This window comes from Corythoichthys intestinalis, chromosome 9, assembly GCF_030265065.1.
Source record: "Corythoichthys intestinalis isolate RoL2023-P3 chromosome 9, ASM3026506v1, whole genome shotgun sequence".
Classification (NCBI taxonomy): Eukaryota; Metazoa; Chordata; class Actinopteri; order Syngnathiformes; family Syngnathidae; genus Corythoichthys; species Corythoichthys intestinalis.
The window spans coordinates 14,848,564-14,909,443 of NC_080403.1; the positions used below are offsets into that span (position 1 = coordinate 14,848,564).

The following is a 60,880-nucleotide window of genomic DNA, read 5'->3' on the forward strand; positions in this document are numbered from 1 at the left end:
TGCGAGTTATATTCAGTACTGGCCAAAAGTATTGCAACCCCTGCAATTCTGTCAGATAATGCTCAGTTTCTCCCAGAAAATGATTGCAATTACAAATGCTTTGATAGTAATATGTAATATGAAAAAACACAAAAGAGAATGGAAAAAAAATACTGCACACGGAAGACACAGGAACATTCAGGTTCTTTGGAGATGGATTTGTAGCCTTGAGATTGCCCATGCTTCCTCGCAATTTTGCTTCTCAAGTCCTCAGACAGTTCTTTGGTCTTCCTTCTTTTCTCCATGCTCAATTTGGTACACACAAGGACACAGGGCAGAGGTTGAGTCAACTTTAATCCATTTTGACTGGCTGCAAGCAGTGTTGTTAATCTTACTTTAAAATAGTAATTAATTACAATTACAAATTACATCTCCCAAAAAGTAATTGAGTTAGTAGCTCAGATACCTGAAAGTTACATGGCGAAGTAACTGGTGTTACCTTTCATGTTTTTTTTTCATTCACAAAAAAAAAAAAAAAAAAAAAAAACAGTAACCTTTGCTATGTTTGGAAGTCATTTAATAATGAAAAATGTATGAATAAACCGTTAACGTTGCCGGATTTGCTACTGTTATTGCATTAGTTCCCTTCTGTCTACATTCGACATGTGAAAGTTTTAAAACTGTTTCATCATTTAAAGATAGATTCAAGTATAGATTTTGCTGATTTAGGAGTATTTTAGATAAAAAGTTACTTAGGTTCGCTACAACAGAGCCTTCCTAAGAAGTCCACTGCTTTAATATGGCGGCTGTTCACTAACGCCGACGAGTCGATCATTTCGCATCTAGTTCTCTATACTTGTGCTAACGCCGCCGTGTCTGTCATGTCACATCTAGTTCTATATACATGTGATATATACCGTAGCATCATGTGGGCGTAGTTTGTAGGCTACCGTTAGTTTCTGGCCCATTTTTGGAGTTTTGTAAAAATGATAATGACTTTTTTTTTTTTTTTTTTTTTCTCCGGTTTTTCATTGCAAGCAAAATAAATGAAGATATTACTGCCAAAGCATTTGTAATTGCAATCATTTTCTGGGAGAAATTGAGCATTATCTGACAGAATTGCAGGGGTGCCAATACTTTTGGCCAGCAGTGTGTAGTGACGGGCAGAATAAAGAAATGCATTTTCCCTAGATGGAGATGATAGAATTATCCAGTGTGTCCACCTGTTGCCAAATGAATAAAGAATAATAATGACGTTCAGTTAAGCAGGTCCACATTTGACATTGAGTAAGTACATCTGTGTGAAGAGGTCAACATTATTTCAAGATATGCACATTTTTTGACATTTTGTTAGATGGTTTGCCATGAGATTTTATATGTCAAATATGTGCATAGGATGCACACATGTTCAGAAATACTGAACTAGACTATACTACACAATCCAATATATATTTTACTTGGAAATGGAGGAGGAGCATGGCTTGTTTCTTGAAGATATAGATTGAGCGATGGAGTCTTTTTTTATATCAGTGCAAAACAGTGCATCAAATAGTACAGTACAAGACAATACTTCATGAACACCTAATTTTATATAAATGAAACCAGTCATTAATCATTTAGTCATTAAGAGTAGTAACATCAAGGGGAAAACTACGCTTAAAAAAAAAAATGTCTTAGGCAAGCTCTGCATTCTTAAGTGTTTTTCCCACCATGCCTGAATGTCAGCTAGTGTGCTGATCAGCAGCTGATAGAAATAGAGCCGAGCTCATATGACTCGCAGGTATCTGGGCCAGCGCTTCATGTGGTGCACAGCATCACACCTGCACTAAGGTTGCAACGGTAGGCGAAAGTGTCCAACGCAGTCACTATGAACACTTTCTTTTTCAGTACTTTCCTGCAGTATTTGCCAGGGAACTTCAAGTTTGCTCACATATGCAAGTTTTCATTCCCTTTTTATGTGTTACAGGTTTATGGATATTATGGAAGGGTGAAGTGATCTTTTCCTATAAAACGGTGGCTTCCTCCATTGCGTTCACCCACCTGTGCAAAAAGAAGGTTGTACATGAGGAAACGTTTATGCTTTTGTCAAACTATACGTAAAACAAAGCTAGTTTCAGCTCATGTGCTTACAATGACCACATAACTTTGCCTTGAATTCTGCTAGCTTAATGCTAATACATACAGCAGAAGGGCTAGCAAACAACAACATAAAGAGTGGGGCAACACATGTAGACAAACAATTAAACTATACTCCAGCTTATATTCTTTATTCTGCAAAAAATGACTACTGAGATTTACTAAGTCAATAACTGTAGCTGTAAAACTTTTCTTAAAATGTTTTTATGACTGTTTTATGAACAGCGCAAAGGGACACAATGAATTAATCATAATGCACCATTATAGTTTACTGAAATACTGTATTATGGGAAAAACACAGTTTTGATTATTTGGGACCATTTCCATTTATTTCAGTTGGTGAAGATTTTATGAGATACCAGTGTTTTGAATAATGTGCGTAGTCACAGAAATTATTAAATTCACTGCTGCCTCTCCCAGTTAATGTCAATATTTGACTTCTGTAGCTGTCAATGGGAGTGTATGACCTAAACTCATATCTCACTGACTAATAATTTCTGGATTCTGATATTCCCCGCAGTACAGTGAAAAAATGTTTGAATAATGATGCCCTTGGGTTTTGAAGTGAACAATGGAGCGTGTTTCTTACCTCTGCGCTGTGAAGTTGTCCTCTGCTTTAAACGTGTAGTATAAAGTGTTTTTGTGATAAAGTTGGAACATGTTGGAGGCGTCGTCTCCTTGGTGGTTGTCTGGTAGCTTCACCGTGAACCCCAACAAAGGCAAACTCTCTGAGGCCACCTTCTCCTGTAAAACCAAAATTATAATGTGCGTAAGGTTAACAGTTGTCATTTAAAGTGACTGTGACACAAAAAATCTTACACGCAGTATTTTATGCTCCTGAATGAAACTGATCGCTTGGATGTGTGTGGAAGCGATTGATATATTTATTCAATTTTTTTAATCCCGTGCCATGAAAATAAGTGACTTCCGGCTCGAGTCTCAGGTTGAGGAAGAAGGCGAATGTGACGTCAGTCGAGTAACCATCTGACAATACAGCCACCACTATAGCATGCAGAAGGACTGCGGATTCAGCTGATTTTGCAGATCAATTTGTTATTTTTCATGTCACGCCAGCCCAATGTGCTGCAGGCTTTTGTTGCTACACCACAGAGAGTGGTGTGAGCCTTTTTGCAAAACAAGTCCGACAACCTAGAAACCAATGGACGGACAAGGAAGTGAGGAAACTTCGTATTTTATATTATGTCAAATACTGGGATCATGGCAAATGTTTTAACAAGGAGGTGGTTTGCATTTTGTGGGTGACAATACTCCCTGTCCACCGAGAAGGCCACACGCCCGATAGAGGTGTGCCCGGCTACTGAGTGCTTTCCTCGGCTTGGGCTCAGGAAGCCCCCCGCTCTTGTCTTGTTCTCGATTGTGTCCATTTTTGTGTTGCACATGTATGTTTATGATGTAACTTGTTTATTTAGCATCCTTGGATAACATTGTGAGTCCAACTGAATGTAAAAGAGGGTTTATTCACCGCCACAAAAGCTTTGGGTGCAAAATATTAAAAGTGTGCAAAATTTGGCAGAACAGTGGCTACGAGCACTGCCTGCCTGCCGGGACCGCAGCAGAATGATGAGCCGAAACTTGCTCACCGGCGGGGGCTGGCCGATTGGTGAAGACAGTCAACCCCGCTGCCGTGTGTGGCATTAGTCGGGGTAATTTTGTGTGATATTTCGTTTTCGAAAAGCGAGAAAAAGTCTTGAAAAAGACACTCGATTCCAGTTAGCTTGTCGCATAGCTGTCACGCCTCCTGTTTTGTTTACGCTCTTTCCTCCGTCGCCAAAGCCGGGGCAGGAAAATGACAAAAGCCGGACCAACTCCGGTGGCATAAAATACCGTTCAGGAGGTTTAAGAAGTCGGCGGTTTTGACCATTATGCACAAATTTTGCCCTGCTGTACTGAATAAATATATTTTTAATATTTCATATTCCATTTAGCACAAGACTACTATTTGTCATGACCGTACTATTTATTTAGCAATTGGGGAAAAATACTTAGATAAAAAAAAAAAAAAATCCTATGCAAATATTGGAGCTGAAAGATTAAAACAATAATGACATTTTGCCGCTCTCTGTCGCATTTTCCTCATTCTGAATCTTCCCCCTAAATGGGCTGAATTCTAAATCAGCTGAAATTGTAACTCTGCCGACGTCATCACCCAGCTGGGGACGCTAGAGCGCTACAATGACAGGCCGGCTAAACAGCAGATTAAAAGACTAATTTCTCGTCATCCGTGCTTTGCCAAATTGGTGTATATAGTCAAATCGTCTCAAAATACGATTTTAATTTACATAATGATGCTATTTAAGCCTTTTTTTTATCCTGTCACAGGCACTTCTAACAAATGTGTTTCAAACGTTTTTACTCAGGTTGAAGGGGAGTGCATCTGTCCCCTCACCTCTTGGCCTCTGTAGGTGTAAAGCACCTTGTCTTTTAGGAGGAACCACAGTCTCTTCCAGTTCCTCTTGCTTTTCTTGCTGCGATGTAGACTGCCACTAATGGAGCCTTCATCAGACACAGTCACCTGCGCAAGGAATTTTGGCATTGCTGTCATTCTGTTTATTATCATGTACCTCATGTGCACAGCCAAAAATGCATGTCATAGTGTGGGAAGTGTACCTGGTTAAAGGTGAGCATGCCTTTGCGATGCCTCCAAATATTTGGAGGGTGGATGCTTTGGAACACAGAGGAGAGAGGACGAGTGGAGCGGCTCACACGAGGGCTGCTCTTCGCCGGAAGGACGCACGTGTCGTCTCCTGAAGGGTGGATACTTTTTTAAACAACTATGTGCCAAAGTGAAACAGATGAGTCACTCTTTTACACTTTTACTGGCAGAAGTTGTAAAATACGGGTAATTTAGGGGATTTTATGATTGATGATGAAAGGGGTCAAGTTTTTCATTTATTTGGTTTCTTTTGTCAATTGGATGAGATATTTAAAGTAAACATTAAAAAAAACATTTTTTTTAAATTCAGTTGGTTTGTCACCTCAATGATGTTTTCCTGGTAGAATAATACACATCTTACAAGCTCAGCCAGGTATTTAAACTAACCTAAAATCATATGTATTGACAAAAGTTTTTGCTTGTATCAAGTTTCTTGACTCTTTAGGATTGTATTGCATGCATCGCCTTATGGCGCTCATCAACTATAATGTTAGGGACCCCAGCACACGTCATTGACAAAGATAATGATCAGTTTTGACATACTTAGTGGATTAATTCCAAAGGTGGGTAATAACACGTCACATGTATTCTGTTACTTTTACTTGAGTAACTTTTTGAGAAAAATTCACTTCGAGGAGTAGTGTTACAACGTCATACTTTTAACTTTTACTAGAGTAGATTTGTGAAGAAAAAATGCTACTCTTACTATGCTACTTTGGGCTCCACAAGAGCCTATTTTTCCTTTTTATTTTACACATTAGGTTTTTTTTTTTTTTTTTTTTTGCTCATGATGCCAAATGTAGCTCTACCACTTTCATGAATGATACGTCGCAACAATAATCACATGAATCCATTATACCAATCAGACGCAAGCTGACCGCGTTCTATGATCACACCCGCCTGTTCAATCACGTGGCGTCTTAAAAGCACCACAAAAAATGAAGTATTTCACATACAGGGCTCATGCTCTTTGGACAAATAAGTCGCTTCACTTCTGTCACGTTTTTCTCTTGCCTGAAGTCATTTTCCCTCCAAAACGTCATGTGACTCATTACAGGAGTAGTGTCAGCATTGCAGATTGAAGAGGTGGGGGGTGCGCTTATTAGTGCTCAGACCATACACCGCACTCTACATCAAATTGGTGTGCATGGCTGTCACCCCAGGAGGAAGCCTCTTCTGAAGACGGTACACAAGAAAGCCCGCAAACAGTTTGCTGAAGACATGTCAACAAAGCACATGGATTACACATGACCATGATCACATGACATTTTGGAGGTAAAATGACAAGCAGTACTCAATTTGGGCATTTAGGGATGTACGTAGTTTCTAAGGGTTGTACTCACTTTTGTTGCCAGGGGTTTAGATATTAATGGCTATATTTTGAGTTATTTTGAGGGGAAAATAAACTAACTCTATTATATGAGCTGCACACAGACTACTTTTCGCTGTGTCAAAGTGCACTAACTTTTGTGATACACTGTATTTTGAAGTAAGGCTACTCTTACTTGAGTACTATTTGTGGCTACTCTACCCACCTCTGCTTAATTCATCTAGTAGTTTTCATAGGAATAAAGCACATATCTGTGTTTTTAAGACAACAATTAATAATTTGACAATATGCTTCTTTATAGTGTTACATAATGGCAACCAGCATTTTTCCATACAGATCTTTAACTGGATCATGATAAATATTGTCTCTCTTGAGTAACATATAGTATGTCCTAGAAACATGTAATTTTACAGTGTTGTCTCATGTTCACAAGTAGCCTCGTAATTATTACTGTGACTTTCCACACCTCTCTTCTTGAGCTCGTTGAAGCAGTGGTCACACACTTTGGACATACGCTCCTTCATGTACTTGAGTGGAAATCTATTCTTGGAGCAGCTCCTGCAAACAATCTGTGCCAGCAGGAGGGCACCACGGGAAGTATAAACGTGCAGAAAAGCAAATTACGTGGACATATTAGTTGCACAATGATACATGGGTGAGTTATTTGCTTTGCAACTCACCCTTCCACAGCTGTGGCAGTGATGTCTACGGAGTGTCAAGCTAAAATCTGACGTGCAGTTCATACACATCATCACTTGAGACACTGGAACCAGTGTCGGGGGCTTTTCTCCTAAGGTGACACGTTGATGATCTCTGGCCTGGACACACAAACATTTGAGTGAATTCACAACAATATTCATTGTGTGCTTAAGTGAAGTAGAGTAGGAGTAAAACATGTTTACCTCTCCGAAGCAGTTACTGACCGGCACTGACCCTCGGTTGTGTTCGCTCACAGCATGACTCAAAGTATAAAACCAGTCCTCTCTTTCAATGAAAGAGCTGTAAAATAACACATTGTTACGAAATGACGTACTTTAAAATAATACAAACTTTCCATTATTATTACTGATGATCACCCACCTTGCAGACAAGGTGATGGAGATGTCAGTTCCTTCCACCTTTAGTGCATGTTGGACATTTTCTATAATGGGTTTAGTGACCTAGGCAATGGATCCATGATGTCATGAACGGAATACAAAATGCGAGCAGGAAATTTCATTGTGAAACAAATCATAATCATAAAAATGATAAAATCATAATTTGTATGAAAGAACTGCAACACTTTCGAATTTTTGGAATTGGAATAAGTTTTGATCTGATCAAAAGTCAAAATGTCCCCAAACTCCCTCTCTATTACACATCAGTGTACCTACCAGGGCTAGCAGCTTAATTTATTTATTTTACAACAGATTTTATTTTACAAAGCCTTATTATGAAGACAGTTTGAGACAGGAAAGCATGATTGATTCACCTTACATAATTTCCTGTAAGAAAATTGGTTGTACTTCAAAACAACTTGAAAGTCAACATACATCAGGTTTAAAAAATCTAAATGTGACACAACGTAATTTTCCTGACATATGGTTAATATCACTAAGCTTGATCTTAAAAAAAAAAAAATAATAATAATCCATTGTACACGAACTTAAAATAATTATTTGAGCGTTTGAGTCATAATAAATAAAAATAGATTTTGAAAAAGAAGATTGTTAAAATAAAACCATAAAAATGTTTTTTATTTATTTATTTATTTTTACCTTCAACCCAGTGAGAGACAGAGTGTTCTTCAGTCTGTATTTGCCATCCTGTTGCGGGTATGTGTAAAGTAAAATATCGTTCATCTATAAACACAAAGAAATACATAATAATAAATTAATTGATTGACAGTAGAAACAATTGTTTCAGGCAAAACTGCAAAATACATTTTTGTGGGGAATAAAAAGTGCTGCAGAGGAAACTGTTCACCACTAGATGGCAATGTAAGCACTTCTCTTTGATCTCATTTGCTTATTAATTAATATGTACTGCACTGCTGTGGCCTGTGAGGGAACGTTAAATCATTTTCCTAATCTAGTACACAGACAGAACTTTAGCACACACATTAATCACCTACCACATATCACAGTTATCTTTTGATACATATAAAAATGTACACACTGCGCTGTTAACCTCTGCATAACATCAAGTGGATGTGAATTTTAGTGTTTGAATCGCAAGCTCCAGCAGGCATGTTTTATTATGCTGTTATTAATAAGCGCTGATAAAACTTGATCACCATCAAGGTAGAAACACCAGCAGGGTAGAAGACAGACACAACAAACTTTTACAAGCATTTTTTGATGAGTAATTTGAGTCCTGACAATAAATTGAAAAGAACTTGCAGGATGGAAAAGCACTTAATTTTAATGTTGGGATCATTTGTTCATTGTCTACCTCAAAAAATGAAGTGACAAGCATATTAAAAGGAATATGTGCCGATGGTATTAGGGTTGTATGGGTAATGTTGATCTAATGTCTAAGGATCTCATTTTGATCTTCCCTCAGCTGTCTCCGGAAGTTTGCATTCAGAAACATCCTGTCAGGAAACTCTGCTCTTAATAGAGCAACATGGACAAAGAAATAAGTCAAATGGAAAAAGTCGGTCTTTGGGAACAGGCTTGCATTACGAAGCAAATAAGGTGGCTTGATTTACAAGTTTAATTCATTCTGTGACTGCACCCACAACTCAAAACGTATCTCTAATTGCCCTTCCCATTTTAAATGAATGGAAATTCCATTAAACCATTCCAGGTCTGCCATAAAAAAGAAAAACAACAAAAATCATTTAACAGGTTAATGAATAAGAAAAAGTAGGCAGAAATATCATAAATACATAGCAATCAAGATGCCATTCTTTAAATCATCTATGGAGTTGTCGTTTTTGCATTAACATTCATGTAAGTGAACTTTACTAACTATACATTTTATGGTAGTTTTTTTTTAACTGAAAATCATGCTGGTAAATATGTAATAATGCTTGGTTTTATACTGATTTTGACATGTAACCTGTCTTGATGGTGGTGACATCATGTAGCAATCTGGTTTTGAACCCACAGTTGAAGGAAGTGCTGTATATGTAGGTTAGAAAAACATGACTCCCTGAGAGCTTCACAGAGTGTTCAGGCAGCTGAAGGTAGAATTTGCTATTGGCTTAACAGTCAGCACACCTGACTGACAGTGACAGCTTGGGTTCAAACTCCAGTTGGGGAAGGCGGACAAAAAGAAAGGGAGCACTGTGACATCACCACCATCAGAGTGGTTACACAAACAGTAAGGACTTTTATTTATTTATTTTTTTTGTTTGTTTGTTTGTTTGTTTGTTTGTTTGTTTGTTTGTTTGTTTGTTTTTTACAGTTCTTAAACAACAGTTCTATAGTATATAAATATGTAAAATATAATAATATAGGATTATTTTATCGTAGTTTGTTGTTGACAATGAAGGTTTTACAGTTTTACCATTTTTAGCTGTCCGAATCTGTTAAACTGCATCAATAAAAAGTATTTTACCGTAAATTCAATGTTGTTTTTGTTACTTGTTATTTTACAGTGTAGTTCGAGAGTATAGAGAGTATGAAATCTGAACCTTTTGGAATTTCTCACATTTCTGCATAAAATCACCATCAAATGTGATCTGATCTTTGCCAAGATCACACAGCTGTAAAAACAGCGTCTGTTTTAACTAAAACCACCCAAACATTTCTAGGTTTTCATATTTTAATGAGGATAGCATGCAAACAATGACAGAAGGGGGAAAAATAAGTAAGTGAACCCTCTGCCTAAGGAGACTTACAGAACAATTGAAACCATTTTTTACCTAACAATTTAGGTCAGGTGTGGGCCTAATTAATGATGAGTGGTTTAAAGCTGCCCTGCCCACTATAAAACACACACCTGGTAAGAATTTTCTTTATGAGAAGTATTGTCTGATGTGCATCATGGCTTGGTCTGAAGACCTGCGATCAAGGATTGTTGATTTGTATAAAGCTGGGAAAGGATACAAAACAATCTCTAAAATTCTGGATGTTCATCACTCGACAGTCAGAGAAGTTGTCTACAAATGGAGAGAGTTTGGCACTGTTGCTTCCCTCTTAGGGGAGTGGCCGTCCACCAAAGATGACGGCAAGAGTTCAGTGCAGAATACTCAGAGAGGTAAAAAAATAATCCTACAATGACTGCTAAAGACTTACAAGAATCACTGGTACAGGCCAATATCTCTGTGCACACATCAACTATATGTGAAACTATGGCCAAGAATGGTGTTCATGAGAGGACTCCACAGAGGAAGCCACTGCTGTCTCAAAAAAACATTATTGCTCGTTTAATGTTCACAAAAAGGCACTTGGACACTCCACAGAAGTTTTGCCAAAATATTTTGTGGACCGATGAAACCAAAGTTGAATTGTTTGGGAGTAACACACAACTAGCCTGGCACGGCCAGACTATTCTCCCTGTGTTTTTCAAACACTAAGAGTATAGTCTGGGACCCAGCCCATTAACGGCCTCTCGAGCAAGTACAAAATCAATCGACAAATCAGATTAGTTTATTTGCGTGACGTGTACTTAACGAGCAACGTCGCCCTTACGCGTCGGAAGTCGTCTCCACAACAACACAGTTGGCGACCAGGAGAGCCGAGAATATGTTCCAATCCATGGTAAAATCATTTTTAAATTACCAAAAAAAAAAAAAAAAAACATAAAATATTAAATGCGATGGTTCACTTACTTATTTTTCCCCCTTATGTCATTGTTTGCATAGTATCCTCATTAGAATATGAAAACCTATAAATGTCTGGGTAGTTTTAGTTAAAGCAGACACTGTTTTTTCATCTGTGTGATTTTGACAAAGATTGTATGTATGTATGTATGTATTGTACTTGATGGTAATTTTATGCAGAAATGTGAAAAATTCCAAAAGGTTCAGTTACTTTTTCATACCACAGTAGTTCAACTCGAATTATCAATTAACAGCGTGAAACCTCTTTTTTCCTGAGAAAAAAGTTTTCACAATCTGCCAAAATGCTATTTGCGTTAATTGAGTTCAGTGCCACAGTTGAGCACTCCCACCTTAACTTTTTGCACACAAAAAGCAAAAACAAGAAAACATCAGAGGCGACTCATCTCAAGTAATTCTTAAATTAGGTTACAATACTTGTTTGTGAAGGAACTACTGTTCAAGACATCACAACAGTAATTTGACATAGAAAACTGACATCACAACAGTAATTTGACATAGAAAACTGAGCACTTACCAAAAACAGGTGCCGAGGCTGTCGGCTTCTCCTGCTAACCTTCATCAGTGTGCCCTCCTTAACAAACACCTGAAATAAAGGGGAAAAAAAAAAGACACATTTATTTGTCACAAAACACCGGTAATTAATAATATTGTTTTAACTCTGGCCAACAGGGGAATCCCAGCTGAATCATTGTGTTGACGCCAAAAGGGGTGTGTGGTCTGGTGGGCAATGAAACAATGCAATGTTATAAGAGTCATACCCGACCAGGATGCAGAAGGTCTCGCTGACCATGAACACTGTACTCAATGTTGACCAAACGAAGTAAATTCTCCTAAAATGAGAAAAAAGACACAGAGAACTTTTACTGTTTACTTTTCACTGCCACTTATTATTAAATTTCCTTAAAATTCGATGCAGGTAAGCCAGCATTAAATTATGGTGCAGCATCCTGGATTTTATGTTCATTTTTTTGTTGTAAAGTTGTTGTTTACCTGTGACTTGTAAACATCAAATTTAAAAAAAAAAAAAAAAAAAAACATTACATAAATTCATGAAGTATTTCACCCTCATTAATCATTGGTGATTTGCAAAACCATAATAAATCAGTTTCGTTGTTTGAAATAAACTATTACTTTAATGCTTCTAATACTTTGACAGAAAATCAGTCAAATCAGTCACACCAACTTCTCTCTGATCTGATGGCTTCAAATGCAGACCTCTATGAGTTGAGCTGACTTATATTGTAACAAATCACCTTTTTATTTGTATTTTCAGGTTTATATTGCCTCCTTTAAGCCTGTGGCCTGATCCCTAGCTGCTCGTTCTGGTGGTGAAATGTAGCTTACAAAACAAAGAAGGTAAAACAAGAGCAATTTTTTTCCCCCGCTTGCTCCTTGACTCAGAATAAAAGACCAGCCCATGAAAGCATCAAGAAGAGAAAAGATCTGCTCATGTGTCATCTCCCAGCAGTAGCGTATTGTTAGAGGGACTTTGTGCACTGCTTCCTGCCCAGTCAGCGTGTTGAGCCATTATTCCTTAACTGTTTCAGTACCACTGAGGATGATAGATGCCTATGAGCTGAGCTGCAGCTCCAGAGCCAAATATGGCTCTTTCCATCATTCTGTAAATGGGACTTCAGGAAAGAAAAGAAAGATATTACACTCACCCCGTGTTGTAAACTGTCATTTGCCTGGTCCGCAATGTCCGCAACAATCACGACAGCGGCTGAACAAAGTCAAGCAAAAGAGAGGAAATAAGAACATTGCAGTTCTACAGCACTGCAATATAAGACCATGACAACAGACCAAAGATTCTTTTATGCATGAAGCACCTTGTTTACTTGTTTCCTGCCACTCTGATGATTTCCAGTCATTGCAAAAATGACCACTGGTGGCTCACCTCGCTTCTAGTAAAGCCATCTAAATTGGCTCTCTCAAGGCTACCCCACCATGCCAAATGAAATAAATTCCCCATAAAGCCACGGACAACAACAAACAAACACAGGCCTGTAAGACTCCCATGTGAGCAACAGCTTGTGTCCATACTGGCTTTATTCAGCATGTTTATTGTACCTTGGGTGTCCTCATATTCTTGTGAATCGGGGGAGAGGTTGTTCAAGTAATCTGAAAGCCAGAGTGACAAAATCAGTTCGTTCACAGCTTCACAAGATTGTGCTTTATTTTCTTAATAAGTGTATTCACCTGTAAGGATCATGCGATACTGAGCCACCCGCACGATCACCTGCAGGAGTTGTTGCTTGAGGGAAACTATTTGGCCAGATGGGCTCTGCTGCTGTGAACACAAAACATTCTTAATGCATGACTGCACTAGACCAGAATATCACATGAACTGTTGAAGACTGCTGAATGCTTAAAACTAAACAACGAGAAACTTTTTGTCTAGATTTTTACCATAACACAATATTTCAACTCAGACTCAAAAACAAGGCTGGTCAATACAAAACTATTCCTTTCCTAAAGAATTTTGCCACCTATTAATGACAGTAGTGGCAATATAAATTCCACTGTATACTTTAGCCATAGACTTCACTATCAGTTGACGAGACAGTTCCTATAGACATTGCGGCACAGCTTCCCGTAGGGGGGCGGACCAGGCAGAGCGTCCTTATGGCTTACACTGCGATAAACTCAAACACGCTGCATTCTAACGCCGGATTTAGGTGGAAACAGGACGAAAGTTTTAGTGCATACAAGCAGACAGGACTGTCTCAAGAGTGATTTGGTCGGGGATTCAAGGTAATTATTATATAAAATAGCACCATGCATACACTTTGAAACGTTGGGAAAATAATGAAATGAATGGAAAAAAGTGGCGTAGCTTTATCTTGAAATATTTACGTAAATTGAATGATAATTGCCATATTTTTCTTTTAACCAAGAATCTAGACTGTTTTACGTTCATACTTATAGAAATTCCGGGATTTACACATTTATTTATAAAAAATTTTAACTTAAAATGCTCTTTGTATTGTGATGTCCGCCACGTTGGATTTTGTATCCATAAGTAATATCGTAACTAGTAATTTAGACATTTCCATACAAAAAGAATCGGCTTTTTCGTGTTTTTTTATGTAACATTTCAATCTAAAAACGACGAGGGCCAGATAGCCGGCAAAGACGTGCTGAGGCAATAGTGACATCGGAATTCAACCTAAATAAGTTGTAAATGTATCTAGAAAAATGCAAAATTTGCTTATGTTGAGTAAAATTATGATGATTCTGCATGCTTTCTTCAAGTATTAAGTTTCTGATGTGAAATCTGAGTGATTTATTAGCTGTTGAAAACTTGCTGTCAAAATTGCAGTAAATTAAAAAAAAAAATTAAGTCGCTCTTTCGGGCAAAAACTTATAAATATGATACGTTAAATATTGCTATTGATTCTGAAAATAAAGGTGATTATCTCTGCATTTGGTGATTTTTGTGCATCTAGCGTGAAATCTGCAAACTTGATAGCCATTTTAACTTTTGTTACTTAAATAAAAATAATTCATCGGGATTTTATTCAGACACGACTTTGAATTTTTAAATTTGAGTGATTTATTAGCTGTTGAAAAGTTGCTGTTAAATTGCACTAAATTAAAATTTAATTCGCTCTTTCGATCAAAAACTTATATGATACGTTTAATATTGCTATTGATCTTGAAAATATAGGTGATTATCTCTGCATTTGGTGATTTATGTGCATCTAGCGTGAAATCTGAGAACTTAATTGCCATTTCAAGTTTTATTATACTTATACAAAAATAATTCATCAGCATTTTATTCGGAAAAGACTGAATTTTTTAATGTCGCTGCTCATATACTGTATGTATGCCTAAGGGAGGTGCCTGTTTTGGTTTTTAGATCGCTAGCGGCTTTGGTTTTGAAAATATTTGAATTTTAAATTTTTTTAAATAGGCCCCCTACAGAGTGGCCCCGCGCCCCGTTTTCTGTCAACTGATAGTGAAGTCTATGCTTTAGCTTGACAGAAACTATATTGGGGTAACGACTAGTGTTGCACTGATACAACACTAAAATTACGCCATCAGTATCAAGGAGTGCTAAGAATAAATGTGCCGAATGTGTGCAATGTGTACTTTTCGAGATCTAGTCTCCAATCTCTGTTCGTCCTACCAAAGATGGCCGCCAGCTAAGTGCACTACAGTAAAAATGGATAAATAGAGCACTTCTCGCTCTTCCCAAGATGATAATAGACATCCAATCATGTTTCTGCTGTGAATTTCAATGAGTTTATAACGAATAGAATGAACAATTGTTCATTTGCTGTCAGGCCTCCCACTTCAAAGTTATTGGTCGTCTAGCGCTGTTCTATTTTTCCTTTAAAAAGTGTATATCCTTTCAGTTAGGTCTAGCTGCGGCCCGCAGTACTCGCCTTCTACGCCCCTTTTGGGTGCCTTCTGCGTCCCATGACGTGGAAAAGGGGTTAGGGCATGGGTGTCCAAACCTGTCCGCAAGGGCCGCTGTGGGTCCTGGTTTTTATTCCTACCAATGGAGCACAGGCAGTTTAACCAATGAAGTTTGTTCCAAAACAAGCAGCTCCTGACTGCAATCAACTGATTAAACTTGTGAGACACCCGATTGGTGAAAAGGTGTGGTCTTGTTTTGAAGGAATGAAATCCAGCACCCACTGTGGCCCAATGTGGAATAGTTTGGACACCACTGGGTTAGGGTTTAGGGTTAGGTTAGGGTCGTTGAAAGCATGGGGCGCGGAAGGCAAGTACTGCGGGCTACTCCTTCCTCTGGCCAAGATGCACCCTCTCACGAGTAGATGTCCAATCCATTTAAAGCGGGAGGGTGGCAGTGAATGAACAATGAGTTCAGCAATGTCTGACCAATCGATGAGAGCAATTACTTTACAGTCAAGTGAGTATGCAGTAATTTAGTACTAAAATATTATTTTAAAATACTTTTTCAAAACATGTGGTATCAGTTTAGTATCAGCCGATGCCACACAGCAGGTTGTCAGAATCGGTACAACACTAGTAAAGACATCATGTTTCTTTTTTATTTTCCTAGTGGGCAAAAAGGAGGCGTCCATTCGAGTTAATGATGCAATTAATTGGAGCATCTGTTGAAGAGTGAAGAATACTATTTGAGGAAATGCACCATTATTGTGGGTACACTGGTATAGGAGTACACTGCTTTTTCAGAGTTGCTTTTTTTTTCTTAAAAAAAATGTTTTACTCCTCACAAACTTCATGTTTCTCGTTGAAATTGCTAAATTTCAGATTGCTGTAACTTTTAAAAACATTGAGATGTTGCAAAGCTATCAAGCCTCTTATCATCAAAAGTTCATGCCATTGATTGGGATATACAGTAGGTTCAATCCATTTGAACTGGGAGGGCTGACAGAGAGTGGTCATGTTTCACTGACATTGATGGCGATGGATGTCCAGTCCATTTAAACTGGAAGAGGCTGGTAGCAAATGATCCCTGTCAGCCCTCCATGTTAAAGTAAATTGGATGTCTACGCCCTCAGTGGCAGCCAATGAGGTAGAAATAAATTGAATAGTTGTTGAACAGAACATTTTGCTGACTTCGTCTTTCAAAACTAGGTATCAGTTCTCCAGACCAAATGGGAGAATTTTGCCCCAATTCTTTGTCACAGTGCAGGTCAATTTATCAGTGTCATGTGAAAGAGGAATTTTAGTGATTTTTTTATTATTTTTTTACTCGGTATCCTTGAATGTTTTTTATGCTCACAAAATTGTGCTCTACATTTAAAGTAAAAGACAACACGTTTATCATGTGCAGCACAGTAAACTTGTATAAAAACTGGGGCTATTAAACGATTAAAATTTTTACTCGAGTTAATCACAGCTTAAAAATTAATTAATCGTAATTAATCGCAATTCAAACCATCTATAAAATATGCCATATTTTTCTGTAAATTATTGTTGGAATGGAAAGATAAGAAACAAGACGAATATATACATTCAAAATACTGTACATAAATACTGTATTTGTTTATAATAACAATAAATCAACAAGGTGGCATTAACATTATTAACATTCTGTTAAAGCGATCCATGGATAGAAAGACTTGTAGTTCTTAAAAGATAAATGTTAGTACAAGTTATAGAAATTTTATATTAAAACTAGGGCTGTCAAACGAATCAAATTTTTAATCGAGTTAATTACAGCTTAAAAATTAATCAATCGTAATTAATCGCAATTAATCGCAATTCAAACCATCTATAAAATATGCCATATTTTTCTGTAAATTATATATGTATTCTGTAAAATAAATTGTTGGAATGGAAAGATAAGACACAAGATGGATATATACATTCAACATACGGTACATAAGGACTGTAGTTGGCATTTCACTCTACTGTCATTTAAATCTGTCTATGCTGTCCTCACTCCGAAGAGTCTACTTTTTCCAAAGCTAGACAGCTAGTGAACGACGCCTTAATAATCAGACTTCTTCCCTTTTCATCTCATTTATTAATAAAATGGCCTCGAACCATTGTCCTCTTTAGACCGTCATAAAACTAAAAAAAAGTACACAAGCATTGCATTAGCAACAACGTTAGCTTAGCACGCTGTACAGGTTCACTAAACATAAACAAAAAGCGTCTCATACAAAAAATATAACATTTCGCTTACTAACATAATATGTACATTCTTTACAACAGCCATACTTACAGACAAATCTTGTCCAAGTATCATATAAGCACAACATTACAACGTAGACGTCAGCCCGAGACGTCGTGCAGCCATATTGAACTGGCAAGAAAACAATGAACCATGTCGCAAAGCGACCACAAGAGTTCGCTGTTAGACAGCACAAAAAGCCTTGCTGTAAAACTTACCAAAAGGCAGAATACTGTCTGAACGGGACATGTGCGTTAATTGCGTCAAATATTTTAACGTGATTAATTTAAAAAATTAATTACCGCCCGTTAACGCGATAATTTTGACAGCCCTAATTAAAACCCCTCTTAATGTTTTCGTTTTTTATAAAGTTTGTAAAATTTTTAATCAAAAAATAAACTAGTAGCTCGCCATTGTTGATGTCAATAATAATTATGGTGCTGAAACCCATAAAATCAGTCGCACCCAAGCGCCAGCAGAGGGCGGCAAAACACCAAAAAACACAAGTAACAAGTGAAATGACACTTTGCTGTCATTTTAATCTGTTTTAGTGGGGCATGTGCGTTAAATGCGTCAAATATTTTAACGTGATTAATTTAAAAAATTAATTAATGCCCGTTAACGCGATAATTTTGACAGCCCTAATAAAAACTAAAATAAAAATAAAAAACTCAGTTTCATTTAATACGTAATAGTGGAGAAAAACTTAAAAGTCGTTACATCCAGGAAGTTGCTACCTCGCATGAGGGCAGACATTTTATCAATCTCGCTACTATTTAGGCCAATCAAATGCGAGTATCCCAGATTTCGTGACATCACTATTACCCCTTATCACAAAGATTCACAGAAAAACTCTCCAGAGGAAACCATAACAATAATATTGCCCATGACAAAAGGTGTTTGACACCCATATTCATTAAGTGACCAAATTATTAGAAAAATGGTACGATGCAGTATTCTTCAACTGTACAGCAAAGCTTGAATTCTTTTGGGGGACTAGTGCTGTTTTTTATTTGACTTCAGCTATTGTATAGATGGACAATAGTACGTTTACCCATCATCAAGACATCAATGCATTCTAATTTCACATTTCAGTTATTTCATATGGTTACATATTTTTGAAAACGTAGTAAAAGCAAAATTTCCATTCATACTGTATTTTTTGCAAACTGCATTTTCTGACACAGAATAAAGACCAGTACAGAAGAAAGGCAGTGAGGAAGTGACACACCATTCTTCATGCTTAAAAGACCTTTACAACACAGGAAAGTCAGTATGCACGTGCACGTTCAAATGTCAACTGCATTAAAAGCAAGCTGTTACTGAACCGAGGGGTAAAAAAAAAACTCAGTTGAGTGCTGCCCTTTGAGCTTCTGGAGGAAATTCAATTTGAGTTTTTTGGTGTACTGAGGAGGGATGAACTTTACTTTGAACTTTATTGATGAACTTTATTGTTATGTAGATGTTTTCCAGGAGTTAGCAAAGTATAGGCCAGGGGTCGGCAACCCAAAATGTTGAAAGAGCAATATTATACCCAAAAAACAAATATGTCTGGAGCCGCAAAAAAATAAAAGCCTTAAATAAGCCTAATAATGAAGGAAACACATGCTGTATGTATCTGCATTAGCTATATTAGCCTACTGTCAAAATGACTGAGTTGGCTTAAAACACATAATGAGCCTTCATGATTTAATGTTTAACGCACCACGTGACTACTCTGTTGTATGCCACCTAAAGTTTAACTTCATTACATTATTAATGAATTGCTTTTATGAACTTATAGAAATACAATAAAGAAATCCGATTTTTGATGTTTTATATTGAGGTTTCGAAAAACAACAAAATGGAACGTGCATAACATACCCCTTATTTGGGCATGTCTTTGATTTTCTTTATTATCTCAATTTTGTTTTTGAAGTCTGCAAATACGTGTTCTGATATGTTAATGAATGTTTCCTTCATGTACTCACCATCAGTGAATGTTTTTTTTTCTTATCTCCTGGTTTGCAACAAAACATGCAGCAGTAGTGGAGTTTTGCGATGCAATCAACTTCTTCAATCTATTTGTGCGCTTCTCTAAGTTCTTCAGAAGTAATTGAATCGCACTTTTTCTCTCACTCCAAACTGGGTACTTGGCTGCCGGTTTGTCTACAATAGCCACCTCCCTGGCATCCCGCCCTGCTGATAGGAACGTGTGTCACAGGCTATGACGCAAATCTTCATTGACAGAAATGTTGATATTTAATATTTATTCTACACATTTTTACAGCTTTGGAAAACGTTAAGAATGTTTGTGTTATTTTAGTCCTCCTACAGAAACCATATCAAAACAAAAATATGTTTCCCTAAACCATCTTTTTCCATTTTCAAACATTTTTGAAAATGCTCCAGGGAGCCACTAGGTCAGCGCTAAACACGAGTTGCCAACCCCTGGTATAGGCCAAAGGCCACAAACTGTTCATTAATCTGGTGCATCCAATATTTAGTTGGTCAAGTCTCCTGCAATATTTGTTCTGTTGATTTAGTAATTTTCATTTTGAATATTTGTTTGAGGTCAGTAATTTGTTAAACATTTGTGCTCTGTGATTGGCTGGCATTTGTGTTTATAAGTTCATTCATTGACTTCTGTAAGTAACATTACTGGTAGGTCTATGTTTGATAAGTTCATTTATGGATTGCTGTAAGTAACATTACCGGTAGGTTTATGAAGGAAAAAAAAAAGACATAACACTATTAGAGGTATTTAAAAAATAATAATAATAATTTTAAGTGGTGAATAGTTATTATTTCTCAATCTTTCAAATTCATTAAAATGAGATTTAAAATGATTGTTTTCTAATTAAAGTACTTTAGATACACCTTTCAACTGCCAGCCCCTCCTTCGACAAAAAGTTTGGCATCAATGGCAGCGACTAAGTTAACAATCGTTTTCCAACAAATTTGAAAATTGCAGACGGCCTTCCCAAAACTGCTCTCTTAATGCAGTAGTCATGCTAAAAAGAAGCGCTTGTGTGTTATGTGGTTGCACAGACCTCAAACTGGCAGACAACGGCTGCGAAGGCAGGTGAGGTTCGACTGCTCTCGTCCAACAGGTTCATATTTCGGTCATAGTGTCCTATGTAGTTGGTAAAGAGCAAGAACTCTGCCTTTCTGGAGAGGAAAATGTCTGCAATCCTCTGGCTCTCCTCCCTGTATCGACAAACAAAGTAAGAGCCATGAAAATGTGCAATGGAAGACCTGTCGAAATTTAATTTCAAGAGGGCATACTGTGCAACGTATAAATGTAATTTGGGAACAGTCACACATCTTACCATCGCCGTGTTCGATTCTCCAGTTCAGTGAGGATTGTGCAGTGTAAGAGGTAAACATCGGGCAGCTCATTTAGGATCTCGCAAAGTATTTTTTCATCTATAACAGGCTCTCCATCATCCCCCACTGCCGTCCTTACTGCATCACAAAAATTCTGCGGCACAAGGGGTTCCTTATTTATTTATTTATTTTAAATGTACATCCTCTTCATTAAGAAGTGTCCAATTAAGGCACAATTTTCTTTTGCATTCTTTCACTTCCTTTATCTGCAGCAAAATAGGTGAAGTGGGTCATTAAGCTAACTAGCAGAATTAAAAGGAAGTGAAACAGCTTCGCTCATTAAGCCCTCATTAAGAAAATGAAGCTAACATTGGCAATGAGTCTGTTCTCAAGTTCCTAAATGATGAATAGATAATACAGCTGTAACATGTTAGCTTCTGTTTGACTTTAGACTTGTTCCTATAAACACCACCAATAAAAGGCTACAAAATAAAGAAGCATGTTTAAGTAATACATTGCCATTGACGGCGATAGGCCTCCAATTCAATCATTGCAGCGCCATTAACAACATCTAAAACATTTTAACTGTTACAGTGGATTGAAAGACTATCGCCGTCAATGGCAGACAATGTGTAAAGGGGAGTTTATGTTTTCTTTTTTTTTTTTTTTTTAATGGTCCTGAAATCAAGACAAAATAAAACAAATGAATGGCTCGATCACTTACTTCCTGAAGAAGCTTGAGTGCTTTCACGTGTCTATAAACAGAAAAAGGAACAATTTGAGCAGAAACACAAATTAGTTGGAATGATGATGAGGTAACTTACGCTCTTTCAGTATCCAGTAGATCCATTGCGATGTAAAAAGCTCGGGATCGACCATCAACCTGTAAAGGGATGTTATACGGATTGTAACAAAAGGAATTTCAGAGGCTAAAGATAAGGTAGTCATAACATGCCCTAATAAACAGCTCTGTCGCAAAGACAGAACATTCAACTGCTGACATACGCGCATGTAGTCCACCTTTGATTAAATCTGCAACAATTGTGTCCAATGGAGTTACTAAACTGATCGCTAAGTACACTGGACAGGTTTTTCTTAACAATGCAACCTACATCGAGCCAACGCCCGTGTCCGGCCTATACTTTCACGTCGGGTTTCTACGGAGGATGGCTGGGGGAAATGGAGGCCCATATATTTGACCACGCTTCAGATCGAAGATGTTGAAGATGTTTTCCTCCCTCAGCTATTCCTCCTTTAACAAATCAGACAATCTTACCCTAATCAATGAGCAAACAGCTGATTGACAGCTTTACCCATGTGTTACGTCGAATCAATGACTTTCGGGAAGAAAAAAATCACTGTACATGTACCACAATGTGACATGCCTACTCTATTTGAAGCTGATTGACAGCTTTACCCATAAACCTCCTTAAACCACCAAAATGCTAGAACTTTTGGCACAGTTATAAATAAGGGTGTCAACAATAATCGATGCGGCGATGCATCCCGATACGGGGCAGGGACGATTCGATTCGATGCGGGCAACACGCTGAATCGATTCAGCGCATTTCAAAATATATACGTACGTTCAAAAATCTTCCCTGCGCAATTCTGGTGATGCAATGGATTTGGTTTCCCCATTTGTATTGTTATTCCATTGTTTACCTGTAGAGAGAGCTACTTTACATTCATAGCAAGCCAGTAGAGGTTAGATCGGGCCTAAAAAATTCCAGCCCAACCCGACACGGCCAGCTGGTATTGAAGCCCGACCGGCCAGATCAATTATCTAGATTTGCATGCCCGAGCCGAGTGAAGCGGAAAAAAAAAACACAGCAGCAGCAGCAATTTATTTTCATTTCTTCAAGTTTTCTTACTGTTTAAATAGTCCACATATTTTTATAAGAGTTATAAAAGCATTTACACAACGAAATACCGCTGGGAAAGTTTAATATAAAAAAAAAAACCACGTTTTTGCAGACACACAGAGGGGAAGATTCGAAAGGATCACATTTGCCTTTGTGTGCATAAATAAAAGTGTCTTTCCTAACAAATTCTCAGTTGGCAGACAAAAAACGCAAGTTTACTCAATATTTAAATAGTCTACCTATTTTTAAGAGATTTATAAAAGCATTTACACAACAAAATAATGCTGGGAAAGTTTAATTTTTTTAAAAAACACGGTTTTACAGACACACAGACGAGAAGATTCGAAAGGATCACATTTGCCTTTGTGTGCATAAATAAAAGTGTCTTTCGTAACGAATTCTCAGTTGGCAGAAAAAAAAAACGCAAGTTTACTCAATATTTAAATAGTCTACATATTTTTATGAGATTTATAAAAGCATTTACACAAAGAAATAACGCTGGGAAAGTTTAATAAAAAAAAAAAAAACACGGTTTTTCAGACACACAGAGGAGAAGATTCAAAAGGATCACATTTGCCTTTGTGTGCATAAATAAAAGTGTCTTTCGTAACGAATTCTGAGTTGGCAGGAAAAAAAACGCAAGTTTACTCAATATTTAAATAGTCTACATATTTTTATGAGAATTATAAAAGCATTCACACAACGAAATAACGGGAGGAGAAGAAGAAAAAGAGGGCTGCGCCACAGCCCTCTGCGCATTTTTTTTTTTTTTTTTTTTAATCATTTATTAGTCCAGCAAGGCGGCGCGACCCGACCCACCCAAACGTGAATGCTTAACATTTTGGGTCGGGTCGGGTTCGGGCACAAGATCTAACCTCTATGCAGGGGGGAAGTTTACTCAATATTTAAATAGTCTACATATTTTTATGAGAATTATAAAACCATTCACACAACGAAATAACAGGAGGAGAAGAAGAAAAAGAGGGCTGGGCCACAGCCCTCTGCGCATTTTTTTTTTTTTAATAATTTATTAGTCCGGCAAGGCGGCCCGACCCGACCCACCCAAACGTGAATGCTTAACATTTCGGGTCGGGTCGGGTTCGGGCACAAGATCTAACCTCTATGCAGGGGGGATGAGGAACCCAAATCCGCTTCCTCACCGGAGTAACGTCACAGACAAGCGCAGTTGTAATCGAGAGAGCAGAGAGATAGGACATAACATAACAATGGCTGAAACGGAGAAAGAGGGAGCGAGAAATATTATAGATATAAGATAGGCTAGGCCTACATTTTACTTTTGTTCTACATTGCAATTTAGTTGATGTTTTGTTTGCAACTGAACTGATCCCTGGATTGATATTGCGATAAAGATGCTGCTACACTACAATATTTCCTTTGTCGTTTTCTTTAATATTTACTTGAATATTTTTATTGATGGGTCGTTGTGACTAAAATACAGTGACTGTTATTACTGATTTTGCACAGGAGTTCAGATGTTGCACTGTGTGAAAGGCTGCTACTGTGTGTAAAAAAAAAGAGAAAGCCCTGGTCTCATTCAAAGCACTAATTAAATGCTGTGATCTGATTTTTTTTCATATATATAAGAAAGTATACTATTTTCATTTGACTTCAACCAGGAGTGACACAAGAGCCAATAAAAAGTTGTTTAATGTCTGTCCGCTTGTGTTGGCTCATGATTCACGAAAAATATGCTTTGCTTTAGAATTTTAATGCATCCCAGGCTTTAATGCATCGCAATGCATTGCCGAATCGAACCGAATCGAATCGTGACCCTCTGAATCGAATCGAATCGTGGCCCTCCGAATCGTAATCGAATCGAATCGTGAGGGCAGTGCCGATGCACACCTCTAGTTATAAATATAACACACAATAAAACACAACAGGTTTCACAGTGGTTAGCACGTTCCCCTCACAGTTCTGATAACCAAGGGTTCAATCCCGGGCTCCGGCCTTCCAGTGTGGAGTTTGCATGTTCTTACCATGCCTGTGTTGGTTTTCTCCTGGTGTGTGTAAAAGCAGGGCTATAAACATGGCAAGCTGGAAATGGCTAAATTAAACTGAAAACATAACGAAATTAAAATGTCAATCATTACGTTCGGGTCGGGGTTCTCGCTAAATTATTAAAATAAATATATATTTATATACGTATACCAAAACGATGTATGGATGTTAAACAAAGGAATACTTATCAAATAAATAATTTGGATAAAAAAGACAAGGCGCTGTATGGTCATTGCAGAGCCAGAGCGTGCCATGTGCCCTCTTTTTACTCTTTACCCTCTGCGATGCATGTACATAGTTCTTATTGGAGATGCGTGTGTGGCAGGGTGGCAGGTTCTTTTTTTTTTTTTTTTTTTAAACATTGGGTTTTGACAGTTGCCGTCATATTTTCGGGATCAAAGTACCGTATGCCGGAACAGCGTTCCGCAATCGTATTTCTTGGCGGAACGCCGATCCGGTGCATTTCGGCCCACTTTCACCCCTGTGTGTTACGTCGAATCAATGACTTTCGGGAAGAAAAAAATCACTGTATATGTACAACAATGTGAAATGCCTACTCTACTCTAGGGCAAATTCCTGTCAAAGCACCCCCCACACACACACACACACACACACACACGTAGAAGGGGGCAGGGACACAAAGTTTGGGGAAGTTTTGGCGAACTTATCAGGAAAGTATTTTTCTTTGAATTGTTACCATTAGTCAATTTTAGTCACATCAGTTTATTTAACATGTGTATTAAATTGCGAGTTTTCTTGCTTATAGACTAGTCAAGTAGTCGCAAATAAAATCTGATTCTAGTCAGTCGAAATTCCCATTTATATGGCGGAAAACACTCAGGTGACTTGAAGTTCCGCTCTGAGACCCCCAATTTAGCCAACTTTCAAAATTGTCCGATATGCATGTGTGATACATCATTGGAAAGCTTAAAATCTCAATTTTCTGGGGGAAGAACAATTTTGACCAGGAGGGCATTTAAAAAAAAAAAAAAAAAAAAGTTTTTTAAACAGCAAAACCCTATCTGGAGGTGAGAGCACGCGAGAGCAGAATTACAGACACCATAACTTTAACGAGATATTATCGCGTACTTACCTTGTTTCGATCCAAAAACTTAATGTAGCATGTATCACTGAGTGTCAAGACACAGCTGTGAATGGCCACAGCTGGATTTTTGGGGGATTTTATGGCTGAAACATGGTAATATTACTAGAGTCGCGATGCAGAAATCGCAGACATCAAGGAGTGGTCGAGATTTTCTTTTTCATATATTTACCCTTTTAAACGTTTTTTTTTTTTTTCAATTTTTCTTTGTTTGGATCTATTATTTATCATCTAACATATCTGAGAAAATGCGACAGTAACGAAAACAAATACAAGTAAGCGATAGTTATCAGGTAGATACCCGTGACTTTTTTACAGATGCCATTTTTTTCATTGTGACATAATTTGTTTAAATGTTTAAAATATGTGAGTGAATAATTTTTGAGTACTTTTTTTTTATAACGAAATATGAGACATCAGTTAATTATTCTAAACTAAAAACGACAGACATTTTGAATAATAAATATAATTAATGACCTTCGTTTTATGGCTGGGTTGAAACAAAAGCGGTTACACGACGTCCGTAAACGGGGGTTTTCAGGGTAAAACGGACAAATTAAAATATTTCTGGGGCTTAATGCGCCATGAATCTGCTATGGCAGCATATAGACATATTGTTGTATCAAACACAACAGTTGTTTTGGCTTAAAATACAGCAGTTTCTTTTAAAGAGGATCCAAGAGCAGAAACTGCTTTTTCAGTCTTGTTTGTGTTTTCCGCCATATACAGTATAAATATACTGTACAGTGCCTTGCAAAAGTATTCGGCCCCCTTGAATCTTGCAACCTTTCGCCACATTTCAGGCTTCAAACATAAAGATATGAAATTTAATTTTTTTGTCAAGAATCAACAACAAGTGGGACACAATCGTGAAGTGGAACAACATTTTATGGATAATTTAAACTTTTTTAACAAATAAAAAACTGAAAAGTGGGGCGTGCAATATTATTCGGCCCCTTTACTTTCAGTGCAGCAAACTCACTCCAGAAGTTCAGTGAGGATCTCTGAATGATCCAATGTTGTCCTAAATGACCAATGATGATAAATAGAATCCACCTGTGTGTAATCAAGTCTCCGTATAAATGCACCTGCTCTGTGATAGTCTCAGGGTTCTGTTTAAAGTGCAGAGAGCATTATGAAAACCAAGGAACACACCAGGCAGGTCCGAGATACTGTTGTGGAGAGGTTTAAAGCCGGATTTGGATACAAAAAGATTTCCCAAGCTTTAAACATCTCAAGGAGCACTGTGCAAGCCATCATATTGAAATGGAAGGAGCATCAGACCACTGCAAATCTACCAAGACCCGGCCGTCCTTCCAAACTTTCTTCTCAAACAAGGAGAAAACTGATCAGAGATGCAGCCAAGAGGCCCATGATCACTCTGGATGAACTGCAGAGATCTACAGCTGAGGTGGGAGAGTCTGTCCATAGGACAACAATCAGTCGTACACTGCACAAATCTGGCCTTTATGGAAGAGTGGCAAGACGAAAGCCATTTCTCAAAGATATCCATAAAAAGTCTTGTTTAAAGTTTGCCACAAGCCACCTGGGAGACACACCAAACATGTGGAAGAAGGTGCTCTGGTCAGATGAAACCAAAATTGAACTTTTTGGCCACAATGCAAAACGATATGTTTGGCGGAAAAGCAACACAGCTCATCACCCTGAACACACCATCCCCACTGTCAAACATGGTGGTGGCAGCATCATGGTTTGGGCCTGCTTTTCTTCAGCAGGGACAGGGAAGATGGTTAAAATTGACGGGAAGATGGATGCAGCCAAATACAGGAACATTCTGGAAGAAAACCTGTTGGTATCTGCACAAGACCTGAGACTGGGACGGAGATTTATCTTCCAACAGGACAATGATCCAAAACATAAAGCCAAATCTACAATGGAATGGTTCAAAAATAAACGTATCCAGGTGTTAGAATGGCCAAGTCAAAGTCCAGACCTGAATCCAATCGAGAATCTGTGGAAAGAGCTGAAGACTGCTGTTCACAAACACTCTCCATCCAACCTCACTGAGCTCGAGCTGTTTTGCAAGGAAGAATGGGCAAGAATGTCAGTCTCTCGATGTGCAAAACTGATAGAAACATACCCCAAGCGACTTGCAGCTGTAATTGGAGCAAAAGGTGGCGCTACAAAGTATTAACGCAAGGGGGCCGAATAATATTGCACGCCCCACTTTTCAGTTTTTTATTTGTTAAAAAAGTTTAAATTATCCAATAAATTTTGTTCCACTTCACAATTGTGTCCCACTTGTTGTTGATTCTTGACAAAAAATTAAAATTTTATATCTTTATGTTTGAAGCCTGAAATGTGGCGAAAGGTTGCAAGGTTCAAGGGGGCTGAATACTTTTGCAAGGCACTGTATATACAACAGTATATACAGTACAGGCCAATAGTTTGACACACCTCCTTCAGTGCAACACAAATGAAGGTCCCACACCCATTGAAAAAGCAATAAATTCCACTAATTAACCCTAAAAAGGCATACCTGTTAAGTAAAAAAAACAAACATTTTAGGTGACTCCCTCTTGAAACTCATCAAGAGAATGCCAAAAGTGCAAAAAAAAAAAAATCAGAGCAAGGGGCGGCTACTTTGAAGATAATCATTCAATCATTTTCCGAACAGCTTATCCTCACAAGGGTCATGGGGGCGCTGGAGCCAATCCCAGCTAACTATGGGCTGTATGTGGTGTACACCCTGAATCGGTTGCCAGCCAATCGCAGGACACAAGGAGACGAACAACCATTTGCGCACACAGTCGTCCATAGGGAAAATTTAGAGTGTTCAATCAGCCTAGCATGCATGCTTTTGGGATGCACACAGGCACGGGGAGAACATGCAAACTCCACACAGGAAGGCGGGAGCCTGGGATTGAACCCTTGATCTCAGAACTGTGAGGGGAACGTGCTAACCACTATGTGTGTGAAACCTGTTATGTTTTATTGTGTGTTGTATTTATAACTGTGCCAAAAGCAGTTTTTGCATTTCGGTGGTTTTACTAGAATATGATACATGTTTTTATTTATTTCACCTTTTTTGCTAACTACATACTTCCAAATATGTTCTTTCATAGTTTTATTACCTTGAGTGAGAATTTAGAATGTAAATAGTCATGAAAATAAAGAAAATACACGAATGAGAAGGTGTGTCCAAACTTTTGGCCTGTACTGTATATATTAGGGATGGTGATTTTGACTAATTTCCCTGCCCACTAGTCTCATATTATATATGCAGTATATATCATTATTTTTATGGATATGTGCAATTTAACGTGCATGTCATCCGTTTTACTTTTTCTAAAGTACCTGTCGGTCATAGTTGCTTTCGCCACCTGCGTCTTCCTCGTCTGAGGTGCGTCCAGCATCATCGTCAGCTGCCAGTGGTCCATTGACAGCATTATCCGGGCTGCTTTGTGGTCCAGCAGCTAGTGGACACACTCTGTAGGCTTCTGTATAAGCGCTAAAAACAAAGGAAAGCCTCTGTTATTGAAGGCATGTGGGTGAATTTGTTTTGCAAGCCAACAAAATCATAATACCATAAAATAAAAAATAGTTATGGTCATTTTGAGTTGACATTCATTACTGCTTATGCAATTTGGATAAGATGCAATATGCGTTTTGCTACCCTGTATTTTGTCACATCATGTCTCATGATAATGAAGTTGAATCCAATCTGATCTCATCTAAAACTAGACATATACTGTAAATGGCGGAGAACGATCACTTTCCCTTCGGGACCTCAAGAGTATTTTCGGACTTAATTGTATTGAATTTTCAATAAAAGTAGTCTTTTTACTGCTTATTTATGCTTAATTTATGCCGGTATTTCTGTATGACAACAAAAAACTACAACCAGAACCGGAATCTAATGATACCATTAGTTCATGCAGGTGTGCCTAATAAAGTGTCCCATGGAAATATGCGACAAAAATATTGTAATTTGACGATATATCAGTTCATTTTTATGAGTCTCCCAAGTCTTTTGTGATCCCGCACGTTGAAATATCACCACAATAAACATTTCTAGTGTTCCAAGCGAGTGTGAATAGTTGAAACGTTGCAGCTTTACTGCAACCAATAAAGTAGCCCAAGCAAGGCCTGGAGTGACAACTGCATTCAAGTAGCAGCGTCTGTTGGTCCCACTCGACGGGGAACCCTCGATGTATGTGCAGACTGGCTGCAACTCAACAGGGAGTGTACGCCATATGCAAATAAAATGCCTCCTTACATTGCAGCGGTGATGCAATTGTGAACATAGCAAACAACCGTGGATTTCAACCCCACTGAGATGCAAATGTGCGACATATGAACAACATGTGAGCATCATTACCCGCTATGGCTCATTACCAATTACCAGATCAAACTTTGAATTAGGTATCAGAGGTTGCTCGGAGCTCAAACGGCATGTGGACACTTTCTAGGTTCGTCAAGTCTATTGCTGACTTTGTCGCTTCTTAAATGCAAACACAGAGCAAGACATACTGCCATAAAACCTTTAAGGAGAGACAAACTATTAGTTTTCCTTCTGCCTAAGGTTCATGGCTGAGTGTATTAGCTCTACTGATAGCTTCTGAAGCAGCTGCTAATAGTATGCTTTCAGGCTATTGCAGGAATAAACTAGACTGAGCACAGAACTTTTTAAGAGGCCTCCACAACTATACTTTGGAAAATAATATAATAGTATCCTGACGAGTGGTGTCAACAATAATCGATGCGGCGATGCATCCCGATGCGGGCAACAAACCGAATCGATTCAGCGCATTTTAAAATATATACCGGTAAGTATGTTCAAAAATCTTCCCTGCGCAATTCTGTTGATGCAACGGATTTGGTTTCCCCATTTGTATTATTATTCTCATGTTTCATTTTTTACACACTGCATAGTCTGGTCAAGTTTCCCATTAACCTCGTAGAAGCCAAAATTTCTCCAGATGTCTGCTTGCAATGTCTTAGGTGCATCAATAATCTTTCTCGCTCCCTCTTTCTCCGCTTCAGCCATTGTTATGTCATGTCCTATCTCTTAGAGGTTAGATCTTGTGCCCGAACTCGAACGGGTCGGGCCCAAAATGTTAAGCATACACGTTCGGGTCGGGTCGGGCCGCGGCGCCTGACTAATAAATTATTTTTTTAAAATGGGATAAAACCGAGAGGAGGCTCTCTGTATTGTGCATTTGCTTGTGCAGGCAAATGAACGCAGTGGCGCCGCCCGCTTTTTCTTCTTCTCCTCCCGCTGTGGCGCTTGCGATTCGTTACGAAAGACACTTTTATTTATGCACACAAAGCAACACAAATGTGATCCTTTTGAATCTTCTCCTGTGTCTGCAAAATCACGTTTTTTTTTTTTTTTTATATTAAACTTTCCTAGCGTTATTTCGTTGTGTAAATGCTTTTATAATGATCATAAAAATATGTAGACTATTTAAACATTAAGAAAACTTGCGTTTTTTCTGCCAACTCGAAGAAATGAAAATAAATTGCCACTGCTGCATTTTTTTTTCCCGCGTCATTCCAACAAAAAAAAATCGGATTTTTCGGGCTGGGCCGGGTTGGGCTTCAATACCAGCGGGCCATGTGGGGTCGGACTGGATTTTTTAAGCCCAATCTAACCTCTACTATCTCTCTGCTCTCTCGATTGCAAAAAACTGATATTTCCTTATGTTGAAACAGATTGTTATGGCTGCTGCACTTCATTTTAATTCATTATTTTTTTATTGTTATGTGGTAGTAACTGATTGCATTTCTAAGTTGATTGCACATATATAGTGGGCGAGGCCTACATTTTACTTTTGTTCTACATTGCAATTTAGTTGATGTTTTGTTTGCAACTGAACTGATCTCTGGATTGATATAGATAAAGATGCTGCTGCACTACAATATTTTCTTTGTCATTTTCTTTATAATATTTACTTGAATATTTTTATTGATGGGTCGTTGTGACTAAAATACAGTGACTGTTATTACTGATTTTGCACAGGAGTTCAGATGTTGCACTGTGTGAAAGGCTGCTAATGTGTGTAAAAAAAAGAGAAAGCCCTGATCTCATTCAAAGCACTAATTAAATGCTGTGATGTTTTTTTTAAATATATATATATATGAAAGTATTTTCATTTGACTTCAACCAGGAGTGACACAAGAGCCAATAAAAAGTTGTTTAATGTCTGACCGCTTATGTTGCCTCATGATTCACGAAAAATATGCTTTGCTTTAGAATTTTAAAGCATCCCAGGCTTTAATGCATCGTGATGCATTGCCGAATCGAACCGAATCGAATCGTGGCCCTCCGAATCGTAATCGAATCGTGAGGGCAGTGCCGATGCACACCTCTAATCCTGACCTACTGGTGACCCACAAAAATTTGAGATATGAGAATTACATTGATAGGGTGACCAAACGTCCTCTTTTTTTCATGACATGTCCACTTTTGGCATCCTGTCCGGGGTGGGGTTTTATACATTCATGAAATTTATCGTTTTCAATATTTTTCACGAGACCAGTTAGCGTACTGTAGTATGAAAAAGTATTTGAACCTTTTGGAATTTCTCACATTTCTGCATAAAATTACCATCAAATGTGATCTGATCTTTGACAAAATCACACAGATGAAAAAAGACAGTGTCTGCTTTAACTAAAACCACCCAAATATCTATAGATTTTCATATTTTAATGAGGAGAATATGCAAACAATGACAGAAGGGGGAAATGAGTAAGTGAACCCTCTGCCTAAGGACAGTTAAAGAGTAATTTAAACCCTTTTTCACCAAACAATTTAAGTCAGGTGTTAAAAGCTGCCCTGCTAACTATAAAGCACACACCTGGTAAGAATTGTCTTGATGAGAAGCTTCGTCTGATGTGCATTATGGCTCGGTCCAAAGAGCTGTCTAAAGACCTGCGAGTAAGGATTGTTGATATGTATAAAGCTGGGAAAGGATAGAACACCATCTCTAAATGTCTGGATGTTCATCAATCCACAGTCAGAGAAGTTGTCTACAAATGGAGAGAGTTTGGCACTGTTGCTTCTTTCCCAAGGAGTGGTCGTTCACCAAAGATGACGCCAAGAGTTCAACGCAGAATACTCAGAGAGGTAAAAAAGAACCCTAGAGTGTCTGCTAAAGACACAAAGAACTCACTGGCACAGTCCAATATTTCTGGGCACACATCAACTATGGTCAAGAATGGTGTTCATGGGAGGTCTCCACGGAGGAAGCCACTGCTGTCTAAAAAAATTGTTGCTCGTTTAATGTTCGTAAAAAGGCACTTGGGCACTCCACAGAGGTTTTGGCAAAATATTTTGTGGACTGATGAAACCACAGTTGAATTGTTTTGGAGTAACACACAATGTCATGTGTGGAGAAAAAACGGAACAGCTCACCAACATCAACACCTCATCCCACCATGAAGCATGGTGGAGAGAGCATCATGATTTGAGGCTTTTTTGCCTCAGAGCCTGGACAACTTGCAATCATTAATGGAAGAATGAATTCAAAAGTTTATCAGGATGTTTTGCAGGAAAAACTGAGGCCGTCTGTCAAACAGTTGAAGCTAAAAAGAGAATGAATGCTGCAACAAGACAATGATCCAAAGCTCAACGGTAAACCAATTTGAGAATGGTGTCAGAAGAACGAAATACATGTTCTGGAGTGGCCAAGTCAAAGTCCAGACTTAAACCATATTGAGATGCTGTGGCATGACCTAAAGACAGTGATTCATGCCAGACAACGAAGGAATCTGACTGAACTACAGCAGTTTTGTACAGACGAATGGGTCAAGATTAGTTCTGATCGATGTGCCAGACTGATCTGCAGCTACAGGAAGCGTCTGGTTGGAGTTATTGCTGCCAAAGGGGGGCTACAAAATATTGAGTGTGATTGGTTCACTTACTAATTTTCCCCCCTCTGTCATTGTTTGCATACTATCCTCGTTAAAATATGAAAACCTATAAATGTTTAGGTGGTTTTAGTAAACGCAGACAGTGTTTTCATCTGTGTGATTTTGACAAAGATCAGCTCATATTTGATGGTGATTTTATGCAGAAATGTGAGAAATTCCAAAAGGTTCAGATACTTTTTCATACCACTGTATGTTGAAATTGACTGACGCTTTGCACAGAATACTACGGTACTGTGCTGACTATGACGTGTTCCGAGAGAGCCTGCCCACTGGTTGGTTCTGATGTGCTCAGTGACAGAGAAAACAGACGTCAGAGTAATGTTCCATCATTCCCCAGTGCTAAAACCAATACCACTAAAGACTAAAGTGACGTTTTTTTCTTTTTTGTCAAATTATTGTTGTTGTGAGGCAACGGTTTGATTTACATTATTTCAGTGAAAGCAGAAAAGAGCTTTTGTTAAAGATGGATTTTCTACAGAAGAGGACATTTTTAGAACATTATTACAGATTATTTATTTGTACAGTATGAATTGAAAAGAATGCTATTACTTTGTTCAAGGTTTACTCGCTAATACAGAAGAGGCTTTTTTTTTTTTTTTAATAATTTCATTTCAGTCTTTTTTACGTTATTATTGTTCTATTATTTTAGGAATAATAAAGCCTGTTGAGTAACCTCTGAGAATTTTAATTTGTGTCTTTGGTTATATAGCTGTTATTTTGTTATAAAACTGAATTTTCAATCTAGATGGAGGAGGCATATTTTTTATGTATTTAAGTGATAAGGCATCTTTCTCAAGTATCTCGAGGCCAAGCTGACTGTCCTCTTTTTTGGAAATCAAAATATGGTCACCCTATACATACTGTAGAGAATTCAATCTACTAGCTTCTCGCTAATGCATAATGGGACGCAATACAGAAGCATTATAGCAATATCCAACATATGATATGCACACATTAAGCGCAATAATTTACCTTTCACCTAAAGCATTGAGAAATGAATTTTAAAGTCTTTGACAATTTTGTTGTACAAATATTTCAGATATTTGAATGAAAACCACATTACATTCAATAAAACAGAATCGCAATCATATGACGATATTGATCGATATGTTGCTTTTTGATCTGTTTCATTTGATCATTGCTGAACCAGTAAATGTATCGATCCAGATCAATGCACCATTAATACTTGACAAGTTGACAACACATTGATATTTTGTTAGGTTAACTGAAGAGTTAATCGGTTTCCCAGATCATCCACTGATGCAGTTGGTACTGAGAATGATCGAATCCAAAAACGCATTGGATATGTCGTTTAATCAGTTTGCCTTGACAAGATGTATTGACCAAAAAACTACATTTTTCATATACCAAAAGTTATATTTTCAAACATGAATGTGTATAGTACTCCTAATTTTAGAGCTGGTGGCTGTTTTTTTAAGTGCAAAAAAAATCACTTGAGCAAAATAAGAACCCAGCAGAATACAAAGAAGTCTCATGTTCCTCTTTAGACCCAGAAGAAAAACAGCTCCAAAATGCTCTGTCGATTAATCATCCGAGGAGGTGAACTGTGTGACTGTATGGCCAATAGGAATACAAAGGAGAGGAGGGGATGGTAATGTAAGCGCACTATGGCTGATCATACTAATAAATCCTCCTTCACCACATGATTGCTGAATTTTCCGGAACAATCAATTGTTTCCTTTCTAAACAGGTGAGGAGAGAGCACTTGCATGTGCCACAAAATTCGTGCAAACTGTGCACATATATAACTGATCTCACAATATGAAAGCATCCTGTGCATAGGTACACTGAAATATTAATGCATTCTTTGCACACATACAAGTGATATCACACTATTCATGCATAGCCTTCTGTGGTCACAGCTTCAAAGAAACACGACGACTGAGTAATCAGTAATAACACATTGAGATTGAAGATTTTGCATGTAAACATGAAAAATTACAATCTTTCTATTTCAGGAGAATCACATCTCTAAAAAAAGCCCAAATTCTAAATGAATGGATGTTTTGTAAAAGAAGGTTTAACTGTAAATGTTTCAATACAGTATGACTTGAACATCATACAAGTTAGACAAACACATCTTAAATGTTAAATAGAGGGAATGTTCAGCGTACCCCTCGGAGGGTCTGACTAATTAAATAATTCTTAACCATTATTCGCTGACAAAACAAAATATCAAGTTCAATGCTTATAAACTACAGTAGGACTAAACTGTAAATGAATACAGAGGTGGGTAGTAACACGTTACATTTAGTCCGTTACATTTATTCAAGTAACTTTTTGAGAAAAATGTACTTTGAGTAGTTTTTCAACGCAATACTTTTTACTTTCACTTGAGTAGATTTGTGAAGAAGAAACACTACTCTTACTCCACTACTTTGGGCTACACTAGAGTCATTACATTTTTCCTCTTTAGTCTACATATTGACTTCATATTTGCCAGAGATGCGGACAGAGGCTGTCTCGTTTTCACCAATGAGACATTGCAACAAAAACCACTTGCTCCAGTATACCAATCAAAGGTAGCAGTGTTTTTTTTTCCACTAGAGGGTGCTCATGCTCTTTTGATGGGTGATGTTTTTTGTTTTGTTTGTTTTTTTCCACAAAACAATATCAAAACAATTGCAAAAGTGATTCAAAATACTGTATCAGCATGGAAATGTGGTCCTAAAAAGCTAATGGTTGACGCTATCTCAATAATGCACAAGGCAAAACGGTTACTATGGTTTTAGAATTAAAGGACCGGTGATGTTTCAAGTGTTGCTTTGGTCTGAATTTGATTTTCGTGTCACTTTTGACCTAAAATGTCCATGTAATAGGTTATAGTACAGTATAATAATAATAGTTCATATAGAGGATGTTGTGCTGAGAAAAAATACCATTATTTACATAAAAGAAAATCTGACATTTTAAGCAGTTACTCACAATGTTACTCATTACTTGACTATTCTTTACAACAAATGCTTTTATACTTGTACTTGAGTAATATTATTTGGAAGAAACCGTACTCTTACGTGAGTAGATTTTTTTGGCTACTGTACCCACCTCTGAATGAATAGTAATGTAATTGTGTCTATGAATTACTATTAAATTAATCAAAAGAGCATCCCTAACATTGAGTAATAAAAGAATAAGGTGAGAGGACAAAAACAATTCATATCAGAACTGTGGAATTTCACACACCATTCTGCGCCAAATAGGTGTTTAGGCATTGTGAGGATGTGTTGTTTAAGACACACCCAGTAGTGCATGTTACAATTTGGTGGATGAAAGTGATTCTTTTGATCCATTCTTTGGAATGTGAGTGCAAAAGGGAAGAAAAAACCTTCACAAGCACACGGACAATATGCCAACACCAAACAGAAAGATTAAACCCAAAACCTGAGCTGTGCAGCAGATGTCTTGTACATCATTCGAACATTTCCATTAGTTCCTATGATAAATTATTTGACGCTCACTTAAGGATCATATTTTTCTTCTCACTCCAACTTGTCTCAGACAACTCACCTCTCTGGTTCCTGTACAGATGATTTCACCTTGATTTCAAAGCCAGGGAGGCTACTCATGTCCACATAACCATCCGTCTCATTTGCAGATGACAGTACTCGCGTGGGACGCTCAAAGAAGTCACCCAAAGGAAGCGGTCGCGAGGGCCTCCACTGCGGCACCTGAACATTCTCGTAGTCCGAGTTAACAGGCGGAACATTTTCATAGTCGGAGGAATCTGCATTGGGGAAGGAGATGGAGCGAGGCTTGGTGAGGGGCAGCGGTGAGAAAGGCACACGAGAACGCTCTTCGAAGGATTCCACCCGCACCACACTACGATTGAGGAAGGCCACTGAGCTTTGTGTCCTTGTGGATGTCGGGTAGAACAAGAGGGCGGGCGGTGTCTCAGGTGATGCTTGAGGCTGGCAAGTAGAACGATGGAGTTGTCGTGGAGAATTAGTAACGCTGTGTTTATCTGGATCAAGTAGTCTGTTGGGTGTCATGTGGCTGGACTCTGTTGAGGACTCAGACGAAGAAAGGTTAGAGGGCTTGGTCTCCACTTTCCGTTTAAATTTTAGCATCAGGAATCGTTTAATAGAGGATTTCTTCTTTTGGTTTTTCTCTGAGGGGTCCACATCAATAAGAAGTGAAGGTGAACTCTTGGCAATGGGTTTTTTAGTGATGTAAGCCAGCTCAAAAGGGGGAGGGATGTCCACAACAGATGTGGGTGTTGACAGACCACTGGATGACAGAGGTGAGCATCTAGAAAACCTTCCACAAGGAGAGCCTTCAGTTTCTCTGTGGGCACACACAGGCGTGGACGCAGAGGACGGTGGGTAAAGGGGTAGATAGTGAGGTTTCGGGTATCCCTTCAACATGGGACTGCTGCTCAACACGGGTCCTTTCTGACCAAGGCTTGGTGCATGTACTAGGCGCTCTCCTGCCTCACTGTTTATGCGATGCGAGAGGGAGCGAGAACGCATTCCTGATGGGCTCCGGCCCAAAGGAAACACATTTTCTCCCTCTGAGCTATCATCTCCTGGATCCTCGTATAGGTGGTCATTACTGGCATCTGTGTCAGTAACTTCATCACGCAAAGCATGCCTGAAGAAGTCCAGTTTTCTTGGTACAATCAATTGGTTTCCCACAAAAGAGGAGGTCAATGAGCTATCAGAGTTGCAGAGCAGACGGAATTTGGGTTGACGATACAAACGATTCAACAAGGCATCTAGTTTGTGCTCTTCGCTTGTCACAGACCTACTTCTCTGGTATCCTACAGGGCCTTTTTGGCCTTGACTTTTTTGGTAGACAGTATCTTGCCTCTGTGGTGAAAGTGGACTGCCTGGTGCACCAAAAACTTTGTTATGATTTGGGATTATTTCTGTCTTGATAATGTCCTCTGGAGAGACATAATATGGTTCATGACTTTGCGATTCTTCTAGGGTGATGTGTCTCTTAGCTTCGTGGCAATTCCGCTTCTGGTTACTAAATTGCATGGGGTGGTCTTCCTCAATTAAACCAAGCTGCAGGTTTTTACCTATTGTGTGATCACCATTAAGGGTTTTACAGTAGTTTTCACCATTCGGAGTGGATGCATGCTGGCTGGGTCCACTGAGAAGATCATCTGTGAAAAACTCGAATGTGTCGTCCAGTTGTTCTCGCCTGGATGACATATTTTCTGTCCTGTCCTCTTTTTCCTCGTCCCTGCTGTTAACTGAAATGTCTCCCATTGAGAGGCCATCTGTGTCTGCAAGTGCCTCACCAGCATCCTCATCCATTTCCTCTGTCACGTCTGTGGTGTCGATCATCTCCACCGCGTCCTCCGAGTCAGTGGTGAGCCGGTCATCACTGGCCCACAATGTGTCTAGAGAATCCACATCGTCTGTGAGGGCGCTGTCCGTTAGTCTCCAGTCCTCATCCATCTTTGGAACCATCTCTTCTTCATGGACCTGGTGCTTCTCACTTGTGTTTGGCGTTTGCGACGACACTCCATCTTGGTCGCAAGCCTCTTTGTTTGGACCCAGCTCTCCATTGTGAACCCCGTTAATGCATCCCTCTTGAATTCCAGATAGGAGGGGTTCCCTCAAATGGAGCTTCAATATAGGTTTGGGGGCAACAGAAGGTTTGGGACCTCTGGCCACTGACATTAGCGACATACGGGCTGGACAAACAAGTGTTGGCTTGGGAGCGACATAGGGCTTGTTGGCGCAGTCTGAAGGAACAACAGGAAAAGGAAACAGTAAGATGATGTGTCTTAAAATAGATTATAGTTCCTTAAGGGTCCCCCTCGAACTTCAAAAGTAATGTGAGTATTAATTACAATTAAAGGTTCATGCCGCTGTCAAGTTTGAAAATGTACATTTGTTCTTTTAGTTATATTTTCTAAAATGCTTGTCTACCCTTTGGAGGAACAATAATGGAAGGGATTTCCCTGAGTGGCTTCCTGTGATTCAAAGCCTTTTAAAACAACTGTTCATGCATTTAGAATGCAACCACTGTACTTTATCACATGTATTAGACAGTGACAAAAGAGGCAATGTAGATGTGATAAATGTGTTTCAATTAGCAACTATTAACACTCTCATGGGTGGAAGCTAAGCATGACTTTTCTGATTTCCATTATAAAACAACAACTCATTTGTAACTCATGCATATTAAAGTAAAGATTCGTTTAAAAAACAATGAGTTGTAGCTACACTCGTGTTTTATTCTTAGATATGGGATTAAAAGTAAAAACTACGTACAAGATACTTGACATATTAGTTCTCCAGGTGATGAATTTATCATTACAAGAAAATCAAAGCTTTACCTGTGTTCATTTTGACGCAGCAATCGCCTCCCGCATGTCGTCCACTGAAGCCGCTTTGGATGAATTCACGGTCAAATGTAATTTAAAAAGGGGGGAAAGTAAAATAACTCAGCTGATGTTCGCTGTGCGCTCACCATTCTTAAGCCGCCGCAGCTCTCCTCATGGCACACACAAACTTCACGTGCGTGCGTGATTGTGTGTGCGCGAAGCGTGCGTGCTTTCGCGCTTGATAACGATTGAAGCTCGCAGTATTTACAAAATTGCACATTTGACATCAACCCCTAAAAATAATGAACAATCAATGTAGATGGCAAGTAACTATTTTTGGGAAAATAATAATAATAAAAAAATATTTTTAAAAACCCGATTGAAATACATTATAAACATTTTTTTAAATGTTATTCATTCCTTCAATATAATCTCAAATACACTTTGGTTATGGTCCAATCATAATAAAATAGATCCCCCCCCCCACAATATCATTGAAATTCAGGGGTATATATATATGTTGTTTACATACATCTACTGATGCATCTGGAAATCTGGGTCAGGCTAATTTGTCTTACACACACAAACACACATGCACACAAACATATATCCAAAAATTATTCATCACATATACGCATATAGTACAGGCCAAAAGTTTGGACACATCTCATTCAATGCAACACAGATGAAGGTCCCAACCCCATTGATAAAGCAATAAATGCCACTAAAATTAACCCTAAAAAAAGGCATCAGACCTGTGAAGTCAAAAAAACATAGGTGACTCCTTCTTGAAGCTCATCAAGAGAATGGCAAGAGTGTGCAAAAAACTAATGAGAGCAAAGGTTGGCTACTTTGAAGATACTAGAATATTATAAGTTTTTTTTTTGTGTTTTTTTTTTTTTGTTTGTTTGTTTGTTTTTAGTACATTTGTACATTAGTACATTTTTAGTACACTTTTTAAGTACATAATCCCACACATGTTCATTCATAGTTTTATTACCTTCAGTGATCATTTACAGTGTACAATGTAATTTATCATGCACTAATTAACTATCAACGCACTAATTAGAAGGTGTGTCCAAACTTTTGGCCTGTACTGTATATAGGTGGGGGGGGGCGTTGTGTATGCTATATATAATCATCTTCTTGGCTTTCTCCACTTTCTCAATCATTACTCACCTACTTTCCTTTTAAATAGAGGTCTCTCCCCTGCCACCGTCTTTGCTCCTCTGCTCTGACTGCTACAGGTCAATAAAGGTGGTGGTGTGATTATTATTAGTGTATCATGACTATCCACTGACGATAATCATACGTGAATGAGCTCAGCTCCTGTACTCATTTGCGCAAAGTGAGAAACACAGCTGATGCTCCAGAAGGAAGTCACCCCAAAGATAGTGGTAACAAGAGTGCACACTTCACTCTACTAGGACCTTCACAATGCATTTCAGACTAACTAGCGAGCTGCAGCTAAGTAGCAGCGTTATTTTAGAGCTGGGATGTAACTTTTTGACCGCAAGACAACAAAGGTAAAAGACGTGCGCAGAGATCAACTGCGGAAAAAATAAAACGGTACTACCAACTGCTAGCTAGGTCACAGGGAAAACGCAGACTGGATTTTCATACTGTAGATGTGTGCGTTCTTTATATGAACTAGTGGAATATATTGGATTGCGACGCACTGAAGGGGCTCGATACCTTATTCTATGAAGTAAGGGAAAACTGACAGATTTATGATCATATTAAAGTTAATAAGGTAAGGTTATATGATCATTGATTTAAACATATATATGATAACAAATATTCTGGAAACTTCATAGTGAATATGTCAGCATTTTTTGTATTCTTTTTTTTGTTTTTGTTTCCAATAAAGCAACACCAAATTATTTAGGGGGGTTTAAGAATATTTTAGGGGGGCATTGATGGCGAAACATGTACAATTCATTTAAACTGGGAAGACTGGCTGCGAATGCTCATCTTTCAGTGCCAGTGACGGCATTACTGGGAACGACCATTCGCTGCAATCCTTTCCTAGTAAAATATGTAAATTTGACGTCTAGCGCCGTCAGTGGCAGTCAAGTAGTTCAATTAATACCCTATAAATTGTTAATGAGTGGCAAATTAGCCTCATTATTGATAGGTGGAACATTTTACTCTTCTTATTATTGTAAGAAATTGCTAGATCAGTTTCACTACGCTAACCTTTGAATATATAATTATAAGAAACTATACGAGTTAACCGTGTGATCGAAAATATAACCTCTCTTCATTAAATTGGTTTGGAAAAATGACATAGTACCCATGTATAGACCCTACGCACATGACGTCACAACCACGCCTCCGCGCCATATTGTCCGTCAACTCGTCGTGTTGACGCATTACCGCTACGTAAATTCCTCCTATTATGGCATGTTTTTCTGCTCGTTAACATTAATAATCAAAATGGTGAAGGCGTGTGTGGCGGTTGGTTGCAATAACAGAGAAGATAGACGGAGAGACTTGAAGTTCTACCGTATTCCGAGAGACCCGGAGAGGAGAGCGAGATGGACTGCTGCAATTCGACGAGAAAACTGGGCTCCAAACGATTACCACGGATTATGTAGTAGTCATTTTATATCTGGTATGATGCATTAAATATATAATTAGAGGGTTTTGGGCTGACAACCACAATTAAGATCATTGCGAGGCTAATCGGCGACAACATACAGTTTCAAATTCAAGATGCTTATTTCTTCCACCATCATTACATTTTGAATAATATTTAGCTGGTACCAAGTGAAAGAAGCTGGCTTCGTCTACGGATCATCAGTTAAACAGGTGTGTCCAAACCTTTTGCAAAGGGGGTCAGATTTGGTGTGGTAAAAATGCGGGGGGCTACCTTGGCTGATTTACATAGAACAATATATTGAAACAAATTTTAGCAAGCCCTTCTGTGTGTCACATTTGCTTTATTATTTTTTTTAATTCATAATTTCAACAGTCTCGTCTTTGTGGCGTTCTCTTTCGACACTCGGCCTCTTGCGAAATACTGCTGCTGTGAAATTGAACTAGCTTCAAGTTGCTATAATTTCTCGCTGCGTATCTTCCCTGTAATGTCGTACATATCAGCGTGTCTTGTTCGGTAATATCATCATCGCGTCACATCGAACTCTTTGAAAACAGCGACTGTCTCTTTGCAAATGAGGCAAACAGAGTTGTTGCATGTTTTATTGAAGAAATAGTCCAATATCCACCTATCCTTGAAGCGTCGGCCATCGCAGTCAACTTATTTTTTTTATTGATTGTCGCCATTTTAGAAAATTGGAAGTAAAGGGTCACACGGGGTAATGTTGCTTAGAGTGCTGCTCTTAAAGTTTTTCAAACTTTCGTGAGAATAGGCTGATTTTGTGTGGACAAGATAGTTGTAAATATTAGGGTAGCAGATATCAGGCAGAGAGGGCAAAGACAGCGGATCGAAAAATCGATTTAGGCATCAAATATGGATCTGGCGAATGGATAGACTGAAGCTTTTCCACATAACGCCTTTTATGCAACGCATCCAATGAGTTTACAGCGTCTGAAAGCACCGGGGCTTCCATGAATTGCACTATAAATTGCATGACCAATTGAAACCATTGAGAATACGGATAAACAATGACGGACAATATGACGGCCGGATACAGCGACACGTCATTCTGTGACGTTGGTGAGTAGGGTCTATTCTACAGTGGGGCAAATAAGTATTTAGTCAACTACCAATTGTGCAAGTTCTCCTACTTGAAAAGATTAGAGAGGCCTGTAATTGTCAACAGGAGTAAACCTCAACCATGAGAGACAGAATGTGGAAGGAAAAAAAAACTGAAAATCACATTGTTTGATTTTTAAAGAATTTATTTCCAAATTAGAGTGGAAAATAAGTATTTGATCACCGACAAACAAGCAAGATTTCTGGCTGTCAAAGAGGTCTAAATTCTTCTAACGAGGCTCCACTCGTTACCTGTATTAATGGCACCTGTTTTAACTCATTATCGGTATAAAAGACACCTGTCCACAACCTCAGTCAGTCACATTCCAAACTCCACTATGGCGAAGACCAAAGAGCTGTCGAAGGACACCAGAGACAAAATTGTAGACCTACACCAGGCTGGGAAGACTGAATCTGCAATAGGTCAAACGCTTGGTGTAAAGAAATCAACCGTGGGAGCAATTATTAGAAAATGCAAGACATACAAGACAACTGATAATCTCCCTCGATCTGGGGCTCTATGCAAGATCTCACCCCGTGGCGTCAAAATGATAACAAGAACGGTGAGCAAAAATCCCAGAACCACAAGGGGGGACCTAGTAAATGACCTACAGAGAGATGGAACCACAGTAACAAAGACTACTATCAGTAACACAATGCGCCGCCAGGGACTCAAATCCTGCACTGCCAGACGTGTCCACCTGGTGAAGCCAGTACATGTCCAGGCCCGTCTGCGGTTCGCTAGAGAGCATTTGGATGATCCAGAAGAGGACTGGGAGAATGTGTTATGGTCAAATGGTCAGATTTTGGTAGAAACACAAGTTCTCGTGTTTGGAGGAGAAAAAATACTGAATGGAAACATGGAAACATCATGCTTTGGGGCTGTTTTTCTGCAAAGGGACCAGGACGACTGATCTGTGTAAAGAAAAGAATAAATGGGGCCATGTATCGAGACATTTTGAGTGAAAATCTCCTTCCATTGAAGATGAGATGTGGCTGGGTCTTTCAGCATGACAATGATCCCAAACACACAGCCAGGTCAACAAAGGAGTGGTTTCGTAAGAAGCATTTCAAGGTCCTGGGGTGGCCTAGCCAGTCTCCAGATCTCAACCCTATAGAAAAACTGTGGAGGGAGTTGAAAGTCCGTGTTGCCCAACGACAGCCCCAAAACATCACTGCTCTAGAGGAGATCTGCATGGAGGAATGGGCCGAAATACCAGCAACAGTGTGTGAAAAGCTTGTGAAGAGTTACAGAAAACGTTTGGCCTCCGTTATTGCCAACAAAGGGTACATAACAAAGTATTGAGATGAACTTTTGCTACTGACCAAATACTTATTTTCCACCATGATTTGCAAATAAATTCTTTAAAAAAATCAAACAATGTGATTTTCAGTTTTTTTTCCGCATTCTGTCTCTCATGGTTGAGGTTTATCCATGCTGACAATTACAGGCCTCTCTAATATTTTCAAGTGGGAGAGCTTGCACAATTAGTGGTTGACTAAATACCTATTTGCCACACTGTATATGGCATTAACCAAAATTGACTCCTTGCCCTATTTTTCAAAAAACAAACTTCTATGAAACAGACTTACTTTTGCAATAAATTTATACAGTATGTTCAGTTGTTCACTGTATGGTAAGTAAAGCTAAATAATGACAGGCGCAATGGTATAAGAATGAATTTGTCTCATTGAGAGGAAAAAATGTATCTAAAAAAAGTACTGTAATAATACAAAATTTGGGCTTATCCCTACAGTACAAAAACCACTGTCATATCTTAATCGTGCAATCGTTCTCACATTTATTTTTGTGCGCGTTTTTTCATGTTACCACATTATACTGAAATGTTTTTTATACGTTTTTTGTTGTTGTTTTTTGTATGTGAAATACACACAAATACTGAGAGAGTTTACGACACATTTTCATCTAACAGCGGAGAAAAAAAATAATACAATTTAAAATGACCAATTGTGGTATCTTGAAGTCATTCACTTCAACTGCCAGCCCCTCCCAGTTCAAATGGATTCAACGTCTATCGCGATCAATGTCACCGAAACATGATCGTTCACTGCTAGCCTTCCAAGTACAAATACTGTAGATTAGATGTTGCCAACGGGACCCAATTAGTTAGCTCTGGTTAATAGCTGTTGCTAAGCACGTCAGCCACAAAATCAACATACACACACTGCATGTACACTCACAAACCCTCTGTGTTTGGATAAAAGTGCTTCTCGAATCCATTCATTTTCCCAACCTATATAAACACACACCTGACGGTCGGATTAGCAACCAACCTTCCACATAACAGGAAGCTGCCCTCTCTGTTTCCTGTACAAGCAAACCTCACATCCTTATAGACATGACGTTCACATGTAAAGAGCCTGTAATGCAGCCATGTCTCACGGGCAATGAAATCAGGCACATTGTTTTTTTGACATACAGCATACATTGTGGTTAAAAACAAATGAAAGTGTCCCCAAAGGCTCCCTGACATTATACACTATAGTCAATACAAGTTAGTTAAAACCCTACAAATGTAATCCCTCTCTGTGGATTTAAATCGCAAAGTCACTGTTGGCTTTATTAACTAAAAATCCTAACGTGGATCCCCTATTTAATATGTTGCTTGATGCTATCTCTGATTTTATACCAAGTCAATAGGTCCATCAGGATAAGGACAGCACATTTTGTGAACTAAAAATTAAGGCTGGGCCAGTCAACTCGTTAACTCGAACTCACAAATTAATAAATGCTGGTAATTACAGTGGTATGAAAAAGTATCTGAACCTTCAGGAATTACATTTCTGCATAAAATCGCCATCAAAGGTGATCTGAGCTTTATCAAAATCACACGGACGAAAAAACTGTCTGCTTTACCTCAAACCAAACATTTATAGGTTTTCATATTTTAATGAGTATAGTATGCAAACAATGACAGAGGGGGAAAAAATAAGTAAGTGAACAGTGAATAATTTGCCCCCCCCCCCCCCCCCCACCCTTGGCAGCATTAACTTCAACCAGACGCTTCCTGTAGCTGCAGATCAGTATGGCACATCGATCAACACTAATTTTGGCCCATTCTTCGCTACAAGTTTCGCTACAAGCTCATTTTGCCAAAACTTCTGTGGAGTGTCCAAGTGACTTTTTGTGAACATTAATTAACATTAGCAGTGCCTTCCTCCATGGAGTAACTGTTTTTTTTAGACAGCATTATTGGCCATAGTTTTACATGTAGTTGATGTGTGCACAGAGATATTGGACTGTGCCAGTGATTTCTGTAAGTCTTTAGCAGACACTCCAGGGTTCTTTTTTACCTCCCTGAGTATTTTGCGCTGAACTCTTGGAGTCAGCTTTGGTGGACGGCCACTCCTTGGGAGAGAAGCAACAGTACAAAACTCTCTCCATTTGTAGACAACTTCTCTGACTGTCGATTGATGAACATCCAGACTTTTAGAGATGGGTTTGTGTCCTTTCCCAGTTTTATACAAATAACAATCCTTGATCGCAGGTCTTCAGACAGCTCTTTTGACCGAGCCATGGTGTACATCAGACAATGCTTCTTATCAAGACCTTTCTTACTAGGTGTGTGTTTTATAGTGGGCAGGGCGGCTTTAAACCACCCATCAGTGATTGGGCACACACCTGACTTAAAGTGTTAGGTAAAAATTGGTTTCAATAGCTCTTTAAGTCTCCTCAAGCGGAGGGTTCACTTACTTATTACTTACTTTTTTTCCCCCCTTCTGTTATTGTTTGCATGCTATCCTCATTAAAATATGGAAACCTATAAATGTTTAAGTGGTTTTAGTTAAAGGAGACACTGTATTTTCATCTGTGTGATTTTGACAAAGATCAGATCACATTTAATGGTGATTTTATGCAGAAATGTGAGAAATTCCAAAAGGTTCAGATACTTTTTCATACCGCTGTATATTAATGGCACATGAACATCAGAGCCACCAAAGAAAGTTGATCCTTTTTTAGACTCACTTGGGGTGTGCTACTTGTATATACTACTACTACTGTGTTTACTAGTGTACGTGCTACCTCACTATCAATAGCATTACAAGTCAATTATGACTACATTTAATACACCTAATAAAGGATAGGACAGACTTGGGATTGACTACCATATTACCAATATATATACAGGGTAACCCCAACCCAAAAACAAAAACAAGCCCGAAATTTGGATAGTTGTCATTTCTTGATTTGTATTTATTTATTCTTTTGTTGTTGTTGTTGTCTTAATTAAAAGAGACCGTAGCCATAACTACCGTATTTATTTTTTTCAGTACATCGTATTAAAAATAATCTAGTTTTAGCTTCAGTCTTTTTTTATCGCTAAAAAATCAAGACATGATGCCTATCCAAATTAGGGGCCTGTTTTGATTAAGTCATCCTGTACCACTTTTGCATTTGTTATGGCTTTCTGTGTTTGACAATGTGATTAATCGCAATTAATAAGCAAGCCTATCTCATGCTATTAATCGTTGTTAAAACCTTTTAAGCATTGTCCAGCCCAACAAAAATACAAGGGGTATCCAACATAAGCATAGGCACAAAAATTAGGGCTGTCAAAATTATCGCGTTAACGGGTGGTAATTAATTTTTTGAATTAATCCCGTTAAAATATTTGACACATTTAACGCACATGCTCCAAACAGATTAAAATGACAGCACAGTGTCATGTCCACTTGTTACTTGTGTTTTTTGGTGTTTTGTCGCCCTCTGCTGGCGCTTGGGTGTGCCTGATTTTATGGGTTTCAGCACCATGAGCATTGTGTAATTACTGACATCAACAATGGCGAGCTACTAGTTTATTTTTTGATTGAAAATATTACAAATTTTATTGAAACGAAAACATTAAGACGGGTTTTAATATAAAATTTCTATAACTTGTACTAACATTTATCTTTTAAGAACTACAAGTCTTTCTATCCATTGATCGCTTTAACAGAATGTTAATAATGTTAATGCCATCTTGTTGATTTATTGTTATAATAAACAAATGCAGTACTTATGTACAGTATGTTGAATGTATATATCCGTCTTATCTTTCCATTCCAACAATAATTTACAAAAAAATATGGCATATTTTATAGATGGTTTGAATTACGATTAATTACGATTAATTCATTTTTAAGCTGTGATTAACTCGATTAAAAATTTTAATCGTTTGACAGCCATAACAAAAATGTTTGTTATTATTACCAAAAAGTACGCACCACAATATACAATACTTTCAAGCCTTTTTTGGCATTCATTGGTCATGACTTAGACACACTGGAACAAATGTGTGTGTCGGGGATAATGGTAATCTTTCATCAGTGCCTAGTTGACACACTTACCAGCTGCTCTGCCCAAGTAAATTTGAATCAGCATCTGTGGCTATCAAAAGAATGTTGAGAATACTGAGTAAAGGATTTACATCAATTCTCCTGTGCCCTTTTACTCAATTACTTAATGTAGAAACTTTTATAAATAATTAATAATGAATCAAAACTGTGACAAATTCAGTGGAATGTCTGAAGCTCTTTGTATGTTACCATTTTATTCCTCGAGGATACAAAGACATAGCAACTCAAAGCAAGAGGAGTGAGAACACACCCTCCCTGGGAACGGAGTCCATTCCAAAGAGGAAGCAGAGGATGTACTTCCTGCAGCAGCTGAACTAGTGCAACCCCTCCTGTGACGTCATCTTTATTGTAGATGCGGTATTGCAAGCTCCACCTCATTTGGCCTGCATACTGTGTGAACACGGGACTGAGCTTTCCAACGTGATGATGAAACATTTAACTCATTGCTTTCATCATCAGTGAGACAAAACACCCACAAAGATAATCTTTTAGGTTGATCTCACATTGAAACATGAGTGCCATAGCAATAAGTGGTGCTAAACCCTGTATATGTCCCGTGAAAACCACTACAAGCCATTTTCGCCAATTGAGAAACTGTTAACCACAGTGGGCTAGTGTAGTTTAGTGTCTTTTGGCAGGAGAGCTAGTTGATGGTTTATGGCTGACATCAAATCAGGAGGATTTATATCATTGTGATTTTCATTGCATTGGTTGTGTCTTCTGGAAACTTTTGAAAATTTTGTTTTGGCTCACACTAGCTTTGAAAGACAATAGATAGCATTCACTACTACTTCGATGTTAAAGCCCCACCCAAATCCTACAAATAACAGCTGGATTTCCAATGCTATTTCTGACCCTACCTTAAAAGTTTAGGTTTAAACTAGGACGTGAAGACTTTTATAACCACCGCATTTTTCTTGCCTGTCTGTTTTCAGCATTGAAGAACAACACATCTAAATATTTTTGGTTGCTTTCTTCCCCTTTAAGACTCTTTGTTAATTGTTGAATAGATTAAAAAAAATAATAATAATAGCATTCACCATCATTTTTAATAATTATAGCATCTGCTAGGCCAAGACAGAAATTTGTTTAAATACACTACGGCTGCAGCTATCGATTATTTTAGTAGTCGATTAATTTGTCAACTAGTTAGCTCGAATAATCGAGTAATCGGAAATAGGAACGTTAAATGGGTTGCAGAATAAATTTCAGGCGATGTAAAGCAAAGGCTTGCTAAGACTGCACTTTCAAAAGAGCATTAAATGCCAACATAAAAAAAATTCCTGAGTATTTCATCAAACTATGCAGGATTGCACTTTCGTTTAAAAATAAATTAGATCAGGTATTTTAATTTATTCTTTAATTTAAAAAAAATATGCCTCGGAAAATGAATGAATGAATGAATAAATAAATAAATGAGAATATAAATAGAACAAAAGAACAATTTACTAACTTGCATTGCAAAGGTTCGCTAGCTTCAATGTTATAAAATAATCACATTTTTCACAATATGGTTAAAAAATCATTCAAACACATATTCCCTAAAAAAACAGGTAAATATAACAATGAACTAAATTACGAATGCACAGAAATACATATTAGCCTATGTTGGTCTTACCAGGGAACAGCTGGGTTCAGGCATGTTAAATGAGTTATGTTATATTCATGTTTGGCACTAAAGGACAGTGTATTCACCCAAATCAATAAAACTAAATGCAAACACTTTCAAAACAAACCATTACAATGCAACTCTCATCAAACGAATACTCAAAGCAGCAAAATTTAATTTGAAGTTTTTTTCTAACCAAATTACTCGAGTTAATTGATTAATCGTTGCAGCACAATAATACACTCAGTTTTCGTGAACTCTTTCATGCTCGTATTATGAATATTTTCTTTTTGTTAACTTTATATCAGACGGGGATCTCAAACTTGTGGCTCAAATTGTAATAAATTGACCAAACAAAAAAGAAATACATCTGTTAATAAGTGTGTATTTTGCTCTGCGAATTTTATTTATTAATTTGTTTGTTTTTTGCCAGAAATCTTTTGTGATCTCAGACAGCTTAACTCTGGGTGCCATTCAGTGTAATAGAGTAGGAGAGGCTGGAATCGACTGCATGATCACTTCCAGCCTCTTCCAGTTGAAATGGATTGGATGTCTATTGCCACCAATAGGTGTTTTTATATCAGTTTCCCTCTTACCAACTACCAGAACACATACCCAATGACAGTGAATGAGTGAAACTAATGGTAACTTTTGAATAGATGTCAACTGTAGTGACTACAGTCCCTGTAAGGGTTAAACGTTATGTTTGACTTTTGAGTCATATTTTTCATGACCTATTTTTTCCAGATGATTCAGGTTGAACTCTAAATGATTCTGCTTCTACTGAGTGAAAAAAGGATATCATTTTTCTAAAAAGGCAGCTATAGTATTGAATGTCTTTATTTGATTAGTACAGCATTGCTAATTGTGTTACACAAGTAAAACAGGGTGGCGTTCAGATGACTAGATAAAAGGTTGTCCATACTGCCCATGTGTCTCCTGTTTGTGTCAGGCGAGGAAGGACCGCGTCTCCTTCTCTCCGCTGCTCAAGGTGAAACAATAAGAGAAGCTTAAAAAAGGAACTCCATCTTGATATACGAGTTCCTGTGACTGTTTTGCTGTTTTTGACTCAAACTGGCGCAGGGAGAGTTGAATTGGGAGGAGTCAACCACCTAAAAGATGATAAGACTGGACCCCTGTGGATTTCGTTAGTAAGGACAAATTATAAAAATGAAGTTCTGAATGTTTGCATTGCATAATTGTCTCTGGAGCCCATCAGTCAGTTGTGAAATTAGACTATGTGAATATTTGCCTACAGTGGTATGAAAAAGTATCTGAACATTTTGGAATTTCTCACATTTCTACGTAAAATTACCATCAAATAAGATCTGATCTTTGTCCAAATCACACAGATGTAAAAACAGTGTCTGCTTTTTTGCAGTCCAAGATCTCCGTGCACACATCAACTATATGCGAAACTATGGCCATTGGCCAACAATGGTGTTCATGGGAGGACTCGACGGAGGAAGCCACTGCCGTCTAAAAAAACAATGTTGCTTGTTTAATGTTCGCAAAAAGGCACTTGGACACTCCACAGAAGTTTTGGCAAAATATTTTGTCGACTGATGAAACCAAAGTTAAATTGTTTGGGAGAAACACACAACGTCATGTGTGGAGGAAAAATGGAACAGCTCACCAACATCAACACCTCATCCCCACCGTGAAGCATGGTGGAGGGAGCATCATGATTTGGGGCTGTTTTGCTGCCTCAGGGCCTGGACAACTTGCAATCATTAATGGAAGAATGAATTCAAAAGTTTATCAGGATGTTTGCAGGAAAACCTGAGGCCGTCTGTCAGACAGTTGAAGCTAAAAAGAGGATGGATGCTGCAACACGACAATGATCCAAAACACAGAAGAAAATCAACTACAGAATGGTTTCAGAAGAACAAAATACACGCTCTGGAGTGGCCAAGTCAAAGTCCAGACTTGAACCCCATTGAGATGCTATGGCATGACAAAGACATCGATTCATGCCAGACATCCCAGGAATCTGACTGAACTACAGCAGTTTTGTAGAGAAGAATGGGCCAAGATTAGTCCTGATCGATCTGCCTGACTGATCTGCAGCTACAGGAAGCGTCTGGTTGAAGTTATTGCTGCCAAGGGGGGGTGGGTTGGGGGGGGCACAAAATATTAAATGTGATGGTTCACTTACTTATTTTTCCCCCTTCTGTCATTGTTTGCATACTATCCTCATTAAAAATATGAAAACCTATAAATGTTGGGTGGTTTTAGTTAAAGCAGAAATGGTTCATCATCTGTGTGATTTTGACAAAGAACAGATCACATTTGATAGTGATTTTATGCATATATGTGAGAAATTCCAAAAGGTTCAGATACTTCTTAATACCACTGTATGTGCATGTGGAAATTGGCTTTTCTGAATTGTTACATCAATACAAATAACATGACATTGGTAGCGTCATATACGGTATTCATTTTCAGTCCAGAGACCGGTGAAAAAAATATATAGTTTTTTTTTTTTTTTTTGGGAATATATGTTGCTCTGATCAAAACTCCAGATTAATGTTGTCGCCACGTGCTCTGGGAAAGATGATTCCTACCACTTGCTAGTTAGTAATTATTGGTGCAACAAAAGCACATAAAAGGACATTCAAGTGTTTTTGTAATTGTAGCAAAAAAACAAACAAAAACAACAACAAAAAACATGACAGACATTGACTTCATTCTGGATTGCTGCGTGGGCCAAAACTGCTGTAGACCTACAGGGTGACCCAAAAAAAAGTTTACACTGCCATAATACAACTTAAATGCCATGTTTATTCATTTTAGAATTAGAATTGAATCACAAATTATACATTATTGTAAAGAACATGTACAGTACACTCTATTTTTCAATGTGTCCTCCCTTAAGTGTCACAACAGCCTCCAGGCGCCTGCGGAACGCTTGACAGGTCTTCTTTATGTAGGATGCTGTCATCTTTTCCCAAGATCTAACAATGGACCTCTCCAAGGCTGCCACAGAAGTTTGTGGCTTCTTACAGGCACTGTCCTCCACAGTTGCCCATGTGCTATAATCCAGGGGATTGAGAGCTGGACTCTGGGGTGGCCACATATCACCTTGTCAATCAACTTTTTGGTCCGCACAGATCTTAAACTTTTTTTGGGGTCACCCTGTATTAGTTCATCTACTACAACATAAAGAGAAGTTTCTTTTTGTAAATAAACATTATTGCAAACACTTGGTTGGAAAATAAATATTTTATAATTTAATTATGTACACCACGTTATCACACTGAGGTAAAAAAAAAAAATAAATGAATAAATAAAACAAACATGCAAACTGATGAAAAATCATGAAAAAACAGTTTCTAATCATTCACAACTTCTTGTTCGTGCGCCGCCATTTGAAAAGTTCGTCCTTTCTCGGAAACTTAGATATCATAATAAAATCTTAGTTCTCCAGAAGAAAATATGACTTGAGGGTGTGTTCACATGCAATTTTCCACTCGACAAGTGGTATTTACCATAATCACGACACCACATGAAGGCTTCATTGACGTGCTAATTCTTTGGAGATGATTTATTTCATAAAACCGTTTTGTTAAGGTCATAATGCCACACCACTGATGCATTTTAAATTTGTTGTCCACCTTGAAGTATCTACCTTCCTAATTGCTGCTTGGTGTGAAGTGTGCTGACATAACTCCACTGCCTCCACAGCACGCTCCTATCTCAAATGCAGAATTTGACAGCAAATATAAGTTTAATAAAATAAAACAAAACAGACCAAATCAAAACATATATACGGAAAACCTAAATCCGTCACTTTAAAATAATAATTTGCAACAGAGTACAAATAGGTTTGCTGCCTTGGTTGTCATGGTAACAAAAGTAGCTGTCTGTGTACTAATTAGAACCCCCACTCTTCCCAAAAAGTAAAGGATTTAGGTGTGATGTAATAATTTCTCCTTTGTGAAGTTTCATCAAAGAAGGCCAGAGACATGTAATTAAGACATCAAACTGCTTTCAAAATTATGCGAGAAAAAAAATACAGGTAGTCTCTTTCACAGTTAACTGGAGAAAATGGAGTGCCACTTAATAAATAAATAGAATAAATAAATATGTTTATTCTTTGAAAGTATTGTTTACTGAAATTCTGTTGACATTAACCAAGCAAGCCAATAGGTCAACACGAGATGAAAAACAACAATCTAAATTTAGATGGCCTCCGCAGAGAGAAAACACAGCTGGGAGCTGGTTTGTGCTTTCAGGTCAGGTACACAATTGAATGTGTTCTACAAAGGAAATTTGTCCAAAATAATAAGATTGACAGCATAACGTACAAGGAAATACCCTCTGTTTGCTAAGGAAACTCCAGGTGTAGACGGAATCAGTTTGACTTTCCTAAAAAGTTTCAGATTTAGCTTCTGTTTCACAGTGTTAAATTCTGGAACTCCAGCACTGTACTAAAAGTGCCCCAAAAGTGCTTTGTTTCAGGACCATAGCAGTGTGAGTAATTATTACACAAAACAAAGGACGCCCAAACGTCCGATGTGCAGTATCAGCTTTAATGTGAAAATGTCTTGGAGGACTAATTGCTGCATCTGTTTGCTTCCCCTTTGCACACGAGAGCAACTGACTAAGTCATTAGAAGCAGTTTCAACATTGGCTTGTCAGAGAAGGTAGGAGAAATAGTACAGTATATTACAGTAAACATACTCAAGTTCTGCACATCTTCTCTACAGTATCGGAATCACAGCCATAGCAGCCTGTGTTCACTTTTCTCCGGGCATCTGCTGCTCTTTCCACATAAACTCAGCGGCCTCCTCCAGCAAGTGACACAAGGCAGCAGGAGTTTATATTGCAAACACACTGGCTGCTTACAGCTCACCGTGGAGTGATGTTGACGGTAGGGGAAGCCAAGCTGTCCTGTCACGTGGAGCAAATCATCTCATCGGGAGGAGGGCACTGTGGCAGAAGGGGCTACAATGCAGTTCAGTTGTCTTTAACTCATTCGCTGCCACTGCCAGTGATAGACGTCCAATCAATTGAAACTAGGAGACTGCCACCCCTCCCAATCCAAATAGAGTGGACTTCCATTGCCACCAATGGCAGTGAAGAGTCAGTCTTTTCTCCAAATTTGAAATTTACAGAAGAGCAACATTGTCTACACATCGGAGGGTAACTTGTTAAGCAAAGAAATTTTTATACATGGTGACACAAAAAAACGAGAGCTTTCTAACAGTCTAATAAAACCAATAGTTATGGAAGAAAACTATTGTATTCATTGGAATTGTAACTAGAGTTGTCCGATAATGACTTTTTAACCGATAACCAATATCCCGAAATTGTCCAACACCAAAAGTCCGATATCGATATCAAACCAATACCGATATATGCAGTGGTGGACCTAACATATTCATTATTTTTCAATAATTTATTGTTCGTTTCATTTTTGCACTATGAATGCAAATGGTCTGGTCACATAACTAATCCCAAGCATCTTAGTTTGAAGCTAATGGTCAAAAAGCATAACTGCTGTGCTAAGCTATGACCAGCCCTTGAACAAAGGCAGAAGGCCTCTATATTCACTTTGAAGGAACCATGAATATTGGTCCTAAACCTAAGCTCCGTGAAGTTGGCCCCCCATCAGACGGAAATTTATATCAAAATTATGTCAATCGGGACTTCCGGTTATGGCGGCTTGCTGAGCGGACGCGTGTAACTCTGCGCTGCTACTTGGACTTCTAAATCCTTTCTAAAAAGTTCAAATCGTGAGTGCCACTCAGCCGAATTATAACCCCTGTGTTAAAGAGAATACTGATGTCACAAAAGAAGACAAGCCGCGGCCGGACACAACAATCCGACCTTACTAAATTTGCTACATCGACGGTCAAAGCCAAGCTTACCGCTAGCAAGGCCATGGAGGCTAGCGTCGATGCTAACACCGTGGCTAGCGTTAACCCTGAGGAGCAGCCGGAGGGAAACACTACTCCCGAGTCCGGTGCCTCTTTGTCAGTAATACTGGGAGCTATTAACTCCTTGAAGTCTGAATTCTCAACCAAATTTGATGGCATTCTCACCGCAATTGAAAACTTAAGGAAAGACACTATAGACTGTTCAGAGAGAGTTACACAGGCAGAGACAAGAATTTCAACAACGGAGGACGACGTGGCTGCGCTCCGAGAGAAGGTGAAAAAACTAGAGGGGAAAAATAAAGGCCTGGAGGAGAAAATACTGGACCTGGAGGCCCGGTCTCGTCGCTCCAATGTTCGGCTTGTTAATCTACCAGAGGGCGCAGAGGGAGATGATGCCTGTGGTTTCCTGGAGAGCTGGATACCGGAGGCGCTGGAGCTAGCTCCGCGCCGGGGAGGAATTACAGTGGAAAGAGCCCACAGGATCGGTCCAAAGAGACAACGCGAATCTAATCCTACACCCAGAACCCTTATAATGAAGTTCCTGAGTTAGAGGGATAAAGAAGCGGTGATGACAGCGGCGAGGGCGAAATGGCAGATCCTCTACAAAAATCAGCCGGTTAGATTTTATCAAGACCTGACAGCAGAGACGCACAAGAAGGTGAAAGAGTTCGAGGAGGCGAGGCGACAACTCCGATCACTGGGTCTGCGGTACGGCATCATCCCTCCGGCCCGGCTCACCGTGACCTACAAGGAACGCTCACACATCTTCAACAGCGCCGATGAAGCCGAACACTTCATTAAGAAAATCCAGTCGGATGACCAACCAGACTGAGGTATGGATGAACAGATGACACCGTGGAAAGGTGATCTAAAACTACTGTTGGAACACTAATTTGATATCCTGAGGCTGTAGAGACATGAGTGGAGTTCAGAGTGAAAGTTAATCTGTTACACAGTTCTAATTTCTCTCACTCCCCTTCTTATTGTTAAGGGACAATTTATTGATTTAATATACACTGTTCAATTAAGAAAATATGGAGGCCTCATCATTTGTTGAGCTGTTTTAAAAGATTTATTTGAATTACAGTAGCAGAGTAGTTAGATTTATTCTGTATTTTAATTTTTACATCAGCATAGCTATACTGTTCCTCACATTGTGTGGACCAGCTTTTTGCTTTCTGGAAGTCTAGTTAATAGAGGGGGGTAACACCTGATGGGAGAACATCCAGGTGGATTGATAATGGTTAAGGGAAATGGTTTTTTGTTCTTTGTTCTTTTTGTTTTGTTTGAAATTACTCAAGTGTTGGGGAAATTCCAAATCATTTACGTATATGTCCGTTGATCTAAAGGTCAAAATTACATCCTGGAACTGCAGAGGGCTACAAAAAGCAAAAAAAATCAAACAAGTTATGAACAGGATTATAACATTACAGTCTAATATAGTATTCCTTCAAGAAACCCATCTAACACAAGAAAATGAGCTCAAAGTAAGGAGGAGGTGGAAAGGTAAAGTTTTATCAGCTCCCTTTACCTCTCAGGCAAGGGGTGTCATGATTTTGATTCACGATTCTATTCCACTACAGATTGACAATGTTATCAAGGACAAGGCAGGACGATACCTGATTATTCAGGGAAGAATTCTCAGGGAACAACTAATTCTGATAAATATTTATGCCCCAAATACAGATGAACCCAAATTCTTCCAGAACTTATTTCTTACTATTGCTTCTTTGCCTGGTGCTTGTATTATGGCAGGCGACTTTAATTGCACTTTAGATCCACAGAAGGACAAAAGTACAGGAATAGATCAATCACATTCGAGAAGCAGAGGTGTAATTCATAATTTCATGAAAGAAATGAATCTAGTTGATGTTTGGCGAGCGGACAATCCCAACGGGAAAAAATATTCATGTTACTCCAGTACGCATCAGTCATATTCCCGTATAGATTTCTTTCTGGTTTCAGCACTACTAAGATGTAAAATAAAGAATGTTTCCTATGATGCCATTCTCCTGTCAGACCATGCCCCAACCTCCTTAGTCTATTATGATCCCAAATTGGTCAATGATATTCCTAAATGGAGATTTAAAACAAAATGGATGGCGGATACTGGCTTTGTTAATTTTCTAGATGAACAAATTGAATACTATTTTGAAACAAATACAACAGAAACGTCAGGAAGTATTAGATGGGAAGCGTTTAAAGCCTTTATTAGGGGACAAATAATTAACATTACAAGCTCTAAAGCCAAAGAAACTTATATGAAAACAAAATCTTTAGAAACAAAAATTAAGAAATTAGAAGAAGAATACTACCAGTCAGGTTCTAAAGATACTCAACAAGAACTTTTCCAACTTAAAACACAATACAATGAAATATCTGCTACCAAAGCTTTATCAAGTTTATTACGACTTCAACAGACATTCTACGATCAAGGCGAAAAGCCTGGCAGAGTGCTCGCATGGCGCATCAAACAACTACAGAGTGAAAGACTTATAAGCTCATTACAAAACGACAATAATGAAAATATTGTAGACCCAATTAAAATTAACGAAATCTTCAAAAAAATTTATGAAAAGCTTTATAGCTCAAATATAGATCCAAATACAACTGAATTGAATAATTTCTTGAACAATATTCAAATTCCTAGGATATCAAACATAATTAAAGAAGAATTGGAGAAAGATATAACTTTGGCAGAACTATCTCTGGCTATTGACAACATTAGAGGAGGGAAAACCCCTGGACCAGATGGGATACCCATAGAGATTTATAAAAAGTACAAACATAGTCTGTTAACACCTTTATTGGAAATGTTTAAAGAATCTTTCCATAATGGAATCCTCCCAACATCCTTAAGAGGAGCTTTAATCACGTTGCTGCCTAAACCAGGCAAACCAAATAACAAGTGTGAAAATTTTAGGCCAATCAGTCTATTAAATGTGGATTTAAAAATTTTGAGTAAAATAATAGCCAGGAGGCTTGAGAATATAATGCCAAATTTTATTGACAAAGATCAAAATGGCTTTGTACAAGGTAGGCAAGGCTTCCATAACGTTAGGAGAAGCTTAAATATATTACTCAAGGAAAAAGGAGCAACAGATACAGCATTACTGTCATTAGACGCTGAAAAAGCTTTTGACAGGGTCGAATGGCCCTATTTATTTGAAATTCTTAAACGTTTTGGCCTTGGAGAAAATCTTAATAAATGGATAAAACTACTTTATACAGAACCATACGCTGAAATCATGACCAATCGTAATATATCCAAAACTATTAAAATACAAAGAGGATGTAGACAAGGAGACCCCGTATCCCCTTTACTATTTATTATGGCTATAGAACCTCTGGCAATAGCAGTAAGAGCACACCAAAATATAACTGGTATAACAATTGGGCAACAGGAACACCGCCTGGCTCTATTTGCAGATTATATAATAATATTTCTTAAAAATATAGAAGAATCCATTCCTGAATTATTAGAACTTATTAACATATTTGGAAAATTCTCAGGATATAAATTAAACCAATCAAAATCATCAATAATGTTTTTAAATCCATTAGAAAGTAGAAGCCCCCCTAAAACTGCCACTCAATTTAAAACCGTAGATTGTTTTACATATCTGGGCATTCAAATTGTCCCACGCCTCGAAAATATTGCAGCCAGTAATTATGAACCATTAATTCAAGAAATTTCAAAGTCGCTGGATAGGTGGGCACCCATACCAATGTCACTAATAGGGAAAATAAACATCCTTAAAATGAACATACTGCCTAAACTGTTGTATTTGTTTCAAAATATTCCACTTCCTCCTCCAAGTAGCCTGTTCACTCAGTTTAAAAAAATTGTTTGTTAGATTTTTGTGGAATAATAGACGGCCTCGGACTCGACTCTCACTATTGTACTTACCCTTTGATAGAGGGGGACTTAAGTGTCCTAACCCACTTTGGTATTACTGGGCAGCACAGCTGAGAGCAATGATGTTTCACTTCTCAGAAGGAGACGCTCCTCTGTGGAAGGAAATGGAGGAACTCCAACTAAGTTTGCCCCTCCCTACATACCTATACTCAGCAAGCACTAAAATCCTAAAAAAGAATACAAAAAATCCTATAGTAAAAAATATGATTACAGTGTGGCATCAAGTTAAAAAATATCTGGGAGAAACGTCCTCTCTCTCTGCCCTCAGCCCAATATGGAGAAATGAATCCTTCCCTCCAGGAAAAACAGATGGGGGATTTAAATCTTGGGCTTCCAAAGGATTAAGAAAAATAGGAGATCTTTACAACATGCAAA

General features: G+C 38.3%; 1 protein-coding gene across 3 annotated transcripts; it reads right to left on the minus strand.

Annotated features, from left to right (window-relative positions):
• Nucleotides 1-1,209: 1,209 nt before the first annotated feature.
• LOC130921254 (FYVE, RhoGEF and PH domain-containing protein 5-like) lies at nucleotides 1,210-40,165 on the minus strand. Of its 3 annotated transcripts, XM_057844917.1 has the most exons (21): nucleotides 40,026-40,165; nucleotides 37,238-39,428; nucleotides 29,129-29,282; nucleotides 21,646-21,704; nucleotides 21,546-21,576; nucleotides 20,824-20,975; nucleotides 20,545-20,701; nucleotides 13,093-13,183; nucleotides 12,964-13,014; nucleotides 12,558-12,616; nucleotides 11,652-11,723; nucleotides 11,408-11,476; nucleotides 7,877-7,960; nucleotides 7,200-7,279; nucleotides 7,022-7,118; nucleotides 6,800-6,937; nucleotides 6,586-6,688; nucleotides 4,744-4,880; nucleotides 4,523-4,648; nucleotides 2,705-2,859; nucleotides 1,210-2,019 (listed from the first exon to the last, which is right to left on the minus strand). In XM_057844917.1, the coding sequence occupies exons 1-21, from the start codon at nucleotides 40,033-40,035 to the stop codon at nucleotides 1,983-1,985; spliced, it is 4,053 nt and encodes a 1,350-aa protein (XP_057700900.1). In that variant the 5' UTR covers nucleotides 40,036-40,165; the 3' UTR covers nucleotides 1,210-1,982. The 3 variants fall into 3 exon arrangements, with proteins under 3 accessions (XP_057700900.1, XP_057700899.1, XP_057700898.1); XM_057844916.1 differs by having other exon boundaries at nucleotides 6,800-7,118; nucleotides 13,093-13,180; XM_057844915.1 differs by having other exon boundaries at nucleotides 6,800-7,118.
• Between the last annotated feature and the right edge of the window lie 20,715 nt (nucleotides 40,166-60,880).

What these genes read in the sequence shown, in the direction of transcription:
- LOC130921254 (XM_057844915.1), bottom strand. An exon ending in GAGAATCGAACACGGCGATG is followed by an intron (nt 20,702 to 20,823) that starts GTAAGATGTGTG and finishes TTGTCGATACAG; the next exon opens with GGAGGAGAGCCAGAGGATTG. An exon ending in GCATGCTCACCTTTAACCAG is followed by an intron (nt 4,649 to 4,743) that starts GTACACTTCCCA and finishes TTCCTTGCGCAG; the next exon opens with GTGACTGTGTCTGATGAAGG.